Here is a 72,089-nt window from a genome sequence, read left to right on the forward strand (position 1 = left end):
GCTGTAAAGTATTGTATAGCGGTATAAAAGTGTAAATGCTATTGTTATAGGCAGAAATGGGTTTCAGCAGGTTCTGACCAGTTCTGGAGAACCGGTAGCAGAAATTTGGAGTAGTTGGAAGAACTGGTAGTAAAAATTCTGACTGGCCCCGCCCCCATCTATTCTCTGCCTCTCAAGTCCCAGCTGATCGGGAGGAAATGGGGATTTTGCAGTAACCTTCCCCTGGAGTGAGGTGGGAATGGAAATTTTACAGTATCCTTCCCCTGCCATGCCCACCAAGCCCTGCAACGCCCACCAAGCCACACCCACAGAACCAGTAGTAAAAAAATTTGAAACCCACCACTGACTATAGGTCGGGGGTCTCCAACCTTGGAAACTTTAAGCCTAGACTCCCAGAATTTCCCAGCTGGCTGCTGGCTAGGGAATTCTGGGAGTTGAAGTCCACCAGGCTTAAAGTTGCCAAGGTTGGAGACCCCTACTATAGGTCATCCATCTGACTATCAAATGTTTCTGAGTGGCTTTGGGGGTTTTAGAGAGGAGAGAATCTTTTATTCTCAACCTGTATGGAGGAAATGTTCTAAGCCGAACTCCCCAACCTTGGCAACTTAAAAACATGTGGACGTCAACTCCCAGAATTCCTCAGCCAACCACTGAGGAAGTCCACACGTTTTAAACCTTGCCAAGGTTGCGGGCCCCAGTTTGAAGCTACCTAAATTCTCACCATAGCAGCTGGCTTGGAAAATTTTGTTTCAGCACAGCGTGTCCTTTTGCAATAATGAGTGTTTCTCATATCTTTGGCCTTGTTTAACCAACTCTTCCTCCCCCAAGAAGAAGAAGAAGAAGAAGAAGGGAATAAGAAGCTCCAATTATATCTCAGCCAGAGATGCTTAAGTAACATTGTCTTCCGAGCAAAATATGAAGAAGCCAAATAAGTGTGGAACAAAAGGCACCGAGTAATATTTATTTATGAAACCCAGCTGGATAAAATCAGGCTATCTTAAAAACCACCCAACATGGGCAAGTTTACTTTTTCAGTGGACATGGCACTCATGTTTCTCTGCTTTTCTTCACCATCGTTTATTTCCCTGGCTCAAGACTGATTTTTCCGTTCCTTGGAATGGATGAGAACCAAGGCCTGTGCCTCAAACTCACAAAGAACTTTCCAAATGTAGTTGTAATATTTAGTCATAGGCCCTGGATCAGATCTTGGGGTGCCTGAGCAGCTGCTTAAGGGTCTTAGGAATCCATGTGTCAGCTTTGGAAGCCATATTAACACCGGAAGTTTCCGCGCTGCCACCTTCTTGCGCTTGGGAAAGTAGGAGGTGGGATTTAGTAGAGTAATTGTAGTTAGACGTAATAGCATTCTTCCCTTCGGTCAAGGTCATGGTGTTCCTACATCTAGAGGAGGAGTGGTTGCAGGAATGGTTCAAGTTGGGACGGATGATGATTGGACCATGTGACAGACTGATGGGTGCAGGGGCTGAATTTGGGGTTTTGATTTACTGAGGAAAAACCGGAACTCTCAGATTCGGGTTTTCCCAGATGTGCCAGTATACCTACTCTAATAAATGGAAGAATTGAGATGATGCCTGTCTCGGAGTTTTTGATTGGAGTTGGGTTGTTCTGGAACCCATGTAGATTACACCATTGAGGCATATCTTGGGCCTCTCTTGGGGAAGAAACATATTCAGACACTCCAAATGATGGACATTCCTCTAAAAGTATGATAGATGATGACCTTTAGCCAACCTTCTTTGAAGATTGTTTGACTTCACTTCCCATAATCTTTAGCAGTCTAGGATCATGGGAGTGAAGTCAAACTTAGTAGGAGAGCACCAGGTTGGGAAAAGTTGGCTAGTCCTAAGATACTACTTGGCTTGTTTGCTCGTTCAGCTAAAACCCATACATTTGACCAAAAAGAATGCAAAATGGTTCAGCATTTGTGCTAGAATTAGTTACCGTTGGTCCAGGCTAGGCTAGAAAACCAAGTTTATAAAACCAGCCACTCACCTTTAGGTACTTAGGTTGAGGTTGTGTCTTGGTGGTTGTTTTAAGAGCAATGGTTCTGCAGACCAAATCTTGTGAGATGCACTTTGGAAAAATGGCATGCAACATAGCTTTGCTTTCTACAGGGAAATCTGGACTCACTTTTCTGTAAGTGGAGAAAAATATGCTTCTCCCTGATCCCATGAGATGAAAGCAATAATGAGTTTTTCCTCTGTGGCTACCCTCTCCTGGCTTCTAATATATCCATCTAGAGCAGTGTTTCTCAACCTTGGTAGCTTGAAGATGGGTGGACTTCAACTCCCAGAATCCCCCAGCCAGCAGCGCTGGCTGGGGGATTCTGGGAGCTGAAGTCCACCCATCTTCAAGCTTCCAAGGTTGAGAAACACCAATCTAGAGTCTTGGTATTACATCCCTGGGAACTTTGGACTAACCTCTTATGCCAGGGGTTTCTCAATCTTGGCAACTTGAAGATGTGTGGACTTCAGTTTCCAGAATTCTTGGAGTTGAAGTTCACACATCCTTCAGTTGCCGAGGTTGAGAAAACCCACCCCTCCAGTATCCAACCAACTGCACCGAGACAGGGAAGCGCCTGCTCTTATTTTATCACCTAATAAAACTGGGTATGTTTTTTTTTAAAAGTGACCCGGGCAAACTTCAGTGTGCAATAAATTGTTGCTGACTGTTGATCTGGTCTGCTCGGCACAGATGCTCCACTCCAGTTGCTGTTTCTTTCTTAGCACACATTGGGTTTTTTTCTTTTCATTTTATTGCATACAACCCTGAGACAGTCTTCCTTCCTTCCTTCCTTCCTTTCTTCCCCATTTTTTTCTTCTTCCCTCCCTATCTTCTCTCTCCTTTTTTTCTTCCTTCCTTCCCCATTTCTTCTTCCTCCCTCCCTATTTCTCCTCCCTCCCTCCCTATTTCATCTCTCCTTTTCTCCTTCCTTCCTTCCCTATTTCTTTTCCCTCCCTCCCTATTTCTCCTTCCTCCCTCCCTATTTCTTCTCTCTCCTTTTCTCCTTCCTTCCTTCCCTCCCTCCCCATTTCTTCTTCCTCCCTCCCTATTTCTCCTCCCTCCCTATTTCATCTCTCTCTTTTTCTCCTTCCTTCCTTCCCTATTTCTTCTCCCTCCCTCCCTTCCCTATTTCTTCTCCCTCCCTCCCTATTTCTCCTCCCTCCCTCCCTCCATCCCTTCCCTATTTCTTCTCCCTCCCTCCCTATTTCCTTCCTTCCCTATTTCTTCTCCCTCCCTCTCTATTTCTCCTTCCTCCCTCCCTTTCCTATTTCTTCTCCCTCCCTCCCTCCTTCCCTCCCTCCCTCCCTCCCTCCCTCCTTCCTTCCTTCCTTCCTTCCTTCCTTCCTTCCTTCCTTCCTTCCTTCCTTCCTTCCTTCCTTCCTTCCTTCCCACCCACTGTTGGTACACTCTTATTCATTCCTAATGACATCAGAAGCTGGAGACTCTTTTAAAAGCTGTGATTCCTCCACCTCCATTCCTCCTGCCTTCCAGGATTGGATCTGCTCGGGCTAAATAAGTGGGCGGTTTCTAGGGGAGGCAGAGATAGGCACAAACGGATTGCCCACCTCTTCTCATTTAAATATTACAATGAATTGTGCTGATATAGAACTGGGCATCTATTTCACCCCTTGAACTTTCCTGTCTGTCTGTCTCTCTCTCTCTCTCTGGATGGGTTATTTCTGATCAGCCATCTTCTGGCTGACCTTTTCCTATGCTCTGTGGGGAGATTTGGTCCTAAAAGTTTCAATCTGGGGTCATTTATTTGCAAGCTCTAAGACACACAACCATGGGATCCAAGCAAGTCCTGCCCATTTACAAGAGGGGTAAGTAAATCTCCTTGGCTTTCTGTCCTGCTCGAACCCCAACTGGGCTAAAGAAAAGGAAATAGGCTGGAGTTATAGTTATGCGTTGCCAGAGAAGACATTATACACTTGCGTCATCGTAGCAGATGCTGAATCTCCAGGTATCATAATGAAATGCTATTTAAAAAGAGCCGAAGGGGGAAGGGAGACTTATGATCAGGAAGTCTCAGGCTCATTTTCTGTCCAGGAGCTCATTCGCGTTGGATCCCTCCAAGGGCTGGTTCTTGTGGTCCTTTATCCTCAAAATAGACTTGAAAGGGACACTCTTAAGTTCCGTCAATCTTCTTCACAGTTAAAACACCCGGGTACCCATTTCCTTTCAAAGCCACTATTTAAAAATAGAGAGAGGGAAGAAAAAAACCATGTCTTAGGCTATGCCAACCGTTAACTATTGGCAAATGAAAGGAAAGTTGTCTCCCCCGCCATTATTAATGGGGTAGGCAAAAAGAAGCTTGTTTGCCTCCAGACAAATATATGAAGGCTTTTGTTTGCGAGATACAATGAGGAAAAAGGACTCTGGTTAGAATCCGAAGCCTGTTTGTTCCAGTGTCACACAGATGCCTTGTGATGATAGATAACTTTGAAGGCAATGTTACAGATGACAGAATGATCAGCGTCGGTGCCTTGAAAAGCTTCCAGAGACAAAATTGCGGAGTAAAATAGCTGGTCTTTTTTTATTATTATTTGCAAGCTTTTTTTTGCTGCTGCTTCTGTTAAGCGGTATTTAGTCTCGCCTTCTGTTGAAAGCAGAAAATGGCCTTTTTGCTGAAAATGGACTTAATACCTCTTGGACTTTTTATAGGGATGTGTAATGTCCTCTGGATAGCTTTCCCTGTGCGTTAAAGAGCGATTTGGTTAAGTATGCTTTACTGGTTTGTGCTGCAGCTGGCTTGGTTAGCGCAGGCTAAGCTGTAAAACGTGGTTTATAAGCCACAAGATCTGAGGTTATGTCACCTGCTAAGCCAATGCTTAGTGCAGAGCAATGTCAGAAGTTCTAAACAAAGTTGTTTCTTCTTCTTCTTCTTCTTCTTCTTCTTCTTCTTCTTCTTCTTCTTCTTCTTCTTCTTCTTCTTCTTCTTCTTCTTCTTCTTCTTCTTCTTCTTCTTCTTCTTCTTCTTCTTCTTCTCCCTCTCCTTCTCCTTCTCCTTCTCCTTCTCCTTCTTCTTCTCCTCCTCCTCCTTCTCTTCCTCCTCCTCCTCCTCCTCCTCCTGATCATCATAATCATCATCATTTTTCTCCTGATTTTGGGGGAGCAGTGGTGGCCCCTCAATGCCTTTCTTCAATTTGGCATTGCTCACAAGCTTGCATAAGAGCCTTGTAAGAGCCTTGGTGGCGCAGCAGACTAAAGTGCTGTTAAGTAGCACCAGCTGCCTGCAATTACTGCAAGTTCAAATCTCACCAGGCTCAAGGTTGACTCAGCCTTCCATCCTTTCGAGGTAGGTAAAATGAGGGCCCGGATTGTGGGGGCAATAAGCTGACTTTGTATAAAAAAGAACAACGCTTAGGTGGGGGCCGAAAGCCCTACTAAGCAGATATATACAAAAGTATGAAGGTTATTGCTTAACGCATTGTAAGCAGCCCTGAGTCTCCAGAGAAGGGCGGCATATAAATCGAACCAATAAATAAATAAATAAATAAATAAATAAATAAATAAATAAATAAATAAGCCATATTTTTATTCCTACACAGGCTATATTGTCCTCACCCCCCACTCCCAGCCCCCCAAAATGAGAAACTGAAACTTCTCTAATAAGTGATGTTCTCCACTCAAGTGAACAGACACCACCTCAAGAAGAGAACAGAAGCACTTCCTAAGAGCATTATGATATCCATTGCTACAGTGCACCTATTGATTCAACCTCAATTGTGTTCCTCTTGCTTGTCTTCTGTTGATGGCTCTTTGCAGGTATTCTGCTCTTCAACAGGGAAATTTATTCCTGGCACAGTAGAGCATGAGCTCCAATGTCTTCTCTTCTTCAACCATAACCAGCTTGGTGCTTCAGAAAACATGAATGTAATCAGCCCAACCTCTCTTGATCTTGCCACCTCCAGCAAGGAATAGCTGACTATTCTCCAAATCCCAGGAGATTCTGTTTAATTATATTAAACGATAGCCACTAAATGTCACCACCTCAAATTTGTTTACTGCACCTTTATAAAATAAAATACCCCAAGCAAGAACCCCAACTTACATTGGACAGTCATTATCAGACTAAAAGTCACTCTAAGATTAGTACAAAGAACAGGATGATGGCTGAATGATTTCTTATGACTTTGATTTGCTTTCTCATTGCTTTGAGAGAGGCAGAACATCAAGCCTTGAATTATTTTAATTCTCTCGGTCTCCCCCGCTGCATTTCCTGAAAATATGCAGGGAAATGTTTACAGGAATTCTCCATCTCTTGTTTGCAATGCTCATATCTGAAGTCCAAATCAAATTATCCTTTGCAACAGAATGAGGGGCTCAGAGATGGCAGAACAACCTGTACTTCCTTGAGTGCAGAAAATTAATACGTGAAGCGATACAGACAGACGCAGGGAAGGGAAGCAATGTCAATGAACAAAGATGATCGAGATGATCCATTGTGATAAAATCATAAAAATAATAAAGATGTCAACAAAAGCATTTGAGGGGAGGAGGGAATATCCTTGGCTTCCTGATGCACTATGATCTCCACCCAGATGAATCCTGTGGTGGAACTATTGAAAATTACATATTTATGATAAGCTGCAGTTAGGACTTTGCTCGGTGCAAAAAATAAATCCAGTATCAGGCACCTGAGGGATTCAGGTCAACATCCAAACTTTGTCTTTTCAGTTGATGGCAACTGAAATCAAAGCTGGGCTGTGAAGCAGCAATCAGAGATGGGACATCCCATTCCGTGCAGGCAGGGTGACTTAAATTAAGCTGTCATAAAGGTTGACATGTGATATGGTAACACACTAGGAATAAAGACCTTCATTTCTTTGGAACCTACAGGAGGAACAAGAGAGTCTGCTTCGATGGCAATGCCTTGCACTCAGAAAGTGGCCAGCAGAATCCAAGAAAACATTGGAAAAAGCATGTTCCAAATGTATTTTTTTCCAAAAAAGGTAAATTGGATTTTCTTGGTTTTTCTTTGAAAACGTTTCGTTTCTCATCCAAGAACTGAAAAAGTGGAATGTTTTCAAAGGGGAAAAAAAAAAAAACTATCCCAAGAAAGTCCAGTTGCCTTTGGGACAACTATGACCTGGATGATTGAGAATCTCAATAGACATTGGAACAAGCATGGTCTGTTCTCCACAGAAGAAGGGTTGAAGGGCACAAGGGGGGCAGAAACAAGTGGAACAGTGGAGAAATGAGGACATTCTAGATCAGAGATCCCCAAACTCTTCAACTGATCGACCTTTTCAAGAAGTTTCAAATTGTTCATCAACCTCCAAGCATTTATGATATGAAATTAATTGAATAATATACTTTAACAACTAGTAATATGAATAAGAACAACAACAACAACAACAACACATGGGCCTTAAATAGGCCCATGAACCCTTGGAAGTCAATATTGATCACTCTGAAAACCTTGTTCTAGGTTCTGGATTTATTGTACCTTCTCTCCTTATTTTCTAAAAAGAGATGTACCTCAAAAGGGAAAGGGTTTAACAGAATAACAGAGTTGGAAGGGACCTTGGAGGTCTTCTGGTCCAATCTCCTTCTCAAGCAAGAAACCCTATACCATATTGTTGGTTTTCAAGACGTTGGTTTTCGCCTTGATTAGTTTCCATCTATTACTTATTATTATTTATTTATTTATTAATCAAATTTCTATACCGCCCTACTCCCGAAGGACTCAGGGCGGTGAACGGCCAAGATAAAATACAGATAATACAAATATTAAAAATCCCTTAAAATTATTAAATATTTTGGCCGAAACACAGATTAAAACAGCCAATTTATAAAATCACGAATTAAAAATTTAAAAGAGGAGAGTTAGGCCAGGCCAGCCTGCTGAAATAAAAAAGTTTTGAGAGCACGACAAAACGTGCGCAGGTCCGGGATCCTCCGTATCTCTGGGGGGAGCTCGTTCCAGATGGTGGGTGCCCCCACAGAGAAGGCTCTCCCCCTGGGGGCCGCCAGTCGACACTGTTTGGCCGACGGCACCCTGAGGAGCCCCTCTCTATGGGAGCGTACTGGTCGGTGAGAGGCTATTGGTAGCAGAAGGCGGTCTCGTAAATACCCCGGTCCGATGCCATGGAGCACTCTAAAGGTGGTAACCAAAACCTTGAAGCGCACCCGGAAGACCACCGGGAGCCAGTGCAGCTCACGCAGGAGGGGGGGTCACATGGGAGCGCCACGTCACTCCCATAACCACCCACGCAGCCTCATTCTGGACCAGCTGGAGCCTCCGGGTGCTCCTCAAGGGGAGCCCCATGTAGAGAGCATTGCAGTAGTCCAGGCGGGAAGTAACGAGAGCATGAGTGACCATATTTAATGAGTCCCGATCCAGAAAGGGACGCAACTGGCGAATCAGGCGGACCTGATAAAAAGTCCCCCTGGCCACGGCTGTCATGTGCTCTTCTAAAGACAGCCATGAGTCCAGGAGGACACCCAAGTTGCGAACCCTCTCCGTGGGGGCCAATGACTATTGCTTCTTGTCCTGCCTTCAGGTTTGGAAGTTTAGTCTTTTCTTGTAACATAATATGCTACTCTATAAATATAAATATAAATATTGGTTTTGCACAGTCCTAACAATTTGACTTGAGTTTCCTGGTTTTACTTAAAGCCAATCGTGGGAGAGCAACTTCCCTATCACAGATCTGCAACGGATTTCCTTCAGGGCTTACTGTAGGCTGGTTTACGAGTATCGTTAAGTTCTGTAAGAAATGCTTAAAAGTGTAATTGATGCCCGGTAACTAAATCTATTGGTGCCTTTTCTTTCTGCTTTAAAAAGCCTCTACATTTCCAAGCAGCAAGTGGGTAGGAACAAAGAGAATTACCTAATAAAGCACCTACAGTACATCTGTCTCCGTAAATGGAATGCTTGCGTTGCAGATAGCAAGGGCATTTTATACGGATCTTTCCTTGAGGCTCTGAAATCCAGTTTCTAGAGGATTTCGAAATGGGCCTTTGGCCTGAAAGCTACAGCAATTCCCTTCTCAAGCCATAACTTCATGAGAATGAATTTTATCTGGGTAGTTCAATCCAGTGGTAATTAAACTGCAGTTAATGTTACGTCTTTTACCTAGAAGGAAGTATGTTTCTTTCCCAATAATGTGAGACAGATATTGCTGCCATAAAACTCCAGATAAGGGACTGGATTTTGTTGCCGTTAAACATCTTTAGTACGAGAAACTCTCCCTCCCTACCTGTGTTTTAATATCAAGCTCAGGTGGGCTACCATAAATTTCTCCCGAGCACCGGTGCAAACAGCGGGAATGCTGAAAACTGAGTTCTTTGGGGGGGTAAGGAAGCAGTTTGCCTGTGAATGTTGAATCCACGGAGAAAAGGTGTGGTAGTGATGAAGAAGGCTGAGCAAGGAACTTATTTTCACAGCTTTGAGTTTTCTTGTACCTGGTAAGGTAGATGATTCAGCTGAGCCTTCACAGGTTGTCTGGAGCCTCAAATAAGAGAGACAGGAGCCATCCAGGTAGTCCTTGATTTATAACCATAATTAGGACTAGAATTTATGTTGCTAAGCAAGCAGTAAAGCAAGCAGTAAAGTGAATCGTGCTTGATTTTATTATTTTTTGGGGTCACATTTGTTAAGTGGATCACTGGAATTGTTAAGCAAATTTGCCTTTTCCCCCATTGACTTTGCTTGTTGGAAACCGGCTGGACAGGTTGCAAACGGCAGGAAATTAAACAGCGTTTGGGAGATAATTTGCTTATTATAGTGCGGTCGTTGCCAAAACTTCTCATCCTTATCGCAAATGTTCACAGGAGGGGGAAAAAATGTAACATGTTTCCTGCTCTGGAAAGGGTTTATATGTTGTTACCAATAATATGTCATAAGTCTCTGGTCAGGTCTGGATTTTCTTCATTGTGACCTTGGGTTTCAATCAATTTTTGCGTGAGAAAAATGACACTGCAGCTCACATGGTTGAATCTACTATAAATCTCTATATGCAACCTGTTTTGCTAGTTGGTCGACGTGTTTGCACCATGAGAGGGAAAAATTGCCGAAGATTAATAAGATCATCCTGAATATGTTTACTCTGAAGTAATTGACACCCAGGTCGAATGAAACATACTTCATAAAAACCAAATGTTTGGATTGCATCTTGAGAAGAGTATTAAGTAATGACCTGGTAGGTCTTCTTTCACATTACGTGCAAAACACACAAGTTGAAATGTGTCCACAATGGATGCTACTTCTATATCGTTCATCTCTCCTTTTGGACACACACACATTTAAACAACCACAAAGCTCTAATTGTCCTTGGCAACTTATCCAAATAAGTGAGTCCCCTCCATTGAGAAAAACCTACTAGACAACCTGATTATGGCCCCTGTTGTTTGAAGGGGGAGGAAAGATTGGGCCGTGTTTTTCTTTACTGGTGAAGAAGTTCAACAATGTGGGAGACCTGGAACACGATAGCGGATTCCTGCCAGAAATGTTTCCACCATAGACTTCAGGGGACTACTAATGCAAGGCTCCCTAGTTTTTTTTTTTTTTAATCTGAATGACCTCGGATTCTTGCAAAGAGGGTTTCTTAGGCAGCGATGGAACATACAATAGTATCAACGCTGCACGTAACTGAAAATCTCCAAGCATGCAATCTTCTCAATTTTAGTGGACATTTGAGAAGCCATTGATGATGGGCAAATGAAAGAAGAAGAATAAGTAGGGCTTTCTTTTCCTACCAATTCTCATTCAATCTGACGAAAAGAATTTAGCTTTGGAAATGTCTCCCGGGAAAAAAAGAATTGGGAGGAAATTCTCATGGCTGGAGAATATGTTGTTCTTGTACCTCCCTAGTGACCAACTGACCAAAGGGAATGCATCAGTAGTCTGCAAACTCAGATAATGGATTAATGTATTAACTAACCAAATTAAGGTCATGTTATGAATCCAGTGGTGCTGGAGAAGACTCTTGAGAGTCCTTTGGACTGAAAGGAGATCCAATCAATCGATCCTAAAGGAAATCAACTCTGCCTGTCCTTTGGAAGGACAGATCCTGAAGCTGAAGCTCAAATTCTTTGGCCACCAAATGAGAAGAGAGGACTCACTTGGAAAAGTCCCTCATGTTGGGAAACATGGAAGGCAAACAGAGATGGGGACAGCAGAGGAGGAGATGGCTAGATAGTGTCATCAACGCAATGAACATAAATTTGGGCAAATGCTGGGAGATAGAGAAGGACAGGAGGACCTAGTGCGCTGTGGTCCATGGAGCCATGAAGAGTCGGACATGACTTAGTGACTGAACAACAACAAATTAATTCAGTCCCAGTGATTCCATTTAGGTATTACCTCAATCTCAACCACAGTCAGTCTCGGAGTACAGTACTACTTGCTGGTTCCTACATGAGAGCTATTGTGCTTTCATTCTACTTATCACATTCCTTCTGCATGGTTGTTTCGTTCTTCTGGGAGGGCACAGCAAGTTGAGTCCTTATTTCGTAACCATACTCAATTGACTAAGCTGCAGTCAATGGCGACGTTTCTCCGTCCCACAAAGCTGCAAGTCAACCAGCCGCATGATGAGTTTTGTGTGAACCTAATAAAGGTTTGGGTCGAAAGCATGCCGGTTCACAGCACAGCAACTTCTGGAGGGCAGCTTAATTAATTTTCCTGTGCATTGGCGAAGGATTGAACCAGCCGATCCTTCCAAATGTACAATTCTGGGATTCTACAGATGTATTCTCTACTTAGGATTGTAGGTCCCTTATTTCTTTTCAGAGAGAAAAGCAGTTCACATTGGATAAAGTCATGTAGCAAAGTCTTGTAGACCTTGCAATGTTTACTGTGGGCCACAGAAGATGGAGCAATGAAGCAAAATACAGTAGGTCCAGATGGGTACAGCAAATGACACCTCTCAGAAGTTGAGGAAAAGCTGTTTTCTTTGCTTCTTATACTACTTCTTCGTTCTACTTTAGGATTGTGCAAAAGGTTGCTCTGCAGAAAGTGCCCTATAGAGAAAGTGTTGACAGGCTGGGAGACCAAGGAGGTGAACAGGGTTAATGGAGCATTAGGGTCAACAAAAGTGTGTACCGTGGGAGAGAGGGAAAACATGAGTCACCTGGAAAAAAAACTTGAATAAACGCTACAGGTTGTACAGGAAAAGCCAGTCATTAAACTCATTGGCTTCCATTCTAAATATCCCTTAAATCAATGGAATAATCAAGAAAAGTGACAAAATGTGCTTTGGGGGCAACACTTTTGGACTCTCCTCATTGCATTTCTAAGTAGCTGTAACTATTAAATACTATCAAATCTTTGACATCAGTTTGGTCTAAAGGCTAAGGCATCAGGCTAGTTCTCGTTCCACCTTAGCCATGAAAGATAGCTGGGTGTCCTTGGGCCAATCACCAGGCGACTGAGAGTTCTAGTCCTGCCTCATGCATGAGAGCCGGCTGCGTGGGTTTTGGTCAAATTACTAAGAGATGTTGGGTTCTAGTCCAGCATTAGACACAAAAGCAGGCTGGGTGGCTTTGGGCCATTTACCAGGAGACTGAGAGTTCTAGTCCTTCCTTAGGCATGAAAGCCGGCTGGGTAATTTTAGGCCAGTCGTTCACTCTCAGCTCAATTCACTTCACAGGGTTGTTGTTGTTGTTGTTGTGGGGAAAATAAGAGGAGGAAAGAGTATTAAAGATGGTCACTACCTTGAACTATTTATAAAAACAATAAAGGCAGGATCAAATTTTTTTTTAAAAAAATCAGGCTCATTCCACTTGTCTCTGCCTTCGGTCCACCTGTCTTTAAATTAAATATAGCCTATAGATTTCTGTTATTCATTGCTGGAAACTTTGGAATTTTCCTAATCTAATCCAACAGGGGTTTTGCGGAAAATATGGACACACCTCTGACAATCTGACCATCTTTATCGCCCTATCATTTTCTTTTACCTGTTAACTTTCTGCAATAGCTTTGAACTGGGATCTTCACTTGAGCTAGTGGTTAAGAAACAGTTTTTTTTTTTCCTGGAGAGCTGATCCAGTGCTTCAATTTGCTAGGAAGCTAAGAGTTGCTCGAGAGTTGCAAAAACAGTTCATACTCAAAGGATACCAAGTTTAAACTCAATCCAGCCCAAAATGCTGAGCCAACTGATTGATTGATAACACATCCAGCATTCGGTGCAGTTGTTTTTCCTGCCTTTTTCAATCGGATTGGTGGCATGGAGAACTAACTGTTTTTATGACGAAATGGTTTGCCTCTTTATCGGTTGGCTTCTAATTTCCTTTCATCCAGATTATCCCAGATGAGGTGATTTCAGCTGTTGTGAGTAATGCAGGATGACCTACTGCAGTATTTTTCAAGCATCGTTTGTAACTGTAATATGCGTGGACTTCAACTCCCAGGATTCCCCAGTACCAATTTTGGGAGTCGAGGTCCACACGTTTAAAGTTGGTGAAGTTGGAAAACGCTGCCCTCAACTATTGTTGTTTATTTATTAGTGTGAGCTTAGTGCAGGGTCGGCAACCTTAAACATTCAAAGAGCCACAAAGGTCCTAACCGGAAGCCCCCCACTCAATTCTGGAGCTGACTGGAAGTCCGGTTCCCCCACCATAGAGTCTCCTCCTAGCGTGGCGTCCTTTTTCCTCTAACAATCCTAACCCTATCAATTGTGGGCTGACCTGAAAATCCACCCCTTGCCATAGAGTCTCTTCCTGGCATGCCCTGCTTCCCCCCCTCCCCCCAACTGGAAGCTCCTCTCAAAATTGTGGTGCCGAACGGCAACAGGGAGCCGCAGCAGAGGGATGAAAGAGCCACATGCGGCTCCAGAGCCGCAGGTTGCTGACTCCTGGCTTAGTGTGTTGTATAATGCCTATCTTATCATATCTTATCATAAACCATGTTTGTGACAAATCTAATTTGTGGACATGGACAACCGTGGTTTAATTAACCAATCAAGGTGAGAAAACTGTAGTTTAACACAAACTGTGTATACGACCTCTGAAATTCATGGATTTTCTTTTGTATTCCGTGGTCTGAAGTTTAGCCAGCAGGACGGAATAAGATGACTTTCTCTGTGATTGGTTAAAATTATGAAATCACCTGCTTTGGAACATCTGTCTGGTCCCTTCCCTGATGTGGTTCTATTAATATCCAGAGAGATCTTTTTGTGCCAATTTAATTTGGCCTTGCCAGGTATTGGATTGTTTCATTTCTGTTCCCTGACCCGAAGCTTTGATTTTAATGGATTGGAACTGTCATTGGTTGTAAAGCCTGCCTTCGCTGCTCTTGATTTGATGTTTCCCAAAAGCGTTATGACCGTCCTTGATTAGATAACAAATGTTTTAGCACAATAATAACAACAACAACGACGTTTGACGATCAAATAGTTAGATTTTCTCCACGATCGTCCTTCAGTTCTTCCATCAATATCACTCACTGCTACGGCAACTGAGTCTATACGACATTGCTACTGGTCATCATCTTCTCTTTCCTTCTAACTTTCCCAGCATTAGAGCCTTATCCAAAGAACTAGGTCTTTCCATGGTATGTAGGAAAATATATGGTCATTCGTGCGTTGAGTAAGAACTCTAGATTGATTTCTTTGAAGATCCATTAGTTTGTTTCCTCAGTTGTTCATGTAGTCTCATGTATTCTTTTCCAACACTAAAAGTTCAAAGCCATCCATGCTCTTATCTTGCTTCTTCAAAATCCAGCTTTCATTTCCATACAGTATCACAGAGAACACCATGGTTTGTCTATGGAGATTCTCAATCATCCAGGTCATGGTTTGTTTGTTTTTTCCTTGAAGATGTTTTGCTTCTCATCCAAGAAGCTCCTTCAGAATTGAACAGAACCCAAGAAGCTTCTTGGATGAGAAGTGGAATGTCTTCAAGGAAAAACAAGGAAAGTCCAGTTGCCTTTTGAAAAAGGAACAGTAACAATAACAAAGTTGGAAGGGACCTTGGAGGTCATCCTGCTCACGCAGGAGACCTGTACTAGGGATTCAAACCGCCGAACTGCCAACCTTTGTGATCGACAAGCTCAGCGTCTTAGAACCTTTGGGACATGGCTTGCCAGCTTCTTATCTCTGTAATAAAGACACATCGTGGCACCTGACTATCTTTTCCAAGATCTTTATGGCTGTTTTATCAAGTGCTGGTCTGTGGTGTATTTCTTGACTGCTTCTTCCTGTACTGTTGATGGCTGATGCTAAAAGGCAGAAGATACCCACTGTCAGTTTTAAGGTGGGTTGTTCTACCTGTTGTCATTAGTTTAGCCTTCTTTATATTTAATGTTGTGGTTATATTTAGGTTTGGCTTAATAGGTGATACAAGGTTGGGTTGGTTGCATAATATGACCCCACATGAAGTTTAACTCTTGTTTGGGAGCAGGGGATGGTTAGAAAAGATAAAAACTCATAAATACCCTGTTTTGGCACCTAGTACCAGCAAGATCATCACCTCAGGGAGATCAGGAGCTGTTTTTCTACCTCACCTGGCAATTGTTCTGTTTCAACCTGGAGTTTTTCCAGCTCAGTCAAAATAGTTCATGTTTAACAAAACAGTTAAACCTTGGACTTGCACGCAAAGCATGTCCTGTCCTTCCAAGTGACTTTTTTTTCCTCCTCCATGAGTGACGCAGCATTATCATGGAATCACACAGAAAACTGAATTAAAACCGTGTGAAAGATTGCATTGCACCCATTTTCTATCTGGAGTACCATCCAACAGCTCTCAAGAGGTGCCATTTGTAAAAACAGGGAGAGAAAGAAAAGCAGAATAAAGGAGAAAAATAAAACAAGAGGAGAGGATACCTGCAGTTCTTTCAGACACGAGGGTTTGTTTAAAAGATTTCTTTAGATTACAGCCCTATTTGCGCTAACCCCAATAAGCCTGGCTAAATGCAGCCGGTTTTTGAGTCACTGGGCAACAGCGGGTAGGATTATGAATGGCAAAGGTGCGGTGAAGATGAGAGCTGCACCCCGCAATCGTAAACTTGTTTACGCAGAAATAAATGCCACCCTGGCAGCCAGGTGCACTGATCTGATGCACCACCCAAGGAATTGTAGTTACCAACCAGACAAGAAGTCTAATAAATAAGGAAATCCAACTGAACAGTGTGGAGTAACGTTTTGCACAATTTGGTCCAGCTTTCTCCAAGCTGGAGGGGGAGAGAGAGAGAGAGAGAGAGAGAGAGAGAGAGAGAGAGAGAGAGAGGGAGAGGGAGAGGGGGAGAGGCAGATATATCAAGATATACAAATACATACACATAAATAAATACAGCCCTATCGGCTGAGTGTATCTTCTACATTTATGGAAATATTAGAAATCTAGTATACACCTCCACATACACAAATTGTACAAGGTACTTTTTTGAACAATCTTCTTGAAGTGTAAGCACACTAACACATTCCATATTCATTCATTCAGCACTCAAGAGATCTTGCAGAAGGATAGAGAAACTTGTGGGTACTAGGTGCCAAAACTGGGCATTTATGAGTTTTTAAGGAGTATTTATCTATATGTGCACGTCCATACACATATATGTATGTGTACATATGTGTGTGTGTTATGGGCTATTTTATCTTATGGAATTATATACATTATATGCACATGCATGTGCTTATATATGCTATAAGCACATACATGTGTTTGTGTACATATGTGTGTGTGTCTGTCACAGGGTACTTGATATACACATATAAATATATACAGACACACATATATATTATATATGCACGTATCTACATCTACCTCTATATCTATCTACCTCTATCATCTCTATCTACCTCTATATGTATACCTACCTACCTCTATCATCTCTACCTATCTACCTCTATCGATCTACCTCTATCTCTCTATAATCTACCTACTTACCTCTATCTATCATCTATCTATCTATCTATCTATCTATCTATCTATCTATCTATCTATCTATCTATCTATCTATCATCTATCTATCTATCTATCTATCTATCATCTATCTATATCTATCTATCTATCTATCTATCTATCTATCTATCTATCTATCTATCTATCTATCATCTCTCTCTCTCTCATCTATGTATCCCTATCTCTCTCTCTCTATCTCTCTCTACATCTTATCTATCTATCCTTATTTCTCTATCATCTACCCACTGGGTTCCGGACAGCCCCTGACCTCTGTTCTTTCTGCAAAGAGCTGAAGACATGGCTTTTTAAACAAATTGTCTGATCTGGGAGTTTTTAAATTAATTGTGGATTTTAATTTTATTTTTTAACTTTATTTATTGTTATTGTTATTGTTTTTACTTTACTTGATGGGTTGTGAGCCGTCCCGAGTCCTCCGGGAGAAGGGCGGCATATAAATTTTAATAATAAATAATAAATAAATCTCTCATCTCTCTCTCTCTCCCTCTCTCTCTATTATCTCTCTCTAACTCTTTCATCTCTATCTACCTCTCTCTCTCATCTCTCTCTCTCTATCCCTATCTCTCTCATCTCTTTATCTCTCTATCATCTCTATCTACCTCTCATCTGTCTCTATCCCTATCTCTCTATCATCTCTTTATCTCTATCTCTCATCTCTCTTATCATCTCTCTCATTTTCTCTACCTCTCTCATCTCTCTCTCTACCTCTCTCTCATCTGTCTCTATCCCTCTCTCTCTACCTCTATTTATCTATCATCTCTCTCTAACTCTCTCATCTCTACCTCTCTCTATCCCTATCTCTCTATCATCTCTTTATCTCTATCTCTCATCTCTCTTATCATCTCTCATCTCTATCTACCTCTCTCATCTGTCTCTATCCCTCTCTCAACTCTCTCTCTATTTATCTATCATCTCTCTCTCTCTCATCTCTTTATCTCTATCTCTCATATCATCTCTCTCATCTGTCTCTACCTCTCTCTACCTCTATTTATCTATCATCTCTACCTCTCTCTCTGTCTCTCATCTCTCTCTCATCTCTCTCTCTCTCCATATACCATACATGTACACATTATAGATCTACGCGTGTGTATTTCAGGCTATTTTAAACATTATTTAAACATTATTTCCTTCTTCTTCTTCCTCTCCTGGCGCGCTGCGCCTGCGCGGGATGGCTCGCTCATCTCCCTTTTTCCTCACTCCCCCCCCCCGCGCTCCCTGTTCGACCCGCCTCGCGCCCAACCGCCACGTAGCGCGCGCGGGCCAGGAAGGGGTGGGTGGGAGGAGGAGGCGCGAGGGATGGGAGGGGAAAAAACAAGACGGGCGTGGCCTCCTTCCCTCCCTCCCTCCCTCCCTCGGGGGTGGTAGCGGCGGCGGTGGTGGTGGGGTGGGCGTTCCCTTCCGCCGGCCCCGCCCCTCGCCCCGCCTCCCCCTTTTCCCTCGCCCTCTCCGCCGGGTTAGATGGCCGGAGCCGCCGAAGGAGCCGCGCCGCTTCCGCCGAGCAGAGAGACGATCCTCCTGGCGGGGCCCGGCAGCTGCTGAACCGGTAGCGGCGGCGGCGGTGCCGTGAGCGGCGTGTGGCGCGTCGCCGGTTCGTCCTCTCCTCCTGCTCTTCGTCCTCATGAGCCTGGGCTGCCCCGTGAGTCGAGGCGGGCGTGTGGGCGTCGCGGCGGGCGGGCGGGCGAGCGAGCGGGCGCCTTCCCTGCCTTCCCTCCCCGCCGCCGCCGCTGCACAAAGGCGCTTTGTTCTCGCGCGCCCCGCCGGGCCCGAGGCGCCGGGAAGACCGGCCGAGCCAGCCTTCCGCAGTGCGGCGGAGACGGGCGGGCGGGCGGGGACGGTGCTGGAAGAAGAACGGACGGACCTTCCTTCCTTCCTTCCCGGGCCACGACGACTCCCTTGGGTGTCCCGCCGGGGTCTCTCCGCTCTCCCTGGAACTCGCCCCCCCTCCCTTGCCCGCCTTCCCACGACTCGGGGGGGGGGGGAAACACGCGTTGGCTGCTTTGCGGTCGTGTGAAGGCGGTCTTGGGGTGGGGGGGGGTTGTTGTGGGGAGGGGGGGCAGAACTGCGATTCCGGGAACACGCTGTGACGCCACGTGTTGGGTTCCCGAATTCAAACCCCCCCCACCACCCCCAAAACAAACGTGGGAAACAGAGGTGCGAAGGGGTTTAATTTAAAGTGGTGGTGGGGGGATATTTGGGGTTGACCCCCCCAACTCAAAGAAAGAGCTATGCTTTCTCTCCCCCCTTTTTTTTTCTTTTCTTTTTTTTTTGCTGCTTTGCCCATTCTTGTTCCTTGGCCAAAGTGGCCATCAAAGGCCAGGATCAGCCTGGAAGGGACACCCCCATCTACCCCCCCCTTTTCTTCTTAAGACCTGGGCCTGAGCCATTGGAGAGGAAGGGGCTTCAATCAAGAAAGAGGGGTGGGCTTTTGGGGGGAAAGACACAGTTCTCTCTCCCCCCAGGAAAGCCCCAGCTTCCAAGTGAGAAGGGCAATCAAATCAATACATTCAATTCAGTAAATAAAGTGGGGAGGGGGTGTCTCCTTGCCTCTTTGCCTGGAGAGTGTGGTGGGGGTGTCATCCCGGCAGATGTTGGCGTTGGGGTGGCAGATGTGACACGTCCTTGGCGAAAAGTCTCTTGGCGGTTCCTGCCACCCCCTTACCCACCCACCCACGAACCCCCTTCCTGGCCAGCCAAGACTGCGGCATTGGCAGCTTCTCCCCCCCCCCCGCACCCCCTTTGCTTTTCGGGACAGACTTCATTCATTGCTGGGCCTCCTTGGCCGCCACCACAGCTGCCACCAGGTTTTGTGGGGGGGGGGATCTGTGTCAAGTTACAGAAGGATCCAGTGGGGAGTTTTTAAGTCGCTGGCTAATTAGATCTCGCTTTCCTCCTTGATGTTGCTGGTATTGCTCTCTGCAGATTAAAAATTTAAAAAAAACAAACAACCCCCCCCCGCCCCCCACCTATTGCGTTCTTAGGCCTTGGTGGGATTATAGCAGTGGTTCTCAACCTTCCTAATGCCGGCAACCCTTTAATACAGTTCCTCATGTTGTGGTGACCCCCAACCATAAAATTATTCCTAAAACCATTGAAAATATGTGTTTTCCGATGGTCTTAGGCGACCCCTGTGATCATTCGACCCCCAAAAGGGTCCCGACCCACAGGTTGAGAACCGCTGGATGATAGGAACCGCTTTGGGTTTAAAAGAGGCAGCTGGGTTTTGAAAAGGACCCCGCTTCCTCTTGCAACCCTCCCAATTAGAGAGCAACCCCCCCACCCCGCTAATAGAGGGGGGTGGTCTTTGCTGTGGGTAACCCTTTCAGAAGACCGATGCGCCTGGCAAGGAGGGAGAAGCAGGTTAAAGCCGGGGTGAGTGTCTCCTGAGTAAGGGTGGATAGATAACTGAATATTTGAATTCATCTTCTCTTAAAGTGCTTAAGAAAGTGTAAGACAATATGAGTCTTACGTAGTGTTTTTTCCCACCCCACTGCAAAGGGTACGCACCAAGATAGGGGTCAGATCCTTCTAAACTCAAGATTCTCCTGTAGAAGGAAAACTCTGTTCTGACATTTATGATCCTCTCTACAGAATAGCTATCATTCTTGGTTACGACTCTCTCCAGAGACCGAGTGGGATTTATGCGTGACTGGGATATTTGAATAAATCAATGAATAAGTTGGTTGTTCTAAAATGGCCATTCATTCATTTTGGAAAGATAGGCACAGTTAAAACAGTACGCTAGTTTTAAGGTGGTGTTTGTTTCCTGGTGTGACTGCCTTGGGTTAGTCTTGCAGTTTTCTTGGTATTGTTTTACAGAAGCGGTTTGCCATTTCCTCCTTCCTAGGGGCTGAGATAAAGCGACTGGCCCAAAGTCTCCCAGCTAGCTTCATGCCCAAGGCAGGACTAGAACTCCCAGCTTCCCTGGTCCAAACCTGGTAACTTAACTTACTACATCAGACTGGCCACACTTAAATAGGAAAGCTGAACTACGACAGTAAAAATGTTTTGGGGTCATCCAGCATCTTAGGTTAGGTGGATTAATAGGTGGCTTAGTTATTGTTTATTTCTTAGGTTGGCATCTTCTACTACAGAACCTGTTAATTCGCTAAACCTTGGTTTAGCAAGCTGTGTGAACACAGTACTTTCTCAAGACTAAAATCAGTCTCGACTCAGGTTTATTTCAGCCCAAGAAATTCTCACCAAAATGTCTATTAATTTCTAGAGTAGCCTACCCCCACAGCAAAGAAATTCAGTTTAGTTATAGTTTGTTACATTCTGCTACTCTATTTTTGTTTATTATTATTTTTTGTGTGGTCGGCATAGCTTTCTGAAAGAGTGGAAAACTTGTCCCAGCTATTCACAGTTTATAAAGTAAAAGTTTATTTGGAAGCAAACCAGGCAGAGATCAACCCCCCCCCCCCAATCTCTTTCTTCAAGAGCTTGAAATCTGAGGATACATCCTCTTTCGCTTACAATGGGAAAAGTAAAGTATTTAATGACTTTTAATCAGGGAGCATGTGTAAATTAACAATAGCTTGGCCTTCAGAATGTGTGGGGATTCAGTGGGAGGTTGAGAAACGCTTGCAGTTTCAGGAGTCCTTACAATGACTCACTGCCTATTGCTTGCAACGTGGCTGGTATTTTTTTCAAAAAAAAATAAAAATCCACATAAGCACCCTCACCGTGTTACACAGATGGGGTATGGGTTTTTTATCAGGTTGTATAACAGTTTTTTTTTCCCCTTACCAATTCCTTCCAGAATTGGTTTCTTTCTTCCAGCAAGAAATTGCCTGATTATCTAATAAGTTTATGAAAAGCTAATCATGCGAGAAGCTTTTCATCCTTTCTAAATTTCCTAAATAAAATAAACCCTAGTGCAGGGCAATCCTCAACTTAGGACCACAATTGCTGTTCAGTGGGACGTCCGTTAAAGTGAGTTTCGCCCCATTTTACAACCTTTCTTTGCCACAGTGGTTCAGGGAATCCCTGCGGTTGATAAGCGAGTCACCCGGTTGTTAAGTGAATCTGGCTTCCCCGTGGACTTTGCTGGACAGAAGGTGGAAAAAGGGAATCAGGCGGCCCTGGGACGAAGCAGTGGTCATAATAAGTATGAACCAGTTGCCAAGCATCTGGATTTTTGATCACGTGATCCTGGGGATGCTTACAAAGATCCATAACTCTGAAAAACGGCCGCAAGTCACTTTTTTCCAGGGCCGTCGTAACTTTGAACGGTCACTAAATGAACTTGTTAAGTCGAGGACCACCTGTATTCACCAGCCTGCCTTCCCTACAGTGGGCAGTGTGTGGAAATGGTCAGCTTCAGGTAATAATATTTCCCAGCAAAAGTGGGCAGGGAAATTAAGGTCTATTCATGGGGTAAGTCCGTGTTGTAAAGAATGCTGAACTCTTTAAAGCTTTGTGTGCGCGCGCGCGCTTTGTGCCTGGCATGGAAATCTGTATCCAGAGCAAAAAATAAAGCTGCACAACACCACCATGGACGTGGCTAGTTATTCTTTAGTGGAATGGATGTATTTTTGGGCTGCTAATAAAATTAAAAAAAAACTGTCTGACTTGTGGACTTGTGCACAGCTGGCTCAGGAATTCTGGGAGTTGGTCCACAGGTCATAAAGTTGTCATAATTGCTTTCCCCCCCCTACATTTTTAAAACAGCAGAACTACAAATGAAAGACTGCAAATATTCTAAAGATTTGTGTGTGTGTGTGTGTGTGTGTTAGAGAGAGAGATCCATTATGGCCTCTGCCATAAGTCATGGACATCTTTGTGATATTGTTTGTTCTTGAAGGGTAGTTGTGCTGTATGATAACACAACAACTCCCAAGAAGTTTTGTGGAGGGTCAGCCACGTGTGGGTTGAGCAAACAAAGGTAAGGCCCAAGAAAATCCCAGCTGACTTGGTTTGACTTCAGGCATTTGCCATGAGCTCCCTCTTTGGCCTTTCTCGGAGGTTTTATTGTAAGTCTGAAAGAGGTGAGAATAGCAAAGGACAAACGTTACTCATGCTTTTTTTTTATTTCAGGAGGTTTTGTTCCAGTCAGTTTTAAAGTTGGGTAGGGCTGTTCCTAGAATTTGAGAGTTTGAAGCCTTCATGACTCATGATGTCATAAGCTCTGGGTTAAGTTTGAGTAGCTTCTTCCAGGTAGAAAGCTATGTTAAAAGCTTTTGTTTGTTTGTTTCCTTGCTTGCTTGCTTGCTTAATATATAGTGCGGTCAGAGTATGACTTGGGGGAAGAAAAAAGAGTTAATGAGCCACATTTATTTAATGGTGTTCGTTCTTGCTGTGAAATACGCAGGAGGGACTGACTCAGAGGGAAAGTTTTAACTCCGTGCCCTGTCATCTTCAGTCAAAAAAAAAGCTCAAGTTTTTGCTAGGCCCGTTTTGTGAGTTAATTCGCAGCAAGAACTTGTGGTTTCACTGGAAGATAGTTTCAAACCGAAGTTCTAGTTGTAGGAGATAATGAAAATGCCAACCGGGCTGGTGTTTTTTTTTTTAATCCTTTGAGTAGACAATCCACATAGTTAGCAATAAAAGGCCGTGCGCGTTATTTAAAAGGCCTATCTTTTATTTGATTTATCAAAGAACAGTTAACAGTTTTCCTTTACATCTAACAGGCAGCTTATTCATTTGCCGTGACTGTCGATTCGGTTTTCATGCTGCCAAGTACGGGCTGCTTGTAGAGACGGTTGTTTTTCTGGCCTCCATATATATTCGTTTTTAAGCTAGTGGTTCAGCAACAAGCTCCCCTATACCCACGCACCCTTTTCTCCCGTTCCTTTTCATCTGCTCTCCCTCCCTCCCTCCCTCCCTCCCTCTCCCTCTCTCTCTCCCCTTCTCCCTCCTTCCCTCTCTCCTCTCTCCCTCTCTCCCTCCCTCCCTCTCTCTCCCCTCTCCGTCTCTCCCTCCCTTCCTCTCTCTCTCCCCTTCTCCCTCCCTCCCTCTCTCTCCCCTTCTCCCTCCCTCCCTCTCTCTCCCCTCTCTCCCCTTCTCCCTCCCTCCCTCTCCCCTCTCCGTCTCTCCCTCCCTTCCTCTCTCTCCCCATCCCTCCCTCCCCCTCTCTCTCCCCCCTCCCTCTCTCCCTCCCTCCCTCTCTCCCTCTCTCTCTCTCCCCCTTTCCCTCTCCCTCCTTCCCTCTCTCCCTCCCTCCCTCTCTCTCCCCTCTCCGTCTCTCCCTCCCTTCCTCTCTCTCCCCATCCCTCCCTCCCTCTCTCTCTCCCCCCTCCTTCCCTCTCTCTCTCTCCCCTCTTTATCTCTCCCTCCCTCCCTTTCTCTCTCTCCCCTCTCTCCCCTCTCTCTCCCCCTTTCCCTTTCTCTCTCCCTCTCTCCCTCCCTCTCTCTCTCTCGCAATAAGCCTTTTCTTCCTGTTAAAAACCTCAGCCGCATTTCAGAAACACGCAGTTGGTGCCTGCAGCCAAATATGGAAGCTGGAAGTTCTTGAAGTGAAAAGGGAATAGACGCGAACAAGATATAATAATAACTTTATTGTCATTGTAGGTGTATACACCGTATACCCATACAATGAAATTCACTTAACACCCAAAGACCAGGTCCAACACACATAACAATCCCCCAATACACCCCTACCCACCACAGATTCCCCACCCCTAAACCACCCAAACATCCACACAACAGACCAAGTAATGCTCACCGATGGTGGCCCTTTGGTTCATTGTTGAGTGCAATTATAGCTCTGGGATAAAAACTATTCAGAAAAAGATAGCACTGTAATGTAACAGGAAGACTTTCCAAAATAATGCCATCTCCATAGAAAGTGACTTCATCATCAGGTGAAGTCATAATCTGTGAAACTGAACTGTTGGTGCAGGAGCCCCTGGAAACCAAGAGGTGTAGCTGGTATATGGAGATCCACAAAAGGGTTGCTTTCGTTGTGCTAGAAAATAGCTTACGGATTTTTAACATTCCATTCAGTTGAGTATGATCCACTACTGACAATTTTTTTAAAAACTAAGATCTACATAGAAATAATCGGAGTTCTTGGTCTCTACCACAATATTTCTAGATTTGCTCTCTGCAAAAAAACATCCTGTATTGTGATTACTTTATATAGTCTCTGTGCTACCTTCCACTTTATCTAAAAATCACATTATTATTGAGGAGTATGTATTTCCTGGAATGAGCTAGGCGTGCAGAATATCTTGATTTCTAATTCTGTTTTCACCCCAGGGCAGCACGAATGCATGTCGATTAGGGACGCAGAAGGTCCTATGCAGGACTGATTGGCAAATTCAGTTATTTCAGATTCACATTTGTAAAATGTGCTTCATCTTTTGCTTTTTACAACCGGTTTCTTCACTTTTTTTTAATAGGAAGTATCCCCATATTTTATTTAAAAAAAATATGAAAGTACTTAACATAGCGACTCGTCTCAAGTAGTGAAACGATTTCTTTAAAAGTTTCACCTTTTTGGGAAAAAAAAAAGTACAGAGAAGTACAAAATGTTTCCCCGATGGATGGACGCTATATTTACTTATACAGGCGAGAATTTGTTTTGCCTTTGTGCCTTTTTATAGAAGCTCCTATCCATGTCAAGCACATAATGAGATAGAATCTTCTGGGTTGGAATGAGATCAGTGATGGATCCGGTCTATCCAGCAGATCAAAGGGTTCCTAATGCCTAGTTCTGTGTGTGTGTGCAATTTGTTTTTTAAAAAAAGTTTAGTTTGTAGTAAAACCCCCTATGCCAGTGATGGCTAAACTTTTTGCCGTCGCGTGGCAAAAGCGGGGGGTGGGTGGGTGCAGGGGGGTCATGCCCACAGCCATAATTCAATGCGCCCTTCCCCCTATGCATGCCCACATGACACACACACACACACCCACTCCTCCTGCTTTTGACATGCGATGGCATGGTGGGCCAGGTAGGCCCCATTTTTCGCCCTCCCCAGGCTCCAGAGGCTTTTTTGGAGCCTGGGGAGGGCGAAAACAGCCTTCCCCAGAGGCCCTCTGGAGGCCAGAAACGGCCCGCTTTCTGACTGCCAGTGGGACCGGAAGGCCCGAAAATCAGATGGCCATTGCGCGCATGCGCACTGGAGCTGAGCTAGGGCAACGCTCGCGTGCCCACAGATATGGCTCCACGTGCCACCTGTGGCACGCGTGCCATAGGTTCGCCATCACGGCCCTATGCAATTTAAATTTTAAGCCTGTCTAATGATTTGGGTTGCTTATGTGTGGCTTCTTTTCTCTCCCCCCCCCCTTTTTTTTCTTCTTCAGTTTTTCACAGAATAAGATGGATGGTAGCTTTGATTGTGATTGTGGTGAGCTGGAGCCACCTGATCATTAACTAACAGCCTCCTTGCTACCCAGAAAGAGCTGCCTCTTCCTCTTAGCGAACTAGATTGTAAAACACGAGACAAGCAAAACCATCCACCCTAGAATGAAGCTGCTCAGGACCAGTCCAACACTGAATGTATCTGCACTGTGAGGAGGATGTTAAGACAAGCCTATTACATGCCTATTTATTCACATTTTTGTTAAAACGTCGATCAGTTTGGCACAGTAGAGTGAAGGGCGCCTAAGATGCCACTTCATTCCGTTTGATTTTACCTGGGGTTTCCTTTCCATGTCTGCGGATGTGCTGCACCTTTCGTTGAACTATGAATGCTGCGACCTCTTTCTCTCTCTCTCTCCTCGCCGTGATCTGTAAAGAGTCTTAAGTGCTTATCCTAAAAAGGGGGGAAACATCAGGCCTGGCTGGCTTGACCATGCAATGAGAGCATCAAGAAGCTACCCACCAGTCAACCCGGCGTTCGTCTTTTCTACGAGACCATCGCAACCTACCAGTGGAAGCATCTGTCTAGATTCGTAGAAGCGGGAATAGTTTTTAAGAGGGAGGAAACAGGATACAGGAAAACAAACAAAAAAAAAATTTTTTTTTTTTTTTAAAAAGAAAAATGGCAGAGAAGTTCGAAAGTCTGATGAACATTCATGGCTTCGATGTAGGTTCTCGGTACATGGACTTAAAACCTCTGGGCTCCGGTGGCAACGGCTTGGTTTTTTCCGCTGTCGACAACGATTGCGACAAGAGAGTGGCGGTCAAGAAGATCCTCCTTTCCGACCCCCAAAGCGTCAAGCACGCTCTGCGCGAGATCAAAATCATCCGGAGACTCGACCACGATAACATTGTCAAAGTTTTTGAGATCCTCGGCCCCAACGGGAGCCAGCTGACGGATGACGTCGGCTCTCTGACGGAACTGAACTGTGTTTACATTGTCCAAGAGTACATGGAGACCGATCTGGCGAACCTGGTTGAGCAGGGCCCCTTACTGGAAGAACATGCCAGACTCTTCATGTACCAGCTGCTACGCGGGCTCAAATACATCCACTCGGCAAACGTCCTGCATAGAGATCTCAAACCAGCAAACCTCTTTATTAATACTGAAGATTTGGTGCTGAAAATCGGGGACTTTGGCCTGGCCCGGATCATGGATCCTCATTATTCTCATAAGGTCAGTAAAAAAACCGAGCAGCTGTTTTCCTTTAAAACGCAGGGCGGGAGGAGGGATGGGCAGACGGGAGACAGTCAAATTTGAGAGGCCAGTTGATCGCAGGATATGCTTAATATCTGGCCAGATTCTCCATAAGTTAATCACTCCCACGCTTTGAGTGTTGGAATCTTGCTAAGATCGCATGCCAGCCTTAGCCAGATTCTTCACCTTTTAATAAAAGCGGTGTGCGAAATCTTGTCCTTCAGTCAACCTGTTTAACTCCTTTATTTTAACGCGGTTAGATACGTACCATCTCTTTCCGGCATTTGTTGGAGATGGTTTTAATCGTTGGTGTGAAAAAAACAGCCATCAAGTCTAACACTTGGGGATGTGTTAAGGAGGGCCGCCCTTGATAGTCTTGGAAAAGACAGCTTCAGTTCTGATGTTTGATTTATGAATCTTGCTCCACGAGAGTTGTCTAATAGCCCCTGTTCCCTTACAGAACAATGTTCTATAGTTTTAAAAGTCTAGCTGGAATTATTATCTATAAAAGCACCATAAAACCAATCCCTTCCGCAGGAAATATAGTGGCCATTTTGGAGTTTTGCTATAGACTTCGATATTCCTGAAGACTTTGAAAATTGACACGTAGGATTGTCCCCTGTCTGTTTCTAGGAATACCATGAAATAATTGGTTCTCGGTTATATGTTTGTCATTCCTAAAACAGGCTAAAGCATTTGGGGTGTATAGGGATACGGCTCTCTCTTGATTAAATGTGTACCCTATAAACACGGGCTAAACTGAGTCAGAATAGAGGCTTGGTATTGGAGTGGACTTAGGCTCGGGCCCATTCCCCAAAGCCCACCCAACTCATGGAGACTTGAAAGACCGCCACATCTCTCTCAAATGTTTGTGGCAACGCAGCAGAATAAATTGCACGACGAGCTTGAAGGAAGGCCGAACGGAGGTGGCACAAATCAAAAGCAAACACCGTCTCTCTCTTCCCCCCCCCCTTTCTCTCTTCTAGGGCCATCTTTCTGAAGGACTAGTAACTAAATGGTACAGATCACCTCGCCTCTTGCTGTCGCCCAACAACTACACGAAAGCCATTGATATGTGGGCTGCAGGTTGCATCTTTGCTGAAATGCTGACAGGCAAAACTCTCTTCGCAGGTTGGTAAAGACAAGCAGGTACAATCCTGCATCTTAAAAATGCAATGGCAGATGCCATGGGGGCCCCTTTTTCCTCAAAGAGATGGGTGTGGATAGCGACATCCCGGCTACGGGAAAGCTCCAGGGGGCAGCGGTATCCGCGAGGGTGGCACGATAAGGAATCCCTGAATACTGTCCTATTTAGTTCACATTTACTTAAATGAATTCTGGGTGGATTTGATTTAAATCAAGTCGATTTACATCATGATTTACATCATTAGTAAAAAGGCTTGATTTAAATCAACTCGATTTAAATCATAATTTTTAAAGAGCAACTGTCATCTCTGTCCCTTCAGCGGCTCCTCCTCTGACCCGCTTTTGACTCACCGACAATCCCAATATTGCAGAATATGCAGCCTCATGCTACATAACTAAGCTCCGTTTCCTGCTGAATAAACTAAATTATGAATGTATCTTAAATAGAAAACTATTTTTTTACTCCAAAAGCATTTTATTAAAATAAATTTGATTTTAAAAAATCCGATTTAAATCAAATCTGATTTAACTAAAAAAAAAATTTGAATATTTTAAATTTTTTTTAAAAAAAAATCACCAATTTTTATCCACCCTGAATGTATTGGTCATCCGACTTCCAACAGAGTGCAGCCTTGAGTCGTAATATTGTCAAATGCAGCTGATGTTTTAAAAAATAGTCTTTATTCAACCTTTTTTAGTTTTAAAAACACATTTCCATTTTTACAACTTTCAATTATCGGTATCAATTCAAATTTCATAATTCCAATTTATGGCCTACTATTCTTTTACTATATTCTACATTTGTTCTTTAACATCAATTTAATATAATATATATATGTACTTACATATTCCTTTTACCCTTTAACATATTTTATCATATTAATAAATATATACAATTTTCAATTTAACATACTTTCTATATAGTCTTTATGCATTAATTGTACATCTAGTTGCTAGTCAGTGATACTACATATTCCAACTTTCGTAATACTCTGTTTCCGTTCTATCTTTTAACTCCATAGTTAATTTATCCATTTCTGCATATTCGAGCACTTTTTTTTTATTATCATTGCATTTGATGGCATGTTTTCCTCTTTCCAATTCTGGGCAAATGTAATTCTTGCTGCTGTTGTGATATGAAGTATAATAAATTGAATCTTTTTACTTATACGTTTACGTTTGCTTCTTGACTGCTTCTCTAGGCGCCCATGAACTTGAACAGATGCAGCTGATTTTGGAATCTATTCCCGTCGTGCATGAGGAAGACCGGCAGGAACTTCTTAATGTAATCCCAGTTTACATTAAAAACGACATGACTGAGCCACACAAACCTTTAACTCAGCTACTCCCAGGCGTCAGCCCTGAAGGTAACTCAGCTCCTCTCTCTTTTTTTCTTTTTTCTTTTGACTTCCTTCACTCCTCCTTGTTTACATTAGGCTTTGAGCCTGTGGTCAGGATGACTTTGACTGTTGTGGTGCACAGTGTACAAGGCCCTCTAAAACAGGGGTCTCCAACCTTGGCAACTTTTAAGACTTGTGGACTTCAACTCCCAGATTGTGGGAGTTGAAGTCCACAAGTCTTAAAAGTTGCCAAGGTTAGAGACCCCTGCTCTAAAACAAAGAACAAACCTCTGGGCATTTCATGTTACCGCTCTTTTCCAGTTCTGGAACATCCTGGAGCCAAATCAGGGGTGAAATCCAGCAGGTTCTGACAGGTTCTGGAGAACCGGTAGCAGAAATTTTGTGTAGTTTGGAGAACCGACAAATTCCGCCTCTGGCTGGCTCCAGAGTGGGGAGGGAATGGGGATTTTGCAGTATCCTTCCCCTGGACTGGGGTGGGAATGGGGATTTTGCAGTATCCTTCCCCTGCCACGCCACACCCATCAAGCCACGCCCACAGAACCGGTAGTTTAAAAAAATTTGAATTTCACCACTGAGCCAAATGTATGTATGCATCTACTATTCTCCTGGTGCTGTTAACTCAAAAGAGTTACAGCAGAAATTCAGCACTCCCACACGGAGGGAATTGACTTGTTCTCCATAAAGGGCCGAAACATTTGCATCATAATGGGCAGTGAGCTTTCCGTGCTTTTCAACACATCCTATATTACACATCTGTGGCTTAAAAAAGGCAGGCAGCTTTTGCAAGCATTTCTGCCCAGCTACTGCAAGGTGATAATTTTAACGGGGAAATCAGTCTTTCGTAAGTGTGTTATAGGTTACAGTGTTCAGGAACTCGCCGCGTCTGATATTTTAAGCCTACAACTGTTTGTTTGGTTCGTTGCCAGTCCCCTATTATCTGTGCTTTTTGTTTTCTGCTGTTCCACCATATTCGTTACTAGTTATAGCAATGAGAGACGTAGCCAAACAGATGCTTACACAAATGCCACAATGGAGAAGGTGTCCTACGTCAGAAGGAAAAGAAAAGGAAAAAAAAAAGGGGGGGGGGTTAATCAACTTGTTTGCATTATGTTTTAATCATTAAATCTGTGGTGCCGCAGTGGGTTAGAATGCAGTTTTGCAGGCTAATTCAGCTCACTGCCAGGAGTTCGATCCTGTCCGACTCAAGATTGACTCAGCCTTCCATCCTTCTGAGGTCGATAAAAGGAGGACCAGATTGTTGGGGGCAAGAGGCAGACGCTGTAAACTGCTTAGGGCTATAAAGCATTGTGTATAAGTGCTATTTCAATTTTTTCTTTCTTTCTTTCTTTCTTTCTTTCTTTCTTTCTTTCTTTCTTTCTTTCTTTCTTTCTTTCTTTCTTCCTTCCTTCCTTCCTTCCTTCCTTCCTTCCTTCCTTCCTTCCTTCCTTCCTTCAAATGCAGTATTGCAAGCTAACTGCCCACTGTAAGCAGTTCAAACCTGTCCGGCTCAAGGTTGACTCAGCCTTCCATCCTTCTGAGGTCGATAAAAGGAGGACCCAGATTGTTGGGGGCAAGAGGCTGACTCTGTAAACTGCTTAGAGAGGGCTATAAAGCATTGTGAACTGGTATATAAGTGCTATTTCAATTCTACCTACCTACCTACCTACCTATGCAGTATTGCAAGCTAACTCTGCCCACTGTCAGCAGTTCAATCCTGACCGGCTCAAGGTTGACTCTGTCTTCCATCCTTCTGAGGTCAATAAAATGAGGACCCAGATTGCTGGGGACAATATGCCGACTCTATAAACCGCTTAGAGAGGGCTGTAAAATACTACGAAGCAGTATATAAGTGCTATTGTTTTTGCTATTCTGAATTTCAGAAATACGAAACACAGCGTGATAATAAAATATTGTTATTCTTTTATACAACAAAAGATCTTCATATTGTGTTCAAATGATTTTTAAAAAAAAAAAAAAAACACTGTTTGGGATTTATCCTCTGTAGCTTTAGACTTCCTGGAACAAATACTGACCTTCAGTCCCATGGACCGATTGACAGCGGAAGAAGCTTTGTCTCACCCTTACATGAGTATTTATTCCTTCCCAACTGATGAGCCCATTTCAAGTCATCCTTTCCACATTGAGGATGAAGTGGATGACATTTTGCTGATGGATGAAAGTCACAGCCACATCTATAACTGGGAAAGGTAAACTTTTGAGAAATTATTCTGGACACTTGTAATGGGTGGTGCGGTGGCCTAGAGGTGGAGCTCTCTCCTCACAATCAGGAGGCTGCGAGTTCGATCCTAGGTAGAGGCAGATATTTCTCTCTCCGGGCACACTGAGAATATATCTGCCGAACAAAACTCCGCATTAGCAACAGGAAGGGCATCCAGCCAGTAAACACTCAGCTCCATTCAGTTGCCCAGACTCCACCCTACAAGAGATTATTATTAAAAGAAGATGATTCTGGACACTTGTAGTAGTATTTGAAATACCAGCTGATAAAGAAAGTAGTAGAATGCCATGTGGTGTTAGATGCTGCTAAAATACGCATCTGGCGCAAACATTTCAGGGCGTCTTGAAGACCAAGTATTTTCTTAAGTTGCATGAAAAGATAGTCCTTGACTTAGGACCATAATTGAGCCCTGAAATAGTCATTAGTTGTTGCAATTGTAAGTCAAGGCATCAAATTTCCCAGCACTTTTTCTGGCGGTTGTTAAGCCAATACCCTGAAAATTAAGCGAAATCAGGTTTCTTTAAGTAAGTAAGTAGCTTTCTTTTTTTGGGTGTGTGTGTGTCGTAATTTCAAATGGTCACTAAGTGACTGGTCATAACTTGAAGACTACCTGTGTGCTATCACTGAGAAGTTTCTCCACATTAAAACCGGGAGAAACGCACATAGCCGGTGATGAACTGTAAAACTGTTAAGCTTAAAAATGTGGGCATCATACATCATCCTTCTGAAGCTACTCGGAAAGTAAAACGGATGCTTATCGTTGGCTCACTATTACAGGTATCACGACAGCCAGTTCTCAGACCACGAATGGCCCGTTCACAACAACTTCGAAGCCGATGAAGTTCAGCGAGATCCAAGGGCTCTTTCGGATGGGACCGACGAAGAGGAAGTACAAGTGGACCCGCGGAAATATTTGGACGGCGACCGCGAAAAGTATCTCGAAGATCCGGCTTTCGATACCCACTTCTCCACCGAGCCTTGTTGGCAGTACCCAGATCACCACGAAAACAAGTATTGCGATCTGGAATGTAACCATACCTGTAATTACAAAATGAGGTCCTCCTCCTACCTAGATAATTTAGTCTGGAGGGAAAGCGAAGTAAACCATTACTATGAGCCCAAGCTGATCATAGATCTTTCTAACTGGAAGGAGCAGAGTAAAGAGAAGTCAGATAAGAAAGGCAAGTCCAAGTGTGAGAAGAACGGATGGGTGAAAGCTCAGATAGCTCTCAAGGAGGCTTCCCAGCAGCTTGCAGAAAAGGAGAAGGGTCAAGCCTTTGACTTCGACTCCTTCATAGCGGGAACGATTCAGCTGAGCTTGCAGCACGAGTCGGCCGCGGTCGACAAGCTGAACGACCTCAATAGCTCCGTCTCCCAACTAGAATCCAAAGGCATCTCTAAATCGGTCAGCAGGGAGAAGCAGCAGAAAGGCATGGCTAACTTGGCCCAGCTGGAGGCCCTCTACCAAAACTCGTGGGACGGCCAGCTGGTCAGCGGCGGGGAGGAGTGCTTTCTCATAGACCAGTTTTGTTGCGAGGTCAGGAAGGATGAGCAGATGGAGAAGGAGAACCCCCCCTACCCCAGTTATCTCGACAGGTTCTTTAGCAGGAAGGAAGAGCCCGAGACGCTAGAAGCTGAGCCAGCCGAAGATGGGAAGCTTGGGGAGAAAGAGAGAGAGGGGAACTTTCTGAGTAATAGCGGAGAATTTCTCTTTAACAAGCACCTTGAAGCTATAGCTATTCCCCAGTTTTCCACCCCGGTTGGCTCCCCCCTGAAATCCTTGCAGGCCACTCTCACTCCTTCTGCTATGAAGTCATCTCCTCAGATTCCCCATAAGACCTACAGCAGCATCCTGAAACACCTAAACTAAAAACAGCAGACATTTTCTTTCTTTTGTTTTGTACTCACGAAATGTGTTCCTTTTTTTAATTATTATTATTATTATTATTATTAGTCTCTCTTTTTTTTTTTTACTTGAAATCAAATGATGTAACTTTTGCTCTGGATTTCCTGATAGTTTTTTCCTGTTTTACCATTGTTTTTAAACGATCCGAAATTTCCTTTTTCTTAAACCATGACGATGTTTTGTTTAAAACTGGCATGTCGTTTGCACACCAAGGGTATATTAAAAAGAAAAAGAAAAAAAAAAAAAAGAAAGAAAGAGCTTGACAATGCAAATTAGAAGAGTAAACGAAAAGAAATGCACTAAAACCAGTAGAAACATTCTCCTTTTTGAACAACGCGTCTTTTGCAGAGTTTAAATAGCAATCTTGCCTTGGAAAAAACAACAACAAAAAACTACACCGTGAAACAATTCATAGTTTGCATGAGAAAAATAATCTATATTTTTCCCCCCCGTCAAAACGTTTCTTCCCCCCCCCTCCATTCATATGTATTTTAGAATTTTTCATACTGTACACATTTCTTCAACACATGATACCAGCAGTACCTGTAAATGAATGCAGAATTTGGTACCCATGTGTGTTCTACCTCAAGGTAACGGCAGTATGTGGCGAGCATTCAACACCCCTAGTGCTTATCATATTTAGCCAGCATTATCGTAGTAGGTGGTATTACGGAGAAGAAGAAGAAAGAAAGAAAGAAAAAAAACATTCAATATTTATAAATATTCTGGTATGCATACTTTATAGTGGAAATGTTAATATGCAGCGTTTTTATTTATTTGAGCAGATTATATTTTCTGTAACGGTAGAAAGTCGAATTCTTTTGGACTTGCTTTACAGATGAAGTTCTTAACTAGCACTGTTGGTTTGTTGCCTACATAGCTGAAATAGAGATGAAATCACATCCCCTTATTTTGAGGTGATCCGTGTGAGTTTTTTTAAAAAGAGATTTAATCCCTTCAAGTAAAATGTGTATAGGAATTTGCAATCTGGAGGTGCTCTGTCTCTCTCTCTCTCTCTCTTTCCTTCCCCAAAGGAATTAGGAATTGTTTTTATCCCAAAATGCTCCTAGAAGTCTTAATTGTGTTATTTTTTTTTTTTTTTAAAAGAAACAAAACGATTTTTGTAATGTTAGTTGTGTGCATGGAAACAAGGTACATCATTACTGTAGGTTAAAAGTTCTATATGGTCAGGCCTTTTGTTTTTAACTGTATGTTTTTATGAATGACGCTTTTTTTTTTTGTCTCACCTCCCCAAATAAGCATGAGTAAATTAATTAGGTTAAATGTAGCATGTAGCATCTCAATCTTCTGGCAGTTTGTTTTGCCTTCTGGATTGGGGGTCGGGTGGGAGGGGGTTTTATTGCTTTCATATTTGGGAAACTATGTACCATTGGCTCCCCTGTTTCAAAGAAACGAAACGAATAAAACACGGCCAGCGAAAAAACGAATCTCGTGGTCTCCACAGGTGAATGCCTCAGGTAGGGTTGCGATCTTCCCAACCTGAGCAGCCAAAATTCGACCGCCTGTTTTGGAGGTCTTGAAACTGGACACGGGCCCTTCGCAAGCAGCCAAAGTTGAAAGGTTTTTCCTTAAGTTTTTTTTTTTTTTTTTTTAACAGTTTAGAGCTTGCTGGCTGGGGAATTCTGGGAGTCGAAGTCTGCGCGGCTTAAAGTTGCCAGTACAAGTAGTCCTCGATTTACAACGGTTGGTTTAGGGACCGTTCAAAGTTGCAACGGCACTGGGAAAAGTGACCGAGGACCGTTTTTCACACTTACGACTTCGGCAACATCCCCATGGTCACGTGATCAAAATTCAGAGGTGTGGCAACCGGTTCATATTTATGACCGTCGCTGGGTCCCAAAATCATGTGATTCCCCCTTTTGCGACCTTCTGACAAGCAAAGTCCACGGGGGAAGCCAGATTCACTTAACAACTGGGTTACTAACTTAACAATTGCAGCGATTCACTTAGCAACGGGGCAAGAAAGGTCGTAAAATGGCACAAAACTAGCTTAGCACATTTTGGGCTCCATTGTCGTAAGTCGAGGACTACCTGTACTGATTGAGAGTGCGTGGCCACCATGAACATCTTGATAAAATGCACCGGATTTAAGAGGAATATGTCCCAACCTGCACTACAGGGCTATGGAGTTAGGCATTTCTATGAAGCGGTTTTATTTTATGTGGCTCCCTGTTTTTATATTCAAAATAGCAATAGCGCTTAAGACTTATATACCGCTTTACAGCCCTCCCTAAGCGGTTTACAGAGCCAGCCTCTTGCCCCCAACAATCTGGGTCCTCATTTTACCCACCTCGGAAGGAGGGAAGGCTGAGTCAACTTTGAGCCTGGTGGGATTCAAACTGCCAAATTGCAGGCAGCCAGCAGGCAGCAGAAGTAGCCTGCAGTACTGCACTCTTAACCACTGTGCCACCGCGGCTCCAGTAGCAATGCCACTTGAATTGCAGAGTTTTGTCCCAAAAAATAAATGCAGGACTGTAAGGAGAACTGCTCTTGTTGCTGCTATAATTAGAAAAAAAAATCTTTTGACGTTCTAGAAATTTAAGTTACCCTGAGTGTTTACCACATGAATTTCCTTCCTAAGCCATATCTGATCAAGACTACGATAACAGCAGATACTACGTCTTACTAGATTCGTTCCAACCCTGGACCTCTTGGCCCCATGCTAGAAGGATTCACAGGGCCTTTGATATCTGAAGTGCTTAATTATGTGGACAAGCACCAGAGCTATTTCCTAGTTCTACGTTGCGCCTGGCCAAAAACTTACTCTGGATTTCTTGAGTGTGCAGGAACACTTAATTTTTTTTTTTGCACTGAGTCATTGTCCGATGGCTTTATCTGTGAGTAATTTACTCCTGGCCACAATGATGTCAGAATGGCTCTCCGTGCATCACATTGTATATGTGGCACAATTACTTCCATTGGCCTAACAATCTCGCCATTACGTCCGATAACCAGGAGGTCAATCCTATCATTTGTGCAATGATGCGCTTGTACTCTGCCACCAATGGGCGTCTGTGGGGAGAGGGTGCCACTGACCAGTTTCAAGAACTTTCCCTCTGTCAGGGTTCCAAATAACAAGCCCAACGAAAAAAAACTCAGAGGCTTGAGTTTCCTCAAAGTTCGATTTTACTAGAGATGCCATATTGGCAACATCTGGGAAAACCCGAATCTGAAAGTTTCCAGGTTTTCCCCACCCAATGGAAAGTTCAAGTCCCTGACCAGCACCCACAAGTCCATCACATGGTCCAATCAAGCATCATTCCCACTGGGGAAGCCTCCCAGTTCCAGCCAGTTCCAAGTGCAGGGCAAGTTGTCCTTGACTTCTTGAGAAAGGAATGTTGTTATGACTACATATCACCCATGCTCCATACAATCCCCCCTCCCAATTTCCCACAGTAGTAAACGTGGCTGGTCTGAAGGCCTAATACAAAAGATGGCTTCCAAGCCTGACAGGCTGCCCACCCTCACCCCCCCCGCCGGTCAGAAAAGCGTGTCCTGAAACGAGAGTAGCATAGTGGTTAAGTGTGTAGCACATTCACTGTCGCCGGGCAGGAGGCTACTCGTATTCCTTCCACGTTACGAAAGTCTCTCTTCCTGCAACATCTGAAAATCATCCCGTTTGCCAGTTTTTTCTGCCACTTAACCCAGACCAGAGCAATGGGTGATGATGTTGTGTTTGGATGAGTGGAAACCTTCAATTTGGCAAGTCCTTTTTTCCTCCCCAAGAGATGCCCACTGGAGAACCCTCTGAGAAGACACAGGACCATAAATGGAGCTTATCTAACAATGTTTCCAGTTCAAGACCAATGAATAGCATTCTTCAGTCTCAGATCAGGGGTCTCCTCAGCTTGCTGGCTGAGGAATTCTGGGAGTTGAAGTCCACAAGTCTTAAAGTTGCCAAGGTTGGAGACCCCTGTCTTAGATAACGTGAGACAACTACCATAGTAACTACAGTTAGTATGTATCTAACTACAGTTAGTATGTCTTGTGATCCCCTACAGTTAGTAGGGGATCACAAGACCCCCGGAACACAGCAATAACGGTCATACATATGAGTCAATCACTAAGCATCTGGATTTTTGGGTCACATGATCGCGGGGATGCCACAACAATCGCTTCCCTATTCGTAGCTAACTTTGGAAACACAGTTGGGCTTCGTTGAGATTCAAAATGTCGCTTTTGGTCCCATTCGTCTTGCATGACTCTTAGTTAAACTGACGTATTTCTGTTATAACAGCTGGTGGTTTTTTATTTTAACCTATGGTGGTAACCCCTAGAGAATAAGCTGAGTTTCCCCAGGGTGGGCATAAGCCTCCAGGGAGGGCATTGAATTTTCTGAAATGTATTACAATTACATGCCGGAGAATTTTAGCTAAAAACAAAGCGAACAGCTGCACAACTCTATGTGACCAGTAGATGGTGACAAAGTGCAAAATCTATGGCTGCCACCTAGTGGCTGGCTAGGTTTCTGCTGCTCTGATTTTATAGCCTCAACTACAGAGAAGATATTGTATATTATATAAATAAAATCAGTTTGTTTTGACTTGTGCAGGTTGGCAAGAATTCAGATAGGGAATTCTGAACTATTCCATAGCAATGAGAAAGGTGTATTCTCATTCTCATTATTTCCTTGGTATTCCCCCAAAGCATACCAGTTTTATATTATCTCCAAAGCAGGGTATTCCCCCAAAGCATACTAGTTTTATATTATCTCCAACTCTTAATTTTCTTATTCTTTCCCTCTGCCACTTTTTTTCCCTTACTAATTGCAAGTTTACATCACTTTGATCCATTAATAATAAATCTGTACTGGTTGGTACCGCATTTATGAAGTGATTCAGATGAGAATCGTGTTCAGGCAAATTTTCCCATTTTTATTTTCATACTGCAAGATGCTTCCAGTCACATCACAGATTGCTTCCAAAACACTTTTGTATCAACACCAGTTTGCTGTGCCTCAAATCTATTTCGGCTCTAGAAAAACCAAACGATGCAATTTTGTAGATGCCGAGAGTGTGTTGCCTTAATCCAGAAACCTGGATTTGGGCAAGGTTTTTAGAGAGCCTTCTCATCCACCAAGTTTCATGTCATGCATGCAAATAGGCAAATATTTGCAATGATAACCTGATCACAGAGTGTATTAGCAAATTGTACAAGTTGTGTAATTTGATGCAATGCAGTTGTTTCTGTATCAAAAGATCAGATTAGCTACCAGAGACCTTCCTAAAAGCCATTGCATTCAAAAATGTACATTATCGGTCTCTTCATATCATTTTTTTTTTCAAATCAGCATTAAATAAAAATCCATTATGATTATGTAACTTTTTTTTTTTTGAAGACTTTTCTCGAAGCAGTCTAAAAACAGCAACACTTTTTTTTCCACCTCTTACATAAAAATACTGTAGGAAATAACTACCTTGTGCTTCACGAAGCACTGAAGAAAACACTTCAATTGTGTTTTCCTTCGCACTTCACTAATTATAGTTTTGGTGTGACCGAAAATCATATGAGCAGACTAACAGATTTATGATGACTCAGACGTTGATGTAGGCAAAGATTTCGACCGGGTGTGCTTTGGCAAACTGGCACAACAGCCTTTCTCAGAAACGATTTGGGCGCAGATGAGTCTCTTTGCTTTAAGTTGGGCGGCCAGCCTGTTGCTCCCATTGAGGTAGGAAGTGTCACATTGACTGAATTTCCCATTTTTTTCCCCCTTCATGTAGCAGCTGAGTGTTTCCCACTGGTAGAATCATGTGGAAACAGAGCTCTGTCCTGTTTCAGTTCTGGGATGGGACAAGACCACCCTTGGAATCCTGCATCCAGTTTTGGTTACCACAATATGAAAAAAAAAGATGTGGAGACTCTAGAAAGAGTGCAGAGAAGAGCAACAAAGAGGATTAGGGGACTGGAGGGTAAAACGTATGAAGAACGGTTGCAGGAACTGGGTATGTCTAGTTTGATGAAAAGAAGGACTAGGGGAGACATGATAGCAGTCTTCCAATATCTCAGGGGCTGCCACAAAGAAGAGGGAGTCAAGCTATTCTCCAAAGCACCCAAGAGCAGGACAAGAAGCAATGAGTGGAAACTAACCAAGGAGTGAATCAACTTACAACTAAGGAGAAATTTCCTGACATAGAGAACAATGAACCAGTGGAACAACCTGCCTCCAGAAGTTGTGAATGATCCAACACCGGAAGTTTTAAAGAAGAAATTGGATAACCATTTGTCTGAAGTAGTGTAGGGTTTCCTGCCTGAGCAGGGGGTTGGACTAGAAGACCTCCAAGGTCCCTTCCAACTCTGTTATTCTGTTCTGTTCTGAAACTGTTCTGAAGCTTAAAACTAGACAAACCTGAGGATGGGGTAAGTGATTATGACAAAGTTCTCACGTGCTAAGTTATAAACACTGTTGGGTAGAATGATGGGCCAGTTTTTGTCAGCCTTCACAACAGGAAGTACATATAGTCCTCGACTTACAACAATTCATTTTAGTGACCGTTCAAAGTTACAATGGCACTGAAAAAAGTGACTTGCGACCATTTTTCACGCAACTGTTGTAGCATCCCTCCTGGTCACATGATCAGAATTCCGATGCTTGGCATCTGACTCATATTTATGACAATTGCAATGTCCTGGGGCAGAGGTCTTCGAACTTGGCAGCTTTAAGACTTGTGGACTTCAACTCCCAGTTGAAGTCCACAAGTCTTAAAGCTGCCAAGTTTGAAGACCTCTGTCCTAGGGGCACATGATCCCCTTTTCTGACCTTCTGACAAATAGGGAAACCAGATTGACTTAAAAGCCATGATTCCCTTAACTGTGGCAAGGAAGGTCATAAAATGGGGCTAAAACTCACCGAACACAAATGTCTCGCTTAGCCACAGAAACGTTGGGCTCCATTGTGGTCATAAATCGAAGGCTACCTGTAGCCACCATTGCTGGTTGTCCAACACATTTTATTTTTCGCACACTCCCATTCCCTGCTGTGTTCTCCTTCTACTCGGTGGCAACCAAGATGTGTCAGTAACTTCTTCTAGAAGCTGACCTTTGCCAGAATTCCCTGGAGGTCTTTGCAAGCATAAAAAAGCCCACATTGACTCATCTTGAACAGTTACTATAAATACGTCCTTAGTCACAACCCCAGCGTTCAGCATTTGTGAGCCTATGGGCTGCCGCAGCTCCGTTTCAAATAATTTAAGAAGAAATTGCTCGTTCTTGGAACAACTTAAAATAGTGCTCAGATCAGCTAATGGAGTCTCCTTGGGCAATGCTGTGCAGGATACGGAAAGCCTCAAATGCAGGCAAAGGCCATTAACCATTTACCCTAGAACTTTGGGTTCATTGATAAATTAAACCCACGGCCATTGGGACGCCAAGTTTAAGTTTTAAGTTTAAGTTTTATTAAATTTATTTACCGCCCTACTCCCGAAGGACTCAGGGCAGTGAACAGGCACAGAATAAAATACATAAATACAAAAGTTAGAAACAATTAAAACCAGATTAAATAATTTAGCCCAAAACAATTAAAAATCCCAATAATTTAAAACAAATTAAAATTTCAGTTTAAAATTTAAAAGAAAGGGGAGAAAATTAGGCCAGGCCGGCTTGCTGGAATAGAAAGTCTTAATAAACACAGGCTAATCGATATCTCATTGATTCATCTTTCTAATTTAAATGTCCCTGGCAGAGACCATACCGCTGTGCTTCTTTTTATAACCCAGGCGATTATTCTGGGAATGTGACTTTCCATAATTATACATAAGAGTTCAATATCGGAGAGAGGATGAAAAGTGAACGCTTCGATTTAAGAGATTAATGTACAGGTCTTGTAACTCCGATATAAAAGACCCAGGACCCATTAATCATTCTATGAGACATATGGCTGGCAACAGACAATTGTAGGGTCATTGTTTTAACAGTCATTTTTACAATCAACCCACTTGTTGCAACCTACAAAAAACAATACCTAGACAGTTCAGAACATAGAATAACAAGAGTTGGAAGGGACCTTCGAGGTCTTCTAGTCCAACCCCCTGCTTAAGCAGGAAACCCTATACCATTTCAGACAAATGGTTGTCCAGTCCCTTTTTGAAAGCCTCCAGTGATAGAGCGCCCACACAAAAAAATGATATCAAGATGTGATACTGAATTGCACTGCACTGCACTGCACTAGACTAGACTAGACTAGACTAGACTACGAACAACAGAACAGAACAGAACAGAACAACAGAACAGAACAGAACAGAATATTCTTTATTTTATTTTATTTTTAATTTGATTTATATGCCGCCCTTCTCCGAAGACTCAGGGCGGCTTACAATGTGCTCAGCAATAGCCTTCATACTTTTGTATATTTTATACAAAGTCAGCTTATTGCCCCCACAAACTGGGTCCTCATTTCACCTACCTTAGAAAGGATGGAAGGCTGAGTCAACCTTGAGCCTGGCGAGATTCGAACCTGCAGTAATTGCAGGCAGCTGGTCTTAATAACAGGGTGCACTAAACCACTGTACTATCAAGGCTCTTTTTGAGCCTTGAGCAAATGTGATTGGACACACAAGGAATTTGTCTCTGGTGCATAAGCTCTCAGTGTACATGCAAGCGACAAGTGATAAATCATGATCATAAGATACAATCACAAATCATAAGATACAATGCTCAGTGATAGTCATAGGATACTAAATAACGCAATCGACATAAATCATAAGATACAAACAGCAAGTTATAGTAGTCCTAAGATGCTAAAGCAATAAGTAATAGGAAAGTTGAGAAGGACAATAGTAAGACAGCCCCTGTTGTATTAATCGATGGAGTTGAACTAAACCTGCAGAAGAATCTCTTTTCTTCACCCAAACCCTGCAAGCTGCCATCTGAATCACGCCCCATGTCTAAATATGTCGCTGTGGCTGTTGTTGCACGTAATGCTCCTGGCAGGAGGCTAATCTCGAAGCTGAAGTGTGAGTGACAATGCTCAGTTTGGGAATTGCTAGGACCCTGTCTAGGACACCGAGAAATGTCACCCCGAGCTTGTCTCCTATAGTGTGTCCTATCAGGCCCCGTGGACTTTCTAAATTCAGAATCGCTCTTTGCTCTCTCCAAGATGCTGGCGTGATAAACCAGCAGGCAAGTTTTATTCTGTTCTGCCCAGATGTTCTGCCTCTGGGTCAGGGCTTTGTTTTTCCACTTCCTTCACTGATTGGCACGCTTGCTGTTTGCCACATTTCCAGCCAACTTTTCAAGGGCTCTTAGTTTTAAAAAGAAAAATAACAGAGTTGGAAGGGACCTTGGAGGTCTTCTAGTCCAGCCCCCTACTCAAGCAGGAGATCCTATACCCGTGATGGGGAACCTATGGCACGCGGAGCCATATCGGTGGGCACGGGAGCTCAGCTTATTTTCAGGCCTTCTGGGCCCACTGGAAGTAGGGAAACAGGATGTTTCCAGTCTCTGGAGGACCTTGGGGTGGAGGGAGGCCCAGTTTTCGCTCTCCCCAGGCTCCAGAGCCTTTTTAGGAGCCTGGGGAGGGCAAAAACGGCCTTCTGGTCCCACCAGAAATCAGCAAACGGGCCATTTCCGGTCTCTGGAGGGCCTCTGGGGGGGATAGGGAAGGCCGTTTTCACCTTCTCCAGGCTCCTAGAAAGGCTCTTGGAGCCTAGGGAGGGCAAAAAACAGGCCCACTGTTCCATCGTATGCCAAAAGCGTGGGAAGTGTGGGGGGTTGCATGCCCATGCACGAGGGGGCAGGGCGCATAGAATTATGGGTGTGGGCACACGTGCACATGACATCTCCCCCGTGCTCCCCCCACTTTTGGCACGTGATGGCAAAAAGGTTAGCCATCACTGTCCTATACCATTCCAGACAAATGGCTGTCCAATCTCTTCTTGAGATTGGACAGCCAATCTCAAGCTCTAGAGGCAAGTCATCCCACTGGTCGATTGGTCTCACCGTTAGGAAGTTTCTCCTTAGTTCTAGGTTGCTTCTCTCCTTGGTTACCTTGATAGGTTACCATCCATTGCTGCTTGTCCTGCCTTCAGGTGCTTTGGAGAAGCCATTGACCCCCTCTTCTCTATGGCAGCCCTTCAAATATTCGAACACTGCTATGATGTCAGCTCTAGTCCTTCTTTTCACTAGACTAGACGTACCCAATTCCTGCAACCCATTGCATAAAGAAAGGAAGAGGCTTGCAAAAACGAGAATTAACAGTTAATATGTTTAGATAGACCTTCTTCCTTCCTGAGAGAACATCCAGAAATGTTTGACGTAGGCAGTGGTGGGATTCAAATAATTTAACAACCGGTTCTCTGCCCTAATGATTTCTTCCAACAACTAGTTTACCAAACTGCTTAAGAAAGTTAACAACCGGTTCTCCCGAATTGGTGCGAACTGGCTGAATCCCACCACTGGACGTAGGGATGAGCAGGGAAGAAGGGATACATACGGAGGTCTGTTTTGAAGACACGAGAGTGACAGAATCGCATCTGGGGGAAAAAAGACTTTCTCTGTAGTAAGGATTTAAAAAAAAAAAAAAGAATTTCCATCTATGAATATACAAGCAGTAATTTATTATCTACATTTCATTTATTTTCACTGCCTGAAAGTAACAGCATTGTTATATCTTGAATACTCACATAATTTTGCTGCTAAACTCCCATTTATGTATTTTGGCAATATAGAGCCGCACGCTAGGTTTTCGGTTCCACTTAATTTATTGTATCACTGGGGTGGGACCCTTCTCCCTGCTTCAGGAATTTTTATGAGCGTAGAAAAACTAAACAGTCACTGAATCATCCTGCAACAATGCGAGGGGTTAACGTCCTACTCTGTCTCATGCCTTCCGACTGGGGATGGTCTTTTGCTGGGAGTGGAAAGTGAAATGTGACCCAGTTCGATCATAAAATCCAGTTTGCTGTAAGTGGTTAAGGCATCAGACTCGGCAACCATGTGATTGTGAGTTCTAGTCCTGCCTTAGGCACAAAGGCAGCTGGGGGAGCTTGAGCCCAAAAGGTGGGGGGGGGTGACAGGGTTGGGTGCACATGTGTGGGGGCAGAGGGAGTGGAGGGACACGCATTGCATTATGGGTGCCGGCAGACGAAGAGGAAAAGGTTGGCCATCACTGCCCTCTATCATTTCAGACAAATGGATGTCCAGTCTCTTCTTAAAAGCCTCCAGTAATGGAGCACCTACAACTTCGGAACACAACTTCGGTTCCACTGGTTGATTGTTCTCACTATCAGGAAATCATTTCAGAAGTATAAACCATGCTGTTGTTTGTTAGGTGCATGGCAGTGGTGGGTTCCTCCCGGTTCGGTCCGGTTCAGCTGAGCCGGTAGTGGTGACGATATGACATCACCGAACCGGTTCTCCCCCCCCGCTCTCGCACCCACGTTATTCTTACCTTTTATTTGGTCCCACCCCCAATCTATTGCTGCCTCCTGAGTCCCAGCTGATGACTAGAGAGAAAAAAAACTGTTTAAACTCTTGTCGCGGGGCTTCAAAGGGCCGTCCTACAGCTGATCAGTGTTAAAAGCAAACAAATGAGTCGGGTCGTAAGTGCGAGGACCTTCCAGAAATGACTCCGACCAGCTAGCCACGCCCACCTAGTCACATGACCTGCAAGCCACACCCACAAAATAAGCCACGGCCACAGAACCGGTAGTAAAAAAAATTTAGAACCCACCCCTGGTGCAGGGTACTTCTTTAACCAGCAAGGAATTTCTCTGACTTTAGTTTCCTATGCAACTAGATCATCAGTGGTTAATCCAAGGCTGGCTACCAGTTCCTAGGAACCCTTAGATCCGTGATGGCGAATCTATGCCACACCTTTGTGGGCATGTGCGCCATCTCCAGCGGCTCTTCTTCATGGCCTGAAAACAGCCTGAAAACAGCCCGAAAAACATCCCAAAATTAGCCTGGAAAATGGTGTGAAAGTGGCCCGAAAAATGCCCAAAAAACAGACGTGCACGCCGGCCAGCTGATCTTCGGTTTTCCTGCACTCTGAACACGCATGCATGCACATTCCGGTTTGGGCACTCGGTGCCGAAAAGGTTGGCCATCACCGCCTTAGATTGTTTTTAAAAAGGAACCCAAGACTTTGGTGCCATCCAGTGGTGGTTTCAGCTTGGCAATCCAGAACTGGTAACCATTTTGCACAAATAAGCCTGGCTCTCACCGTGTCCTTACTAAGCAATGTTTAATTTAATCCAGGGGTGAAATGCTCCCGGTTTGGACCGGATCGCCCGATCCGGTAGCGATGGAGGCAGGTGGTTCCGGGAACCGGTAGCAAAAATCTCTGCTGCCCCCCCCCCCCCATACCCAGCTGAGCCGCACAATCATCAGAGGCTTTTTTTTAACTTTTAAAAGCATTTTTTCTACAACCTCTTCAGCTGAAAAAATGCTTATAAAAGTAAAAAAAAAAAAAAGCCTCTGATGATCCCAGCTAAGTTGCCTGATCGGCGTGGTTAGAGACAAGAGGTAGAAATTAGAGGAAGAAAGACTACAAATGTTTGTATTAACAACAGAGATGGTTTATAACTACAATCTTCATAATTAACAAACTTAAGTTAACATTAGTCGGTTATATTATTACTATTATTCTCAGTACATGTGTTATTATATTATTATTACTGTTATTTGAGTTAATATTTATTACTATTTTCTATTTGGCCTTTTTTTTTCTTGTAAATGGTATACCCTGACAATACATTGTATTCAGAAATGTTTATGAATAAAATTATTTAAAAAAGAAAATGAAAGTCAGGCATTCAAGAGACCTACAGACGGACAGGTGGAAAGAAGGATGGACAGATGATAGATGGATGGGCTGATGGACAGACTGACAGGCAGATGGAAAGAAGGACAGACAGATGGGTGACAGACAGATGGACTAACGGATGGACTGACAGGCAGACGGAAAGAAGGATAGACGGACGGATGAATAGACAAATGGATGACAGACAGATGGATAGGCTGACATGCAGATGGATAGACAGAAGGCTGAATAGACACATGACAGACAGACAGATGGCCTGATGGACAGAGGAACAAACAGACAGAGGAACCGATAGATGGATGGACGTACATATACATATGAATTTTCACGGCGGTTATCCTTGAGGGTTGCGATCTTAATTTACAGATTGCTGGAAAAAAGAAGGCAAAATTCTTCCCCTTATCAACTCAAAATTCATCCCAGAACCGGGGTCCAGTTTTGGACACAACCTGCAAAGAAAACCGTCTGAGAAAGTGGGGGGAGGGAAGAAGTACAAGGAGAAGAGGCAAGAGATGGGAAATGGCTTGAAGGCCTGTGTGGGTCTCCCTTCATAACCCTTGCAAACAGGAGCAGCCTTATCTCGACTCTCAGCAATGGGAAGAAGGGACAGTCAAAGTGTTTGGAAGACACCACCGGGCTGAGGGCAGGAGGCCACGCCAAATCCGTGGTCTTTTCCCGGTTTGTGGGATGCGGCGCAGCCTTTGTGCATTCTTCCTGTTTCTGTCTCTGGCCACAGGAGGGCGAACGTGAACATCAAACAATGCAGTTCTCTAAAATATGTGAGGGACATGTTGCATTTCTGCAGGGGAAGGAGAGAAAACAGTAGAGAAAGAAAAGGAAACCTATCCAAAGGGCAGAATGTGGAAAATCTATATTAATATGCTTTTAAAAGCTGATTATTCAAGGACGAGGGGCCAAAAGGACTGGATTTGTGACCCGTGATAAACCTCCTTTCGTACAGCCACACAGTGCATTGACTCAGCCACGGTGGTTGGCTTGGGTTGGGCTCAGCAGCGAAACGCTTTGCCAAATCTGTGCGACATTAGATTTCCGCTATATTGATTAGCCATGGCTTATTGAATAAACCACAGTGGCAGGGTTCGCAGAAAGGGTCAGCCAGGTTCTGGCAACATCCTCACATTCCTAGCCCTAACAACTCCGTTGAAGGCCAAAAAAATGTGTTTAGAAATCGCCTCTTTTCAGTCTTGCAAGCGTCCGCCATGGATACAAACCCAGGGGTGAAATCTACTTACCTTCCCTACTGGTTCGGAAGTGCATGTGCCATCGTCATGTCCGATTTTTGACACTCTGCTCACGCGCAAAGCCGCCTGCACATGCACAGAGGGTCAAAAATGGGTTACTGACATCCGGCCGGGTGGGTGGAGCTTTGCGCTACCGCCGCTACCGGTTCACCGAACCGTGTGCCACCGCCGCTACCGGTTCGTGCGAGCCGGACAGAACCAGCAGGATTTCACCACTGATACAAACCCTGCCTCTTGACCCGTGGCCGCAGCAGGACTTAACTCTGATCTGTACAATATCTGATCTTGGAGATATCATGTCAGCTTGTCCGTCTTTGAACCGAAACAGAGCGATCTTTTCACGGGACTCCAACTTAAACAGATAAGTTCTGTGAAACACCCGAATGATGGGAACAGAGCACGGCTTGTTTGAGTGCCGTAATTACGGCCAATTCTGGAGTACAGGATGGCGGCGTGTTTACATTGCGGATAATGTATGTAGCTGCACGGCAGGCCTCACCGTTCAAACACTTGTGCTATTGAAAACAAACTTTGGGGTAGCAACGTTAAGGGGAGAGCGAAGCTTAGCACCAAAGGCAGATTGGATTCCTTCCCACCCCCACCCCCACCTCCAAATGCCACTCTCTCTGCCCTGCTTTGCAAATTAAAGATAAACACGTCCTGTTCTCTGCAGGTCAGGATAAAATGAGAAAAATGCGACGGATGACTGAGGACTGGAAGCATAAGATTGAGGGAACTGGGGCAGTGGTGGGATTCAAGTAATTTAACAACCGGTTCCCTGCCCTAATGATTTCTTCCAACAACCAGTTTGCCAAACTGCTCAGAAAGTTAACAACTGGTTCTCCCGAAGTGGTGCGAACCGGCTGAATCCCACCATTGAACTGGGGGCATTTGGGAAGAAAAGCCCAAGGGAAGGGGTTTTTATGGGGTGGTGGGCTCAGTGGTGAAATTCAGCCGGTTCTATCCGGATCGCATGATCCGGTAGCGCCGGCTGCGGGAGGCTCCGCCCACCCGCCCGGACATCATCACGTCCCGTTTTTTACCCTCTGCACATGCTCAGAAGGCTCTGCGCATGCGTGGAGGAGGCGTGCATGCTCACATTTGCGAATAAATGGCTTGACACTGTTGAGATCTACAGCTAGCAATGTCATGTTGACATGACAAGGAAATATTCCGAGGGTGTTCCACGCTTCGTTAAACAGTATTGGGGTGTAGGTAAGTGTTGTTTCTTCAGGACTTCAAGAGGGACATGAATGTTTACAACATCCCACTAAGAGAGGGTGGCTAACCAGGATAGACAGTGCCATTTGCCATTGGTGAATTATGCCCCTGGGATTAGCCAACTGGGATCTTTGTGTCATGTGAGAATATGACCGTTGTGGTTTAGCCCATAAACTATGAGTTAGCGCAGAGGTCCTCAAACGTTTTAAACAGGGGGCCAATTCACGGTCCCTCAGACTGTTCCGGGGCTGGAACAGCTGGGTGGGCGTGTCTAGGTGGTCATGTGACTGGGTAGGCATGGCCAATTTAGCAGTCCAAACAATACACGTAAACTAAAACTTTAATTTGTTATGCTCCTGGGGGTGGAAAGCAGGTTAGTGAAGGGATGTGGCTGCCTTGGGGTGTATATAAGGGATCTCTCTCTCTCTCTCTCTCTCTCTCTCTCTCTCTCTCTCTCTCTCTCTCTCTCTCTCTGTGTGTGTGTGTGTGTGTGTGTGTGTGTAAGTGTGTGTGTGTGCATCTCTCCCTCTCCCTCTCCCTCCCTCTCTCTCTCTCTCCCTCTCCCGCTCCCTCTCTTTCTCCCGCTCCCTCTCTTCCTCTCCCTCTCCTACTCCCTCTCTCTCTCCCTCTCCCTCTCTCCCTTTCCGTCTCCCTCTCCGTCTCTGTCTCCTTCTCTCCCTCTCCCTCTCCCTCTCCCTCTCCCTCTCTCTCTCTGGAGGCTGGGGAGGCAAAAAACTGACCCATTTTTGGCCTCCAGAGGCCTCTGTGTGTCCCGTTTTTGGCCTTCCTGGCCTCCAGAAGGCAGGTGGGGGCCGGCCAGGACAGCCTCGTGGTCCTGCACGGGCCAGATTAATGGCTTTGGTGGGCCATCTCTGGCCCACGGGCTATAGTTTGAGGACCCCTGAATTGGAGCAATGTGGGAAACAGGTCCGTGATTGACATGGTCAGAAATCAAAGATTGCCTGTAAAGAGCCCATTGGCATCCAACCTGAACGACCAGGAAAAGCAAAGAGATCTGGAGGAACCCACCCCCCTCTATGCTGCAACCCACCCACCCCCCAGCCTCCCCAAACCAGTGCTTTCCTTTTTTCAGCAGAAAGGGCTTAATTGCACACATCTGCATGTAAACATTTAGCTCAGCGGAGAGCAGGAGAACAGTGGGAAATTACTCCCTTTGTCAAAACATTGGGAGCTGTCATCTGTCCCAGAAGAATGACTGGCAGCCGGTTTAAGAAAGAGGGAAGAAGCTGCTTTCTTCCTGCTGGGTGCAATCAAGTGATGGAATTTGTTTGCAAAAAAAAAAAAAAAATGGCAGTTGTGATCACTCTTCATTTAGATGTTTGTGTTTGGGGGAATATAGGCAAGAAGAGTCTTGGCGCATCTTGAAAACCAAAGGATGGATCGCAATAGCGATAGCCGTTTAGACTTATATACCACTTCATAATGCTTTTTTTTTTTTAATTTGATTTATATGCGGCCCTTCTCCGGAGATTCAGGGCGGCTTACAATGTGCTCAGCAATAGCCTTTATCCTTTTGTATATTTATATGAAGTCAGCTTATTTCCCCCACAAACTGGGTCCTCAATTTACCTACCTTAGAAAGGATGGAAGGCTGAGTCAACCTTGAGCCTTGGCGAGATTCGAACCTGCAGTAATTGCAGGCAGCTGGTCTTAATAACCAGCTTAATAACAGGGTGCCTTAGACCACTGTACTACCAAGGCTCTTTACAGCCAGTGGTGGGATTCAAATAATTTAACAACTGGTTCTCTGCCCTAATGACCGGCTGGTTGGGCGTGGCCATGGTGGGTGTGGCCAGGGGGTGTGACAAGCAGCACTCGGCCTCTTGCACCCCCCTGGGAGCAAAATCGGGCCGCAGGAGGGGCGCCCTCCCCCCCGCACCCTATTTTGGGCCTAGTAGGTCTCCCTGAACTTACCTGGGAGCCAAAGCTGGGCGTGTGGGGACTCCTGGAAGGGGCGGGGAGGAGAGGGGCGGGGCCAGCCAGCAATTTAACGACCGATTCGCCCGAACCGGCCCAACCAAGCTGAATCCCACCACTCTTTACAGCCCTCTCTAAGTGGTTTACAGAGTCCATTTACTGCCTCCAACAATCTGGATCCTCGTTTTTACCAACCTTTGGAAAGATGGAAAGCTGAGTCAACTTTGAGCCCCACCAGGATCGAACTGCCGACTGTGAGCAGAGTTTGCCCTGCCATGCTGCATTCTAATCACGGCATCATTAGGGCTCCTACCATTTGGAGCAGCCCAACATGGGTGTGAGCAGCGGTATCTCCGCAATTCAGAAACGGCCTGTATTGGTAGAGGCTGGAGGGTAACATATTGGGTGGGTGGGGGCCACCCACACATTAGAACACCATCACATATGTACGTGGCAGTGGTGGGTTCTAACTGGCTTTACTACCGGTTCTCTTTGTGCACACGCTTTGCGCGCGATCGCCATGCACATGCTCGCTTCGCTCAGATGCGCACCAAACTTGCGCTTCGTGCAAGTGCGTTAGCCCAGCTGAGGTGTGGCAATCCACTCTGCCGCACCTATCAGCTGGGCTAAAAAAGAAGAAATATAGGTAGGAATAATGTGGGGGCGGGTGGGAGGGCTCCCAGACAAAGAGAAGCGGTTCGGTGACATCATATTGTTACCGCTACCGGCTCACCCGAACCGGGCTGAACCGGGAGAAACCCACCACTGGTACGCGGTGTCATCAAATTCTATTGTGTCTTGTACCAGATGCTTTTGAAACGAGATGACAAGCTACACCAATGCTCTCTCTGATGGGCCTCACTCCAGCTGTGCCCAGCTGCAACGCCCCTCTGGATTCATCCGACCCACATCGTGTTAACAAACACGTCAGAGATTTTCATCTTGCTATAATAGGATGGTTTCCAAGCCTGCCACCCCATGCTAAACATGTTCGCCAACATGTTTAGCAAGCCATAACATTCCCTTGTAATGAAACGAGCCTTGTGCCTTGAGAGGGAGATTAATTTCAGCTTGTAGTGCAAGGAACTGCATTGTCTTTTGCTCGAGATAAACAAAGTTATTTTGCTCCTTAAGAAAAGTTCCGGGTCAGGTGTGTTGGTTAAACATTCGGAGCTATTAAAGCCAACTCCCTTGTTCAAGCATCAAGCATTCAAGCAAAATGATTTTGTTCGTTTTTACAGAGTGGGATGGGGTTAAATGCCAACCCAAAAGTAAGCCAAATTCCAGGCTATTTACCATCCCCCGGCTGCTTAAGAAGGCAGCACAAGTTCACACAAAGTTTGATAATTAATCATTCACAGGTCCTCCAAGGGATGCCAGAGCTCTAGGAATGAGCAAGCATCCACACAATAATTAAACAATGAACCAGGGCTACGGATTTCAGGAAGTCCTCCTCTGGCTCAGTTCACACAACATGAGAACACAACGCACAGGTACCGTATATGTGGTACCTTGCTCAATAGTAGTAACCATGAGAGGGATCTTGGAGTCCTAGTGGACAATCATTTAGATATGAGCTAGCCGTGTGCAGCAGCTGCCAAAAAAGCCAACACAGTTCTGGGCTGCATAAACAGAGGAATAGAATGAAGATCACGTGAAGTGTTAATAATGCCTTGGTAAGGCCACACTTGGAATGCTGCATTCAGTTTTGGTCGCCACAGTGTAAAAAAGATGTTGAGACTCTAGAAAGAGTGCAGAGAAGAGCAACAAAGATGATTAGGGGACTGGAGGCTAAAACATATGAAGAACGGTTGCTGGAATTGGGTATGTCTAGTTTGATGAAAAGAAGGATCAGGGGAGACAGGATAGCAGTGTTCCAGTAACTCAAGGGTTGCCACAAAGAAAAAGGAGTCAAACTATTATTCAAAGCACCTGAGGGTAGAACAAGAAGCAATGGGTGGAAACTAATCAAGGAGAGAATCAATTTAGAACTAAGGAGAAATTTCCTGACAGAACAATTAATCAATGGAACAACTTGCCTCCGGAAGTTATGAATGCCCCAACACTGGAAATTTTTAAGAAGATGTTGGATAACCATTTGTCTGAAGTGGTGTAGGATTTCCTGCCTGGGCAGGGGGTTGGACTAGAAGACCTCCAAGGTCCCTTCCAACTCTGTTATTCTATTCTATTCTATTCTATTCTATTCTATTCTATTCTATTCTATTCTATTCTATTCTATTCTATTCTATTCTATTCTAATGTATGGCTTGGCATTCAAACCTAGAGCAAGAATCCAAGCTGAGAATTTTGAGATTAGATTTGGACCGCAGGTAGACCGCTTCTTCTGAAATGACCTACCCGCCTCTGACCTCCAGGCAGAAAGACAGAAGGCTAGAGTGGCTGCAAAACGGGGCCTTTCTAAGTGCACGGTCTCTTCTGCCCTTTTTTTTTTTTTTCACCTTCTCCAAGGTTGGAGAAGGCAAGAAAGGCGTAAGCAGCTGGGGAAGTTCAACCTTCTTCATCACCTCCCCAGTGGTTAGGAACATTGATTGAAGCACTGTTGTTGTTGTTGTTGTTTTAAAAAAATACTAGTAAAAATAAATAAGAGAAAGATTGGCTAGACAACCCACCAGCCATTGCAAAGCTGACTAAGGTATTGGCCAAAGTGGCTTTTAACCCTAACTTCCATTTGCTGACACTTATGGCAAGAGCCACCTACTCACATGGCTAAGCATTCAAAGTCCAATTTTTCCACTGTGCCCTTATTTCATGTCAACTAAAATACAACATCTTGCAGCACGGAGATCTCTGTATGTCAAAGTTCAGGAGCATTTCTGAAGGTACCTCGGGGCTGACTTTTGGACAAGTTGAGTCACTTATTGCTTAATGTTTTGCAAAAAGCAGATCGGCTGGCACTGGCCGTTGACCTATTCGCCCAACGCCATTAGTGCCCTCCAGGTCAGAGTTGACTCCTGCAGTTCTCCGAAGCAGATGAGTTCTTCCCTTGTCCAAAAAGTAAGGGAGAAAGACAGTGAAGGTCTTTCGAAGCAATTCGACTGAAAGTCGCGTTCCCCCACAAACTTGTATCCCTTCCGCAAAAATGGAAAGCGTGCGTTCTGTATTTATTTGCTATTTCTACGTGTTATTTATTTAAGTTATAATCATCGTTTACAATGTTTATTCCTTTAATATATCAAGGAAAGGAATACAAATGGAAGAGAGAAGAAAACTTTTTAAAACATCATCATCCTTCACAATGTTTATTCCTTTAATATATCAAGGAAAGGAGAAGAAAAGCTAAAAACAATAAAAAGGAAAAAGAAACAAAATGTAAAAAAGCAAAGAAGAGGAACGTATTTTACCAAAGCAGTGTTTTCATATAGTTTCTAGGCTTTTTTTCAGGCAGCCAGCAAGCACCCTGCTGCCCACTTGGGAGACCGAGTGAGACCTCGTCGAAACGTCGCCAAGATACTCTCAATCTTACACGGGAAAAGACCTGAATACACCAAAACTTGCATCTATATATATATAAATTTAATAAAAAGAAATGAAATAAATAATCAAATTCAATTAAATTAAATAATAGACCACTTGGAGAGTCTGTTATTCCCGAATTCCTATTTAATGCAACAGGATGTAGGCGCAGAGATTAATGTCACATGTGTGTTGAAGTCACGACACAAATTAGACTTACTCACTACACAAATGGTGTAAAAGACGTCTGGGACGTGTGTGTATCATTGGCTTAATTGTGTCAATATCCATGTGACATGAATTGAGCTAAATAATGCAAATCATCCAGGGGCTGTAAAATTAAGATAAAATTAATGCAAGATCAGCAGCCCCGTTCCAAATTCTTTTGTGGCTATAACCACAAGGCTGAGTGATTAACAGGGTTCACAGATCTGAAAAGGCTGGGAGACACATTACTAATTTGGATTAACACTTCTACTCCTAATAGTAGCACCGCTACCACCACCAACTTTTATGTTTCTATTCATGATAATAAGGTGAAGGTTGGTTAAAGAAAGGTCTGTAGGATTTGTTTCCGTAGCTCCTGTCTTCCCCAACCAAACACTTTCCAGTTGTAGACGACCAACTGTCCACACTGGCAGACAAGACATTTATAAGCTAAGGAGAATAGGACAAGAAAACCCCTGCTGATGATGTTACCCAGTCTGGTAACGAAACGTTCAGAAACTAAATTGAAACAAGCTTGGAGAGCAAACCACCGCCCAAAACTTTCCAAGTGTTGTTGAAACCACAACTCCTACAGATTCTAAGCCAGGGTGAATGAACCCAAAAGGGGCTACGAGTTCTGGCATTGAACTCAAGTGCCACTAGAGGGGGACACTTTGGAGAAAGTGGCACGGAAGGACAACCGTTGGCAGGCTCCCTAGCTCTTCATCCGGTTGAGGTGGGAAAGTCCCATTGAGCACCTGCTCCGTTGGCCAGCTTCCAGGTTCACACCTGCTCTTCTCCCCTTGATCTGGCTTGAAATCTGGAGACTTTTGACCAAGTTGAGCTAACCATTCGGCAGAAGGACCCTTTGTGTGCTTCCCAGGACGTGCTTCTGTTTTTGCAGGAGAAGCTGGCTGATCTCAGATACAGATTAACAGAGTTGGAAGGGACCTTGTAGGTCATTTAGTCCAACCCCCCACCCAAGCAGGAGACCTAATACCACTCTATAAAGCCCTAGTAAGACCACACTTAAAGTACTGCATCCAGTTTTGGTCACCACACTATAAAAAAGATGTTGAGACTCTAGAAAAAGTGCAGAGGAGAGCAACCGGGATGATGAGGGGACTGGAGGCTAAAATATATGATGAACGGTTTCAGGAACTGGGCATGGCTAGTGAAGAGAAGGACCAGGGGAGACATGATAGCCGTCTTCCAATATTTGAGGGGCTGCCACAGAGAGGAGGAGGGGGGTCAAGCTGTTTTCCAAAGTACCTGAAGGCCAGACAAGGAATAATGGATGGAAATTGACCAAGGAGAGATTCAACCTAGAAATGAACCTGAACCTCTAGCTAAGATTCTGTGCAGTTCGGAGAACCTCCAATTCCCATCTCTGGCTGGCCCCTCCCACCCCATCCCTCCCAGGAGTCCCCACGCTGCCTGTTTTGGATGCAGGTAAGCGCAGGGCATGCACGGAGACTCAGGGAGGGTGAAAAATGGGTCTACCAGATGTTCAGGCCTGTTTCCAGCCTCCAGAGGGCCTCTGGAGCCTGGGGAGGCCATTTTCACCCTCCCGAAGGCTTGAGGAAAGCCTCCAGAGCCCGGGGAGGCAAAAACGCGCTGCCCCCTTCCCCGCCATGGTGCAGGAGGCCAGCTAGGCCACGCCCACCATGGCCACGCCCATCCAACAACCAGGCAGAGAACCCCTTGCTAAAATTTTTGAAGCCCACCCCTGAGTCTATCTGTGGACGTTTGGTTTTTCTTGCCTAAGTGTAAGACTTTACTTTTCTCTACATTGAATTTAGAATAGAATAGAATAGAATAGAATAAAATAGAATAGAATAGAATAGAATAGAATAGAATAGAATAGAATAGAATAGAATAGAATAGAATAGAATAGAATAGAATAGAATAGAATAGAATAGAATTTTTTATTGGCCAAGTGTGATTGGACACACAAAGAATTTGTCTTGGTGCATACGCTCTCGGAGTACATAAAAGAAAAGATACGTTTATCAAGAATCATAAGGTACAACACTAAATGATAGTCATAGGGTACAAATAAGCAATCAGGAAACAATATCAATATAAATCGTAAGGATCCAAGTAACCAAATTACAGTCATGCAGTCATAAGTGGAAGGAGATGGGTGGTGGGAACGATGAGAAGATTAATAGTAGTGCAGACTTAGTGAATAGTTTGACAGTGTTGAGGGAATTATTTATTTAGCAGAGTGATGGCGTTTGGGAAAAAACTGTCCTTGTGTCTAGTTGTTCTGGTGTGCAGTGCTCTATAGCGTCGTTTTGAGGGTAGGAGTTGAAACAGTTTATGTCCAGGATGTGAGGGGTCTGTAAATATTTTCACAGCCCTCTTTTTGACTAGGCTTTGACTTAGCTAGGGCTCTTCATTTTCCATGAAGTTTAAGGCTTCGGGACTGAAGCGAGACTTGCTCTCCAGAGCCAAGACACACATGATTCTGTCTCGGCTGCCGGAGATGGTTTACTCAGCCACTTTTATTTTTATTTTCTCTTTGGGTCCCGCTTATCCTTTTAAGTGCCTGTTCTTTTGATGAGGCCGGGGATGAGATCAGAACAAATGGCATGGCTGAGGCACACGGAACTTGCTCAGCTGCTGCTAGACAAATGCACCCTTCCATGATCTCATTCAGAGGCCAGCAGGGAAGCCAAGGCTCATTCGCTTCCTTCCTTCCTTCCACAAATCTCCCTTGTCATCATTTGGCCTATAATAACCTTCCACTTGAACTCTGCCTTCCAAACTGGCAATGCTGAAGTGCCTTTGCATTCTTGCACAGGAGAACAGCTCCCCGTTCATCTCGCCGGGCCACGCGCCTTTGCCTCCAACCGACTCTCACCGGCCCTTCTCCAATGAGCCCAGGAAGTCCTCTTCTTTTGACCACGGCGAATGCCCCCAAATCCCACCGCTAAGCGAGGCTGCCATTAAGGGAGCTGTGCCTGATTTTATGACCTTTAAATGCACCGTGGTTGAGCGAAGCACTTGCAGTTGTTAAGTGGAAATCACGTTAAGGGAACATACGCTATAGAAGGAGAAAAGCCGTAGAAATAGATGGATAGAAAATCTATAGAAATAATAGATAAAATGATAATAATAGAAATTAATGGAAAAAATAGAATCACGTTTAAGTGAATGTACTTATAGGAATAGAACATCTATAGATTTATAGAACATCTATAAAAAAAATAGAAAAATACCCAGATGCCACTTTAACAGCTCAGCTTGGTTAGGACTTGAACTGTTAAGTTTTTACCAGTCCCAGGCTGTGAATCAAATTGAATATTAAATAATAATAATAATAATAATAATAATAATAATAATAATAATAATAATAATGATGATGATGATGATGATGATGATGATGATGATGATGATGATGGCTTAAAATGGGAACAATCAAGAAAGAAACAGAACGATTAATACTCGCTGCTCAAGAACAAGCACTACAAACTAATGCCATGAAAGCAAAGATACAAAAATCCACCGACAATCCAAACTGCCAACTTTGCAACAACAAAGTCGAAACTGTTTCACATTTAATATGTGAATCACAAACTGATTACAAAGCTAGACACGACCAAGTTGCTAAATTAATCCACTGGTCATTGTGTAAAAAATGCGACTTACCTGTATCCAAAAAGTCATGGGAACATAAAGTGGAAAAAGTTATAGAAAATGAGAAGGTGAAGATCTTGTGGGACTTTTGAATACAGACAGATTTGGAACACAACACACCGGATATCACAGTTGTTGAAAACCGAAACGTACAATTTATTGACATTGCGGTACCAGGAGATGCCAGAGTCGAAGAAAAAGAACTGGAAAAAAATCACGAAATATCGCGACCTGGCCATCGAAACTACACAGCTATGAATGAAACATGTAACAGTGATACCCATTGTCATCGGGGCACTTGGTACCATGTCCAAGAATTTTATAAGATACATCAACAAATTGCAGCTTCCTGCAGTACCACCAGCGGAACTGCAAAAAACTGCGCTACTTGGAACATTGTACATCTTAAGAAGGTGCTTGGTTGATACCTAGGACGCTGGCAGCAGCCCGTATCAACCATCAGAGACAGTCAATGATATTAAATGTTCAGTTGACTGAGTTTCATGTTTAATGAATAAAAGTTAATAATAATAATAATAATACAAATAAATAGAAAAGATAGAATCATGTTAAGTGAATGTACTCTATAGAAATAGAAGATCTATAGAAAATAGATTTATAGAAAATCTATAGGAATTCTATAGAATCTACTTATAGAAGTAGAAAATCTGCTATTGTTGAACAACGTTGCTATCTGAAGCAATTAATAGCTTCTAACTGCTAATCCGGTAGTAAATATCTGGCATTAGTTAGCGTCACATTTTTATTTATTTTTTTGCTCACGAGGACAAAAAGTGCTCAGCAGGTGACATTCCTGTAAGCAGCCTAAAACAAACAGAAATTAGCAGTTTCCCTGCCCTGCCTTTTATTTTTATTTATTTTATTTTATTTTGAATTTGTATACCGCCCTTCTCCCTGAGGACTCAGGGCGGTGAACAGCCAAATAAAAACATCAAATACAAATATTAAAATACAGTTAAAAGATATATATAAATTTGGCCCCATTAATTAAAAAAGATAAACAAAACAATTAAAAACACTTAAAAAATTAGGCCTTGCTCAAGTCCTTTGAGCTTCTGCAGCAGAACTTATGTATCTTCCATGAAAGATTCTCCTGCTGACGATGCTTTCTGCGATTTGTGTTTTACCTCAGAATTATGGAGGAGTTATTTATCTATATCGGCACTAAGTGCCCAAACCGGAACGCGTGTGTATCAGGGGTGGGTTCTATTTCCCTTTACTACCGGTTCACAACAGGATCGCAACGGGAATGTGTGCACACGCTCACTTCACTTGCGCACGTGGCTTGCTTCTGCACATACGCAGATCGCTTCTGATGATGTCACGGTCAGTGGGCGGAGCCTCCCACTGGGTTTACTACCAGTTCTATAGAACCGGTCTGAACCAGGGGCAACCCACCACTGGCGTGTATGTGTGTCCATGTGCACATTCTGGAGTGCCGGAAATCCAAAGAGCAGCTGGCCAGTGTACATGCCTGTTTTTGGGCTGGTTTTGGCAGTTTTTTGAGCTGTTTTCAGGCCATTTTTCAAACCATTTTCAGGCGGGGGGGGGTTGGGCCGTTTTCAGGCCATTTTTCGGGCAGTTTTCAGGCTGTTTTCCGGTGCTGCGGCACCTGCGAAGACCAGCTGGCCGGCACACACATATGCGCTAGAAACTAGAAGAACAGCTGGCAACGGCACGCATGCCCACAGAGAGGGCTCTGTGTGTACCTCTGGCACGGACCTATATTCTCCATAATGAAAAATTAATCTGGGTTTCGGTGCCATCGTTTCAAATAAGAACCAAAGCTACCATCTTGTGACGGGTGATGAAGTTAAAAACTGGCTTGCATTTTTCGAGGCCTGCCTAGATTTCGTCTTCATTTCGGTCCCTTTGGGCCACCGATTCGAATTTTCTCCTTCCATTTCATGCACGTTGGCCAGACCTGCGTTCCTCTCTTCCTGTTCTATTTCTGCAGCTTCAGGATTATAAAGGGATAACTCTGTGTTTATCTGTCAAGCTGTGAAGAATATAAATAGATAAGCTGGCTTTCGTTAGCGTCATTCCAAAGGGCTGTTTGCAAAAAAAAAAGAGTTAAGATCTCCAGATGGAAAACCACATAAAACTTATACTTTATACATGTAGTCCTTGGGTTGTGACCACAATGGAGCCCAAAAATTCTGTAACTAAGCGAGACCGTTGTTAATTGAGTTTTGTCCCATTTTATGACCTTTCTTGCCACAGTTGTTAAGTGGATCGCCACGGTTGTTAAGTCAGTTGTTAAGTGAATCTGACTTCCCCATTGACTTTGTTGGTCACAAAAAGAGATCACGTGACCTCAAGACTCTACGATAGTCATAAAATAGGAACTGGTCAGCCAAGTCATCCAAATTCTTATCACAGGACCATGGGGATACTGCAACAGTTCAAATTTTATAACTTTTTATTAGATTATAGAATAAAATGCAAAAATACAAAAGCAAATAGTAGGAAAAATAAGGGAGGGAAAGAGGAAAGGAAAAATGTAGAAAAGAAGGGGGAAAAGAAGAAACAAAAAGGCATTGACTTCCGGATTCTCTCTGGTGCAGTAGAATAAGACAGTAACATCAAACCTCAACTTTTTACTTTTCCATAGTAGTATTAACTAGCCATTTATATAACAACAAATACCGTATTTTTCGGACTATAAAACGCACTGGATTATAAAATTCATCTAAATTTACAGGAGCAAAACAAGAAAAAAATAGTGTTTGGCCTCCGTGCATCATGTTTTCACCCTGCCTGTCCCCAGAAGCACTCTGCAGTGCTCTGCAAATCCCATTTTCACCAAAAATGGGTCCATTTGGGGTCCCAAGTCTCATTTTTTTGCCTCCCCAGGCCCCCAGAAGCATTCTGCAGGCCAAAAATGGGCACATTTTTGGTGAAAACGGGCCATGCAGAGCACTGCAGAGTGCTTCTGGGGCCAGACAGGGCAAAAAACGTGATGCGTAGATGGTTCTGGGAACCAAAAATATCCGTATTCGGTCTATAAGACGCACCTAAATTTTCACCCACTTTTAGGGAGGGAAAGGTGCATCTTATACTCTGAAAAATACGGTATATCTAATCAGTAAAATCCAAAATCAACGTTTTTGGGGGTTTTTTGCACCTCAAGCACAAAGTCCAGAAGCGGTTTCCAAATAGTAACAAAAGTACTTATATTCTTTTCTTTAATCCAAACGGTCAAATTAGCCATCTCTGCTAATTCCATCAGCTTCTGTAGCCAGATACTGCAACAGTTGTAAGGGTGAAAAAAAAAAGGTCATAAGTCACTTTTTCAGTGACTTATTCCAACAGCCACTAAATGAATGGTTTTAAATCAAGGGCTATCTGTACCGTTAACTTGTGGACGGAAGAGAATATCAGCAACAATTAAACTTCAGATTTTAACGTGAACTTCTTCTGAGCACTGTTCCAGCCATCTGCTTATCTATTATCGCGTTTCCCCAAAAATAAGACCAGGTCTTATATTAAATTTTGCTCCAAAAGACGCATTAGGTCTTATTTTCTGGTTAGGTCTTATTTTGGGGGAAATACAATACTAAATGCATCCATCCAGCTGACAAATCTTAACTGGGGCTTATTTTGAGGGGTAGGGCTTATATTACAAGCATCCTGAAAAATCATGCTAGGACTTATTTTCCGGTTGGGTCCTATTTTCGGGGAAACAGGATAGAATATTTTAATATATATATTAAATATATTATTTAATATAATATATATTATATTATATTATATTATATTATATTATATTATATTATATTATATTATATTATATTATATTATATTATATTATATTATACTATACTATACTATACTATACTATACTATACTATACTATACTATACTATACTATACTATACTATACTATACTATACTATACTATACTATATTATATTATATTATATTATATTATATTATATTATATTATATTATTATATTCTTCCTCCCAGTGATTTACAAAGGTTCTTAATAATGTTCTCCCTACAATAGGATCATGGTTACAAAATTCGACTTGATTCAGATTCAAAGGGTTATTCAACCACGGACGCCAAGAAATTTTGACCATCCCCGTTTCCTCGGCCCCACCTACCTGACAACGTTGCTGTGAGAAGCAAATAAAGAGGAAAGAGAATCTGGTATATCACCTTAAAGTGAGGAGAGGAAATTTGATACCAATGTAATCAAGAAGAACTTTCATGACCGTAAACTTGAAACTCGGGATCGGTTGCTTGGCAGAGGCATTCAACTTGACTGAAACGGTGGGTGGTTAAAGTCCACCCTATCTGGAGGGCATCTGGTTGGAGAAAAGCTGTTGCCCCGAGGGTTGAATAGATGCTAAAAAAAGCACAGGGTGGAACGAGAACATCCAAGCCACTTCTATCATCATCACCACCACTTAGAGATTAAATATCACATTTAAAGGCCAGGGGCGATAGGCAGATGCTAAGCTACTTTATCTTGGTGCCAATGCATCTGATTGGAGGCTGTCCTTTCCTGATCACCTGCTTCTAACACCATCAGAAACGGGCAATAAACTATATTTATATACCTATATAAATAATATTGCTCCTAGAAGCACGAAGCCGAGAACACCAGCCTGAAGATGACAAATGAGACTTCGTCGAAACGTCACCAAGACACTTCCAATTTTACTTGGGAGAAAACCCGAATAACCAAAGGCCTATATAAATAATACCTTATATTTATACCCTGTTTCTCCGAAAATAAGACATCCCCTGATAATAAGCCCAATCGGGCTTTTGAGCGCATATGTTAAAATAAGCCTCCCCCCTGAAAATAAGCCCTCCCCAAAAATATTTAAATGCAGAGCTGGAAATCAGGTAAGACAGCAAGAGGAGCCCCATTTTGTTCCACACGCCCCAAAATAATAAGTCCTCCCCGAAAATAAGGCCAAGCGCTTATTTTGGGGTTCAAAAAAATATAAGACAGGGTCTTATTTTCAGGGAAACATGGTAATACTTATATTTATAAGATATATAAATAATACCTTATGCTATCAGGCTTGATTTTTTATTTATTTATTCATTCATTCATTCATTCATTCATTTATTTGTCAACAACTTCAAGGAAACAAGTAACAGAATAGACATAGACATGGACACATTGAAAAAAATTTGGCACAAATAAAAGGAAATAAATAAGCAAAACATAGCCATAAACACATAAAGTGAGTACATATAAATGGGGACAGTAGGACAGGGACGGTAGGCACGCTGGTGCGCTTATGCACGCCCCTTAGGGACCTCTTAAAAAACGTGAAAGGTCCACGGTAGTTTAAGGTAAAAGGTATGGGGATTACAGAGACTAACAACAGGATCAGGTAGAGTGTTCCAGACATTTACCACTCTATTGCAGAAGTCATATTTCCTACAATCAAGATTAGAGCGAATTACATTAGGTTTGATTTTGGGCTTAGACAACTTAGAACTGCGACGCCTTCAAAGTCTGACCTAAACGTAGTACACAAAATTATCTGCCACAACGTCCTACCTGTCAATGACTACTTCAGCTTCAACCGCAACAATACACGAGCACACAATAGATACAAACTTAAGGTGAACCGCTCCAAACTCGATTGCAGAAAATACAACTTCAGCAACAGAGTGGTCAATGCCTGGAATGCTCTACCTGACTCTATGGTTTCATCCCATAACTTTAAGGTTAGACTGTCTACTGTCGACCTCACCCCATTCCTAAGAGGTCTGTAAGGGGCGTGCGTAAGAACGCCAGCGTGCCTACCGTCCCTGTCCTAATGTTCCCTTTTATTCGTATCCATTTCATGTATTCATAATCATGTTTATCCTTATATCTGTTATCTTACGTGTTTGACAAAATAATAATAAATAAACCATCGGAAGTCTGCAATCTTCTCCAAGCAAACCCAGGAGAAAAACCCACGTGTGACTCGAATCCGGCTTCTTTTGCATCAAACCAGGGTTGAAATGTAAAATTTGTTACTACCGGTTCTGTGGGTGTGGCTTGGTGGGGTGTGTGTGTAATGTGACTGGGTAGGCGTGGCCAACTTTTTTTTTTTTTTTTTTACTTTTCAAAGCATTTTTTCTAATGCTTTGAAAAGCCTCTCTGCCGATCAGGCAACTCAGCTGGGATTGTCAGAGACTTTTCAAAGCATTTTTTTTACCACCTCTTCGGCCAAGAGGTTGCAGAAAAAAAAATGCTTTGAAAAGCCTCTGACGATCGCAGCTGAGCTGCGCGATCATCAGAGGCTTTTTTTTTACTTTTAAAAGCATTTTTTCGTCAGAAGAGGTTGTAGAAAAAATGCTTTTAAAAGTTAAAAAAAAAAGCCTCTGATGATCCTACGGCTCAGCTGGGCATGGTGGGGGCCGCAGGGATTTTTGCTACCGGTTCTCCGAACCACCCGCCACCGTCGCTACCGGATCAGGCGATCCGGTCCGAACCGGGAGTATTTCACCCATGCATCAAACCAGGCGAAGATGGATGGACCTGTGCTTCAAGTCTGAAGGCTTTGTAGATCCCGCCACTCTTCGTCAGTCCTGAGCTGGTCAGCTTCTTTGAAGCATTGCCTGCAAAATGCAGAAAAGGCAGTTTTGCTTCTTGGTTTCAGTGTGGTTTAGCGTCTATCCACAGAGCTTCCCATACGGGTTCTTGCTGACATATTAATGAGAAATGTAGACATTCCTCTTTGCTAAAAACAAAACAAAGCAAAACAAAAAACCCCTGAACATTACAACCTCTCTCTCTCTTTGTGTCAAAAATATTCAAAGACAACAAAGGGGTGTGTTGCAATCATCCTACCCCCTTTCTTTGCAATCTGGAATTTCAGTCTTGAAATCCTCTTTGTCAATATAGATGTACAGACACACAGACACACAAAACCCCAAACTTTGCTATCCAGCCTGGTTTGCAGGGACAACGTTTCCTCTCCAGAGTGCTTCTTTTCTGGATTTTTAATTTCAAAACTCCAGGAGGGAAACAAATATCAGGCCCGTTCAAGGGTGAAGCTCCACCACGGTGTTCTCCGTTAAACCTGGTGATACAGGCAGTTCAGGTTGGGCCAAAATTAGACCAAAATGCTGAAGTTCACAGTCAACTGTGAAGTTCATTAGATGACTAAGGCAGTTGCTGCCTCTGTATGTTTTCGCGCTTGCAAGAATTGCTGGGAGGGTAAAAATCAAAGAGAGAGCTACGTGTGCTATCTTTAGACCTTGGGGTCTAAATACACTAAATAGCTAAAACACAAGTGAAGAAAAAACACTCTTCTTTCCAGGATGTCCATAATGTGTGGCCAAAAGCACTCAGGATGGTAGCTGTGAAAATTTAAAATTCTACTCATCTTTACACACATCACACAAACATACATACATACATACATACATACATACATACACACACACATACATACATACCAAACTATTCTAAAAATACGAGTTCCAGGTATATTAGTAAAGAAAGAAGCAGACATTCTGCGAGCTCCGGAACTTAAAATTTTAAAATAATTAAAAAAATTTTTTGGCTTTTGAGCGCATGGCAATAAGGCCAAGTGCTTATTTCAGGGTTCAAAATAATATAAGACAGGGTCTTTTTTCAGGGAAACATGGTATATGTATATGTATATGTATATGTATATGTATATGTATATGTATATGTATATGTATATGTATATGTATATGTATATGTATATGTAGTCCTCAACTTACGAACACAATTGAGCCCAAAATTTCTATTGCTGAGTTTTGCTCTGTTTTACGACCTTTCTTGCCGCTGTTGTTCAGTGACTGCGGGGATGCTGCAAATGGTCGTAACAGTGAAAACTGGTCCTAAGTCAGCTTTTTCAGTGCCGTTGTAACTATGAACGGTCTCTAAATGAACTGTTGTAAGTCGGGGACTACTTGTATCCTGTTTTCTGACTTCAAAGAAGAAACGGAAACTATCTGAAATACGCCTGCATTGTGCCCTAGCATTTTTTCCACTCCTTGTGTCCAAACACCCTGCTTAAAGCTACGTCTTGGCAGCCTGCCTTTCAAATATTGACAAATTCCTCTGAAGCGAAGTGTAAGTTCACTATCCCGATGACATCATGTACTTTCTTGCAAGACAAGTGTGGAAGGGCAGCGTCCCTCTAGAAAACAAAATACCCCTTTTTCTTGGCAAGATGACTCATAAGTGTCGTTGCATTCTCCAAGACTACAGTATAGCGCTGGGTGCATTTTCACTTTCCGTTTTCATGCCCTGCCCGTCATTCATCTGTTTTCTTCATTCATCAGATTTTATTTTATTTTTTATTGCAACATCAGGACCGATTCATGCCAAGAACGCTGGGATTTAAACGTGTGGCTGGAGGTGTGATCCCTGATTCTGCTGGAGAACATTTGATAAGATAACATACATCCCTTGAAGCTCTTGAAGTGCTTCATCTGCCTATCGTGAACAGCCAGAAGATCCTCGAAAAGGCCTTCAACAGTCCAATATATATCAAAGCAATCCGGTCTTTCATTTTTTCATTTTTCATTTTATTAAATTTGTATACCGCCCTACTCCCGAAGGACTCAGGGCGGTGAACAGCCATAAAATAAAACAGATAGATACAAAATTTAAAATAGAGATAAAACTAATTAAATAAATTTGGCTGAACCAATTTTAAAACCCCAATAAATTAAAACCAAATTTAAAATTTCCATTTAAAAAGAGGAAAAATTTAGGTCAGGCCGGCTTGATGAAATAGGAACGTCTTAAGCGCGCGACGGAAGGTACACAGATCCGGAATCCTCCGTATCTCCGGGGGGAGCTCGTTCCAGATGGTAGGTGCCCCCACAGAAAAGGCTCTCCCCCTGGGGGCCGCCAGTCGACATTGTTTGGCCGACGGCACCCGGAGGAGCCCCTCTCTATGGAAGCGTACTGGCCGGTGGGAGGCTATTGGTGGCAGCAGGCGGTTCCGTAAATAGCCAGGTCCTAAGCCAGGTCTTAAAATGCCATGCTGTCTCTTAGCTGGAATCAGAGGTGGTATTCAGCCGGTTCAGTAGCGGAGATCAGGGGGGCCACCCACCTGCCCCTGTGCTATGCTGTCCTATTTAGTCACGTTTTCGAGGCCAGGCACATGCGGAGAAGGCGTGTGTGCGAGCAAAGTGCATGTGTAGAAAGGCCGGGCGCATGCATGGAAGATGTGCACGTGGCGAACCGGTGGTAACCGGCTGGAATCCCACATGAGACATCTTCAGTGCAATGTGTTAGAGCTTTCCTGACATGCTGGCTTTCCTTGCACCTTGCTCTTCTTCAAGGAAGGGCGACTTCAGAGAGAGGAAGGTAATGTTGTAGACCAGGACTGTTAAACTCAACAGGGCCACCCTGGAAAAAGTGAAGGACCGGCCCGCAGTGCCTATGCCAGGGAAAATGGAGCTCGGGAAGGCTGCGTGCGGCCCTCTTGAGCTCTGTTTTTACTGGCAGAGGGTTACAGGAAGCCGTCGCAGCCAAAAATTGCTGGGAGAGTGCTCGGGCCACCACAGCTGCCCCCAACACAAGTGACATTGAGCTGCCCACACCCACCCTGGCCCCTTAAGGTCAAACACAACCCTGATGAGGCCCTCAATGAAATTCGAGTTTGACACTCCTGTTGTTAGAACAACACCCACACAAGATTGTCCCCTATGTACTTTCCAGAGGTGTGAGCTTCTATTTCCCAGAATGGGCGTGGCGGCTAAGCAACTGAAATTCCAATTGAGTAGGAGTTGGGTGTATCTAACCCAACACACAAGGTAAGAAATGCTGCCTTAACAGAAAGTAAGTGGAAACTGCTCTCTTCCACTGAATCATATCGGAAAGCCTGGAGATTTAATGTTTCATAGCTTGGTTTTTTTTTTGATGGGATTCCCAACGTCAAGAAGAGGAGTTTAGATTATTTAGCTACCCCGACAATTATTGAAGGCTGCTACTTCGCAAGATGTTTTAGAATATCTGAGATAGAACCTTTCCTCATTTGCATCTAATATGCCATAAACATGTCCCACAATGCCTCTCGTGATCTCATGACATGGCCTTCGGTGGATCCACAACCTTTCCTGAAGGATCCGTCTTAGCTATTGGTTTTAAAGCGATTCTTTTCTCTTGTCTCAAAACAGATAACAGATTAACAGAGGTGGAAGAGACCTTACAGGTCATCTAGTCCAACCCCCCCGCTCAAGCAGGAGACCCTACACCATTTCTGACAAATGGCAGTCCAATCTTATCTTGAAAGTCTCAAGTGATGAAGCTCCCACAACTCCCGAAGGCAACTTCTGCTCCTTGGGTTGATTGTTCTCAAGGTCAGAAAGTTCCTCCTCATTTCTAGGTTGAATCTCTCCTTGTTCAGTTTCCATCCATTATTCCTTGTCTGGCCTTCAGGTGCTCTGGAAAATAGCTTGAGCCCCTTCTCTCTGTGGCAGCCCCTCAAGTATTGGAAGACAGCTATCATGGCTCCCCAGTCCTTCTCTTCACTAGACTAGCCATGCCCAGTTCATGTAACTGTTCTTCATATGTTTTAGTCACCAGTCCCCTAATCATCCTGGTTATTCTCCTCTGCACTTTTTCTAGAGCAAGGGTCTGCAACCTTAAACACTCAAAGAGCCATTTGGACCCATTTCCCACAGAAAAGAAAACACCAGGAGCCACAAAACCCTTCCCGTGCCTGACTATTTCTTGAGCGGCCACAAAACTAGCATACGTAGTTGAATTAAACACTCTATTTCTTTCTGAAGCTTTTCTTTTCTTGGATTTATCCATGGTTGGCCTACCAGGGGTTGAAAAGCTCGATAAATCGCGTGCTGATGGGTGTCGCACATTGGCGGTTATGACACACAGGGAGCCGCAGCAAAGGAGTGAAAGAGCCACATGCGGCTCCAGAGCCACAGGTTGCTGACCCCTGTTCTAGAGTCTCAACATCTTTTTTATAGTGAGGTGACTGAAAAAGGTGTTTGCTTTGGGGTACTTCATTCATTCCATTGGTGGAGGCTACCTCTAAAGCACTGTTTCTTAACCTTGGATGGAAGCTTCAGGATGGGTGGACTTCAACTCCCAGAATTCCCAAAGCCAGCCAGTCTTGTTGGCTGGAGAATTCTGGGAGTTGAAGTCCAGCCATCTTGGAAGTTGCCAAGGTTGAGAAACACTGTTCTAAGGGGTGGGAACAGCCTAGCAACTCTTGGCCACTTCACATTGGAGCAAACAGCAACCAACCTCCAGTCCGTTCTGTTTTGGGCAGTAAATAAATTTGATGTTTCTCTTTTTTTTCCTTCTGCTCCTCCAGAGCACAATACTCCCTGTGCCCGTCAGCGATTGGGCTGTTTTGGAAGGTTGGGCTTAGCTCTCTTCTGCAATATCATTAATGTCACCGAGGATTGTGATTATCAGCTGACAGTCAGGCTTCCTTCAAACACAACATTGCAAAATATTTGCACACGAGCAAGGCAAGTTTTGAGAATTGGTTAAACCTGTTGGTCTATCCCAGGGGTCTCCAAACCTGGCAACCAGAATTCCTCAGCCAGCCATTGTTGCTGACTCTGAGGAATTCTGGGAGTTGAAGTCCACAAATCTTTGAGTTGCCAAGTTTGGAGAGTCAGCCTCTTGGCCCCAACAATCTGGCTCCTCATTTTACCCACCTCAAAAGGATGGAAGGCTGAGTCAACCTTGAGCCTGGTGAGATTCGATCTGCTAAACTGCTGGCAGCCAGTGATCAGCAGATGTAGCCTGCAGTACTGCACTCTAACCACTGCACCACCGTGACTCTAATTCAGTCACAAAAGTCCTTGGGACCGATAGAAATATAAAAATGGATGTTCTTGGATCCAGTTACGGGAACCAAAACACCTTCCACCACCTACTGCCTTCCTTCAGACTCTCTGTGGTAACGAACCCCCAAAACAAGCTTGTTGAATGTTATGCTTCCCCGACACCCCTCCCATGAAGTAAACATGGAGGAAGCAGAGTATGCAGTTGGTCAAACTGAAAATATCCCGAGAAATTTAGAGGAATTAAAATGTTGCCTACGTTCGAGAAAAACTGGAAACAGAAAGCAGAAGGAAGATGAGGAATACCAAAAAGAAGAACATTCATACATCATCAACTGACTAGCGATATACATCGCAGTGTGAAATTTTCTGCTTAGTATTCATTGCATTTTTCTTGACTTGGCAGTATGTCACCAAAAAAATGCCTCATTTTTATAATTGCACCATTCCATTTATTCATTCTCTAAGTTATTGCTAATCAATCCACATGCCCACTACTCCAGCATACATTTTCTCTCTCTCTCTCTCCCTCCCTCCCTCCCCCCTCTCTCTTGCTTCCCTTTAATCTTTCTGATGATTCTCCTTTTTCTCAAAATAAAACTTACCAACTATAACTTCCAGCAGCGTTAGCCAACATAATCAATGGTCTTGAACAGTGGTGGGTTGCCCTGGTTCGGACCGGTTCGCAAGATCCGGTAGTAAAACCGGCAGGAAGCCCCACCCACTGCCCCGAATGTCATCATCGGCTATCTGCACATGCGCAGAAGCAAGGCACAATCCCAGTGCGAACCAGTAGTTAAGAGAAGTAGAACCCACCCTTGGTCTTGACCCTTCCAACATTTTTGCAACTTCAGAAAATCTGAGAACTGCTCAATTGGGAAAAGTCATATTTTGGTCACCGTACTACTTAAAAGATGTTGAGACTTTGGAAAAAGTTCAGAGAAGGTGGTCAAAGTCCTGGAGACTAAACCGTATGAAGAACGGCTGCAGGTTTTGGGTCTGGCTAGTCTAAAGAAAAGTGTCAGCTTTGGAAGCCATATTAGCAACGGAAGCTTCCACGCGGCCACCTTCTTATGTGTGGGGGGAAAGTAGGAGGGGGGGATTTAGTAGAGGGAATGTAGTTAGACAAAATAGCATTCTTCTTTTCGGTCAAGGTCAGGACAATCCTGCATCTGGAGGAGGAGTGAATGGAGTGATGTCTCGAGATGGGACGGATGGTGATTACACCATGTGATGGACTGATGGTGCAGGGGATGGATCAGCTCTTCTAGTTTCCAGCACTGACACTTGCGAAAAGGGCCAGCTGATCGTAACATGCGCACACACACCAGAAACCCGGAAGAGGAATGGGCGACACTGCATTTGCCAGGTCACATGGCTCCATGTGCCACTTCGGGCACGCATGACATCGGTTTGCCATCACGGGTCTAAGAAGATCCTTAGACTCTTTGCATTGTCACCTGAATGATTCGCAGGAAATGAAAGTAGCCCCAGATGTCCTACAACCTCTGGTTAAATGTCTATGGATATTCTCAGACATCCAGGTCATGGTTGTCCCAAAGGTGCTTTTTCAAAAGGCAACTGGGCTTTCTCTGTTTTTACTTGAAGATGTTTTGCTTCTCATCCAAGAAGCTTCTTCAGTTTTGACTGAATGATGGAGATTGGAAGGATTTATATTTCTTGCAGTCCTCTGATCATTAGGGCTCTTTCTGAGAGTCATTGAGG

At 43.8% G+C, this 72,089-nt stretch overlaps 1 protein-coding gene across 4 annotated transcripts; it reads left to right on the forward strand.

Annotated features, from left to right (window-relative positions):
* The first annotated feature begins 3,606 nt into the window (after nucleotides 1–3,606).
* Nucleotides 3,607–34,047, forward strand: MAPK6 (mitogen-activated protein kinase 6). 4 transcript variants are annotated; one of them, XM_034432667.3, is made up of 6 exons: nucleotides 3,607–3,845; nucleotides 26,134–27,368; nucleotides 28,376–28,520; nucleotides 29,738–29,902; nucleotides 31,902–32,103; nucleotides 32,913–34,047. In XM_034432667.3, the coding sequence occupies exons 2-6, from the start codon at nucleotides 26,814–26,816 to the stop codon at nucleotides 34,003–34,005; spliced, it is 2,160 nt and encodes a 719-aa protein (XP_034288558.2). In that variant the 5' UTR covers nucleotides 3,607–3,845; nucleotides 26,134–26,813; the 3' UTR covers nucleotides 34,006–34,047. The 4 variants fall into 4 exon arrangements, with proteins under 4 accessions (XP_034288558.2, XP_034288556.2, XP_034288560.2 ...); XM_034432665.3 differs by lacking the exon at nucleotides 3,607–3,845 and adding an exon at nucleotides 18,338–18,526; XM_034432669.3 differs by lacking the exon at nucleotides 3,607–3,845 and adding an exon at nucleotides 18,338–18,478.
* The last annotated feature ends 38,042 nt before the right edge of the window (nucleotides 34,048–72,089 follow it).

This window comes from Pantherophis guttatus, chromosome 13, assembly GCF_059756535.1.
Source record: "Pantherophis guttatus breed Tessera chromosome 13, ASM5975653v1, whole genome shotgun sequence".
Taxonomy (NCBI): Eukaryota; Metazoa; Chordata; class Lepidosauria; order Squamata; family Colubridae; genus Pantherophis; species Pantherophis guttatus.

What these genes read in the sequence shown, in the direction of transcription:
- MAPK6 (XM_034432667.3), top strand. Translation starts at nt 26,814, where the DNA reads ATGGCAGAGAAGTTCGAAAGTCTGATGAACATTCATGGCTTCGATGTA. An exon ending in ATCCTCATTATTCTCATAAG is followed by an intron (nt 27,369 to 28,375) that starts GTCAGTAAAAAA and finishes TCTCTCTTCTAG; the next exon opens with GGCCATCTTTCTGAAGGACT. An exon ending in CACATCTATAACTGGGAAAG is followed by an intron (nt 32,104 to 32,912) that starts GTAAACTTTTGA and finishes TCACTATTACAG; the next exon opens with GTATCACGACAGCCAGTTCT.